This window comes from Brienomyrus brachyistius, chromosome 12 (assembly GCF_023856365.1).
Source record: "Brienomyrus brachyistius isolate T26 chromosome 12, BBRACH_0.4, whole genome shotgun sequence".
NCBI classification, from domain to species: Eukaryota; Metazoa; Chordata; class Actinopteri; order Osteoglossiformes; family Mormyridae; genus Brienomyrus; species Brienomyrus brachyistius.
In genome coordinates, this window is record NC_064544.1 from 10237895 (window position 1) to 10309490 (window position 71596).

At 46.6% G+C, this 71596-nt stretch overlaps 1 protein-coding gene across 5 annotated transcripts; it reads left to right on the top strand.

Annotated features, from left to right (window-relative positions):
* Nucleotides 1–2170: 2170 nt before the first annotated feature.
* dhx15 (DEAH (Asp-Glu-Ala-His) box helicase 15) lies at nucleotides 2171–27016 on the top strand. Of its 5 annotated transcripts, none has more exons than XM_048971504.1 (14): nucleotides 2171–2350; nucleotides 5178–5523; nucleotides 6893–7086; nucleotides 7399–7558; nucleotides 9187–9405; nucleotides 12586–12753; nucleotides 17522–17608; nucleotides 17925–18074; nucleotides 19881–19989; nucleotides 21527–21718; nucleotides 23904–24026; nucleotides 24709–24899; nucleotides 25719–25888; nucleotides 26288–27016. In XM_048971504.1, exons 1-14 carry the CDS (start codon nucleotides 2343–2345, stop codon nucleotides 26403–26405), a joined length of 2235 nt encoding a protein of 744 aa, XP_048827461.1. In that variant the 5' UTR covers nucleotides 2171–2342; the 3' UTR covers nucleotides 26406–27016. The 5 variants fall into 5 exon arrangements, with proteins under 5 accessions (XP_048827461.1, XP_048827460.1, XP_048827462.1 ...); XM_048971503.1 differs by lacking the exon at nucleotides 2171–2350 and adding an exon at nucleotides 2378–2541; XM_048971505.1 differs by lacking the exon at nucleotides 2171–2350 and adding an exon at nucleotides 2580–3030.
* The last annotated feature ends 44580 nt before the right edge of the window (nucleotides 27017–71596 follow it).

Here is a 71596-nt window from a genome sequence, read left to right on the forward strand (position 1 = left end):
GTTAATTTAAATAAATTTCTTCTGAAGAATTACCCTAATTAATTAATTATTCCATTGTTATTTTTTGTTAGCTATAGCATGAGTGGGTTCAACCACTGCAAGGTGTACGGTTAAAAGAAAATTATCGACTACAGTTTGGTCAGTGGCCTCCGCGTAGGTTGCATTACACTAAGTTGTCGTCGATTATTTTCGCGTAACCATGCACCTCATCCTGGTTCATCCTTTATTTAGATTCTACGGTGGTGGAATGCCATTTTTAAATTATTGAAACAAAAACTCAAAAAAAAAAAGAGAGTCTGTCTGGTGGTGGTAAGTTGTGTAGCGGTTAATATTACGGGTGTATGACATTGTTAAGCAAATTATTGAGGGTGAACAGCTACTATGAAATATCCAGTGGAATATAGGGACACAAATAAACAAACGACTAAGATGTGTTGAGTATTGACTTGTTTCTGACATATCCAAAAATCTGATTTTAATTATTTACTTACAACGACGCAATGAAAGGAAAGTGCAGAACTATACTGGTTTAGCTACCGTCTCTTTTGTGTTCTTAACATTTCTTTAAGAAGTTTAAGAAGCAACAGGCGGGACTACTGCTGTGCTTGTTAAGCAGTCAGTGTTTATGTAATTTAAATATTGCATACATTCATGCATGTATAGTTTAACATCTATCCATTTCTCTTTCTATTGCACTGCTTAGCCAGTATCGGTTGCAGAAAGACGTTTGTAATATGTTGATTGTATATAAAAATGGGGGTGGCATGGTGGTGCAGTGGTGAGCAGTGCTGCCTCACAGCAAGAAGGTCCTGGGTTTGGTCCTGGGTCCTTTCTGTATGAAGTTTGCATGGTCTCCCCATCTCTGGTTTCCTCCCACAGTCCAAACATGTGCAGGGCAGGTTGATTTGTGAATCTAAAGTGTGTGTGTGTGTGTGTGTTGCTGACTGCCCAGGGTTGGTTCTCGCCTATGCCCATTCTTCCCAGAATAGATTCCAGTCCCCTCCCCCCGGTAACCCCAGCTGTGATTAAGTGGTGATGGATATATAAAAGTGGTTGAATTCATATGTGATCCACTGTTTTAGAAACAATCTGGTCCTTGGGGACCAGGATGACAGTAAAAAGCTGGGAGGGAGCAAAAATGTGCACTCTCTGGCAGCGTGGTTGGCAGGAGCAAAAACATAGACCTTCTGTGGGTTCCTGAGGACCAGGTTGGGAAACATTGTTCTAAAGGGTAATATATTTTTAATATTTGTGTTGTAAAGATTTTCTAGTCAGGGAACTGGACTCCAATTCCTCTCAATGGTGCGATATTTGTCTGTCCTCTCAGAGGTTTCTTTTGTTTGACAGCAGATCTGCAAGGATGAGCTACTTCACACACAATTGTAATTTAATTGTCTGTGAAAGGAAAAGGGGGGTAAAAGGTATTTTAAATTAGCCCAGGATACAGAACATTAGTAAGGCTTTGTTGTAATGTTAACTTCATCTTTCCATCTCCATCAATCCATAGGTACATGCAATGAACCATCTGCCATTAAAAAGCTTGTTAGTGATGCCCGCATTGTGTAATTACCTGTGTCCATGACAATGATTATGTTGGGTACCAGCCCATGCCTCACTGTACAATCAAATAGGTTATAATATCCAAAGAAGCATTTAAGTGACTATAAATGTATGTGCATATACCTGATGGACTAATTATTATTTTTTTAAATGAGTAAATGAGTTATTAATCTGAATATATCACGTAATATTTTTGCGTATTGACTACTAGCCACTTTTAAAAGACCAATATGAGTGCAGGTCATAACATCCTAGCTAATACATGTATATTTCTCAGTAACTTTATTGACCTGTTTATTTTTATTTTGCATTGTGTTGTATATCTCAGCGCTTGCTGTTATTAAATATTCCTCAGCCTAGTTTTCATAATGTCGGTATTTTTTTATACATATGGTTAGCTACTAAGAAATTCTGCACATTTTGCTTGATGTTTAAAAATTACATAAAATGTATTTTTGTTTTGTGGCTACATGGACTTATTTGTGCATTTATAAATGTGTCACTGTATACAAACGTAGGCATGTATCACATGGAGGTATCCAAGGGGGCGGTCAGCTTCCCTGGCGCTGAGTGCGACCTGCGGACACTAATTTTTGCCTGGTATCTTGTAGTTTCTCACGGTTTCTCCTGGCATTCACTCATAACACTACGCGCCCCCACAAAAAACCGAAACCGTTTTTAGCGATATCATTTTACACACTGGGCTATACAAATTTGCCTGTATTCTATATCCAAACGGTACATGTTTCTTTCTTACCGTTTTCTCTGAAATAATAATAATAATGATACGGTAAGTGCTTCCGGTCGCCATCTTGTTGCTTATCCTGTATGAGTGAAGAAGGGGGTTTGTTAGGAATAACTCACTGCCTTCTTCGGTCTCTTATTTTATATATTCGTGTGATTAAACGCGATGTCCAAAAGACATCGGCTGGATTTAGGTGATGATTACTCATCTAGCAAAAAAAGGATGTCCTCCGAGGGGTAAGTCGGTCAGTGTTTTATTGTTTGGAGGCGCAGTCGGGTGACCATAGCGATCGTGCAGTCTCTGAGACCGAAGGGCTAGCGACCTAGTCGTGTGTAGCCGGTAGAGCCACGCCGGCCGGCAACGCGCTCCAAAGCCCGCCGACCGGCCGCGCTGTCCGATAAAAGCGCCGCTTTGTCCTTTGAATAGTTGCCATGGAAATGTGCTGTTTTGATTCTCGCGTGGGGCTAGCGCGCAGCGGCTCCTTCATGCACGTGGATGGAGCGGCTCGCGCGGCCTACCTCGGCGGCCCTGGCCGCACCGGCTAGTTTTGCCTGATGACTTTAGCGCCGTTAGCTTCAGCAAAAGTACCTTAAAAGAGTAAAAAGTTATCTAAGCCGTCTGGTTTTCTAGTCGCCTGTTAACGTGTATGCTAGGTATTTTTTTCCGCCTGTACCACGGTTATCCGATTTACTGTGATATAGCCAGAGAGAATCCGACGTTGGACTGTAAGTATGCTAGGCTTTTCCTGTGCTTCATTCATTCAAAACACCATTAATGCAGCGGGATTTTTAGTCGTATATATTTGTTAGGCTGTATTGCTGTCAAGTTCTTTTCGGACCAAGAACAGTGAGCTTATGGTTGTACTTAAATGACACCGTACCTTGAAGCAGTGACGATTAAAAAAAATCTTTTTGTTTGTTTGAGCGATTATCATGTGCGGGTGTAACACAGCCTAATACACAATTTACATGTTGCATAAATGGTGCATACAATTTAACCTTTCTAACCAGCCATAGCAAAGTTTTAATCTATGTTGTTGAAGTCGTATTAAATTTGGCGTATGTTCCTTGGTCTTCAGAAAAGGTTCCCGGTGTTTAACTGAAGTCATGGGTTGGTGTTTCACGTTTGTGCTGTGTCTTTCTCTTCATCTCTCACACTTGTTCATATTTCCCTTTCTCATTGTTAAAAGAGAACTAGTAAGGTTACTTAAGCTTTCAAGAACAAATGGCAGGTTTTAACCTTGCAGTACCTGATGGCGAATTTTATTTTAATGGTAATGAATGTGAAAGCTCTGGAAGTTGTACCCTCTATAGTTGCAGTCTCAGCATCAGTACCTGATCCATGCTGAGAAGTCACAGGATGAATTTTAAGTGTCCCCAAGAAAGGACATTTCACTTGTAGTGTAGAGTCTTATGTAGCCATTTTTCACCCAAATAAAGTCATTTAGACAGTTACATAAAGTCAGAGTTAATCGCTCTAATTTTTTCAACCGAAGGCTTTGTTGTACAAAATTCAGTTTTATTTTCTTTTAATTATCTATTTTCTCTGAGCTGTCAGATTTTTGTGTGACCATATTTAAAGTTGTTGGAGGGTTGCAGTGAAAACCTAGCTTACAGCTAAGTGACACTGACTCAGTGTTGTTGACACAGAGGCATGTTGCTGGAAAATTAAAAAGGAAACAAGTTTTTTGGTCTGCTGCTAAATTTAGATTAAAGAAAGCCTCACGTGACTTTTCAGTCTGTAATTAAGATTAATCTCAACCTCCAACAACTTCATTATACACATTCATTCGTAATCACTTGACCTAAAGAACCAAATGCACAGTAACTGGGTAATGACTTATTAAATATGTGGAAATATCTGCTGGATGATGATTATAGCGCGATAACTTTTTTTTTGTGATGTTCGAAGCATTTAAAAAATGAGTTGCCCTTGCAAGAAATCATTGGTTTGGAGACTGGACCATTTCTGTCTATGAAACTTAGCAGCTTAGGGAAAAATCATGAAACTGTTGTCTCTGTCAAAAAAAAGGGGTTGGATGCGTAATCAGCTTCATGCTTGGCAGGCACATGTGTTTGTGTTTTTATTTATACACGTGTGTATGCGTGCATGCATACAAACGCATAGTACATAAGGGCTGACATTTTTCTTCTGTTTTTAGTAAAATCCAGAAGTCCTGAGAGTTTGAGATGTCAGAGCTCATTACCTCCTACCGCTATCAGAGTGAACAGGGCTTGTTGCAAAAGTTTTGTCTGTCTTATTCTGTCATATAGTCCTGTCAGGTGTTCAAGGACTGATTTATTTTTGTGAATAGGAGAAGTAGATGTATAAATATGTCAGGAATCAGAAATGCATGGTTTGATATGTTGTTCTATGATATAAATTAACTAAAAGACTTGTTTAAAAAGTACCTGTTTATTGCAAAATTTTGATGTTTACCTTAGTAAACCTATTCGTTCTTTTTAATTCCTCTCTTTTTCCATCTCTGACATTTGTTATTTAGGGCTACGAAGACTAGAGCAGCATTCTGTTATGTAAATTGGTAGTGGATTTCCATTCTACAGAAAAGCATTGCATGGACGGTTCTGTCACTTCTCTCTGAAAAGCGATCAATTTATTCTAAATTGGACAAGAGGTGCATTGTTTTGGAACAGTAACTCATTGATAGTTTTCAGGTTTTAATTAAAATTGGTGTTTTTTTTCCTCCTGATACCTTGTTAATACATCTTTAGTGGTATACTGGGAGGTGTAGTTTATATGGGGTGATTGAAACTGGACAACACATTTCTCCAAAGGCCTTCTTCCTAGAGACTTGTACACTTGCAGAACAACTCTTCCATGCTTTCTGATACTGTTCAATTCCTGTCCACAGCAAAGACCGCGACCGTGACAGAGACCGGGACGACCGGCCGAAGGACAGGGACAGAGATAGGGATCGAGACAGAGACCGGGATCGAGAGAAGGACAGCAGGGTACCTGGCAACCCTCCAGTCACCCCGGTGATGGCGGGATCAGGGGTTTTGCCAACAAGATCTTTGCCCGTTCACCAGCAGGTCAACCCGTTCACCAACCTGCCACATACTCCTCGCTACTACGAGATCCTGAAGAAGAGGCTACAGCTGCCAGTATGGGAGTACAGGGAGCGATTCACTGAAATCCTAGCCTGCCACCAATGCTTTGTGCTGGTGGGAGAGACTGGCTCTGGGAAGACTACCCAGGTGAGGCTGCTGTCCAATGGTCATACTAAGTGGTCAGACCAGCTTCAGCGTGGAGGTGATGCATTGAGTAACGGTTTTAGCTCTCTGTCAGTGGAGATCTTCTCGTGATTTCATGTGGGCGTCCTGCAGCTACTCTGGTCTCCTTTCACAGTTCAAAGACCTGCGCAGAAGGCTGTTGCTTCTCCGCTGACCTCAGCTGCATTTCAGCTCCCTCGCTGTTCTTGGGGGCGCGCTGGCAGCCTCAAAGGCCGCAGCCAGCTGTGGAATCTGGTGCAGGAATTGCACCTGCCTCATCTGGGTGCAGGAGACACGTGAGGGCAGTCGACTCCTAACCAGATATGTTGCACATCCATGTCCCTTGTGGGGGGGTGGGGGTGGGGGAAGGGGGTCGTGGCACTACCTTTTCATGAAACTGCTTTGGTAAACAGCCGGCCGTCGCACAGGTTGTCCTAGATCAGCGGATAAATAATGCAGTGCTTTAGGGAGCTATGCGAGATGGTGCTGTAAAGAGAAGCGGGACAGCGGCTCTCCTGGGGCAGAACTGGGTGCTGGCGAGCCGTGCCCGCCTCTCCTCCGCCTTAATTCTTCTCTAGATGTTGGTGCCGCATTACCTGGGCAGCCCAACCTCTGCTTTGGATGCTGTAAACCCCTTCAGGTTGGGTCGGTGTTATCGGGAGGTGCAGGCTGGCTGCCCCCATCTAGCGCTCTGACCTTCAGGTTGGACTTCCTGTGCTACTGTGGCAGGTATGATGCCACGTGACAGAGCCCACTTTCAGCCTCTTCTGGTGGGTTTGCTTTGTTCAATTACTCCATGTTTCTATCCCTCCGTGCTATGGATTTGTGGAGATGATAAACGCCGGGAGTGTTTTCCCATGCAGTGCAAAAGGTGGGATGCCACCAGCAGCCAGTCTTCTACGGTGGAAGGAGCAGCTTTCTAAGTTTAGTTCTGTCTTAGCACGTCTCATAATTTTTCAGCCCAGCCGTTGCCTGCATGTCGACTGCGGTTCTCAATCTCCAACACCCCTCCACCCATCCAGCCCCCCCTGCACAGTTCCACTTTGTTTCTGTTTTGCTTCAGGGCCTTTCGTTTTTTTTCTTTTTACTTTAGAGCATTTCACAGGAATAAACTTTGCATCCGCAGGGAGCTGGAAACAGTCTACCTCTTCTGGACTCCTCTTTCTGTTCCTCTCTTTGCTTTGAGATAGAAACTGTAGGATGGCTGCTGTGTTACCCCATGCCTCTCAGGGGAAAGGGAGACAAGAGAAAATATGGATGATTTCTGATGCACGCAGTCGTTCAGGCAGCTGGAAACGGGTATCGGTTCATTGTTGAGTTAGTGTAAGTAATGCGGTCGCCTTTGTGCCCTCAGATTCCCCAGTGGTGTGTGGATATGGTGCGGGCGCTACCCGGGCCGAAACGGGGCGTGGCTTGCACGCAGCCCCGCCGGGTGGCAGCCATGAGCGTGGCACAGCGTGTGGCCGACGAGATGGATGTCATGCTGGGCCAGGAGGTGGGCTACTCCATCCGATTTGAGGACTGCAGCAACGCCAAGACCCTACTGAAGTATGGAGCCTCTCCATTGCTCCCTACGTGCTGCTTTCGGCCGGAAATATTCCAATTCAGATGATGAAACTTGCGTATAATAATTTTGCCTCATGTTTCATTCTTAAAAAGTGGAGGAAACATCTGTGTTACTATGTCAGCAGTATGTCATGCTGGGTTCTCCATGATAATACTCAGATTTTTATTGAATTGTATTTTAGAATTAACCAGCCCTGTAATTATTATTTTTTTTTTTTTGCTCCGTAATCTATATCATCTTAATGTTGTGTGAAACTAGCTCTTGTGCGTGTGTCCTGTGTCTCCACCTGATAGGTACATGACTGACGGTATGTTGCTTCGGGAAGCAATGAATGATCCTCTCTTGGAGCGATACGGGGTCATCATCCTGGACGAAGCCCATGAGCGCACACTGGCCACAGACATCCTCATGGGTGTTCTCAAGGAAGTCGTACGGCAGAGGGCAGACCTGAAAGTGAGTCCCTACAGAGCCCCTCCCTTTCTCAGTGGAGCCCTCCTCCTCCCTGTAGAGTCCCTTACCTTCTTGGTAGAGCCCTACCCCTTCCTGCTGGAACCCTGCCCCCTTCCTTAGAGGAACCCCTCACCTTCTTGGTGGAATCCCTCACCTTCTTGGTGGAACCCTCCCCCTTCCGTAGAGTCCCTCACCTTCTTGGTGGAACCCTCCCCCTTCCGTAGAGTCCCTCACCTTCTTGGTGGAACCCTCCCCCTTCCGTAGAGTCCCTCACCTTCTTGGTGGAACCCCCCCTTTCTTGCAGGGTCCCGCCTCCACCCTCCCCAGGCCCTTCTCCCCTGTTCTTCATGGATCGCTGCTGCTCCTTTTCCCCACAGAGCACTTCCATGGCCCCTCACAGAGACCCCACTTCTCACACGTAGAACTGTTTTGCACCCCCATTTCTTTTGTTGTCAGTCGGTGATGAAGTCACTTCGTGTGACATCTGTGTGGCCGCTGGGGAAAGACAAAGTAACACGCTCAGCTTGCTGGTATGGGATGAGTCACTCTGCGCTGCTGAGGAGATTGTTACTACGTCAGCTTGTTTAAAGCCATCAATCTAGGAGGACTGGAGGCGTGCTGTTTTTATAGATGGAATGTGCCGGACACAACTCCCATAAAGCAGATGGGTAATGACTGCTTGTTGTTAGGAGCAAATCAAAGGTTATACATGTGTTCAGAGACTGTTAAATGAGGTCTAGGTTATTCTAAATGATCTCTTGCCTGTGTCCCTTCTAAATCTAAAGTTTAATTCACCTTGATTAAGAGCAATTATGATGTTTTGCAGTGCGTAAAGCGAACAGCGAGACGGTGGTCTGAAATATTTAGATTAAAAATTGAGAGCTGCTCCTACCCAGAATCCTAATGCGTTTTATCTAATGAGCTTGTTGGTATCAGTCCCTCCCCAAAGCCCAGATCCAAGATGAGACGCACACAAGCGTCACCATCGGGTAATATGTTCACGTCACACTGGTGTCCTCGTAGGTACTGGTTTTTGGCTTGAAACAAAGCCGGTAACTTGGAAACATCAGTGGTCCCACAACTGCCAGCAGCCGATTTTTGGCATCACGCACCACAGCCATGGTACAAATAACCCAAAATTAAGGCTATTAAAGGCAAATTGTTCTTTAAGGGGAACACATTATGCATGTTTTATGTATCCTGGAAAATGCATATTATAAGCAATACTAGCAGCTGATGAGTTGCCACCCGATGAGTTAAAATTGTGACCTCTTACAACTCGACTCAGACGGTCTCTAGTCATTTCTTTGATAATCGTAACCATGATGTGAATGCAGAATAAGGACATGAAAATGCAATAGTAGGGTAGCTGTGGGGTCACATCCTGCCAAGGACTTTTTTTTTTTTGTTCCTTCGAGCAAAGTTTCTAAATTGAATGGCTTAAGCGAGATCATTATATTTACTTGTATAAAAGAACAAACTAAACTTTAATTAAATCTATAGGTGTCCTGTCTGGGGTTTAACCCTGCCATTGGCTCTAGATTGTAATGCACGTTACTCCATGAATATCAAAGTGATGGGCAGAAACGGAAACGTGTGAATGCTGAATCTGGCATGCCCGTCGTTGATAGGTGATCGTCATGAGCGCCACGCTGGACGCGGGGAAGTTCCAGGTGTACTTTGACAACTGCCCCCTGCTGACCATTCCTGGACGTACACACCCAGTGGAGATCTTCTACACGCCCGAGCCGGAACGAGATTACCTGGAGGCCGCCATCCGGACCGTCATTCAGATCCACATGTGCGAGGAGGAGGAGGGGGACGTGCTGCTCTTCCTCACGGGCCAAGAGGTAGGCAGCTGCAGGACAGGGGGGTAATAAATGTGTTATTCTACACGCGCATGCTTATGAAGGTCCTTCTGCTGGTCTGTGCGCTCCAGCTTCGTCGGGCCCCTCATGTTTGTGGCCCCGTGTAGTTACAGTGTGAAGCAGGGCTTGCCGCTTCACTTCCCCCATTAGCGATGCATGGCGGCGTAATGAAATCAGGCTTCCCGACATCACTTTATATGCATAGGCAGATTGTGGAATGTCAACAGTTCAGTCTTGTGAGAATGAGGATGGGTAGTGTCCAGCAGAAAGTCAGCTGCAGTTGGTGTGTTAGCAGCTTGTTAATGAGCTATGTGTCATTAGGCAGGTCAGAGGTCAAAAGGAGTTGCTGGAGGTTTTTTTTTTATTGTTTTTTTTTAGGTCCTCTGCTTTGGTTGGAGTAGAAAATTTTAATGGTCTAATTTTAATATTTGCTTACTTTAAGTTCTTAAAGCAGCCTGCTTTACAATTGGCTGTATATCGGCTCCTTGCAGTTGGCTGTTTTGTTGTGGGGAGGAAAAAACAAAAAGATACTGGCAGATATGGTGAAGTGACTTGATGGGGATTCGCCATCAAAGCTAAGTTTCGGATAACTTGTTACTGCGTAGCTGCGCATGTGCCGTCAAACTGAAACGCAGAGGTTTAATTTACCATTCGTTTGTCCGTGTGCCTACACACAATGCGCAAGACGTACGTTTGCCAGTAAGGGTGTCCATGCGTACTGCGCACGTGCAACCCATGTTTTTCGGTCTAGTGGACTCTTTGCGCTTGAGTGTGTGCATAGTGCGGCACTAGGTGTTTACAGGAGGCGGTATCTGCTGGTCTGTTGGAACATCATTGCTGTACACATCTGCTGACCAAGACCATCTGCACATACGGATAGATGAATACAAACGTCGGCACACTCGGCTGTGCTGAGATCGTGACGGCAAGCGGACAAGTGAAGTTTTATCTAGGCTAGGGCCTTCTGATTGGTGGAGAGTTTCCTGCAATCTCGATGCTCCTTGCTCTGAGCTCCGTTGAACTCTGTTCCTAAGGGGACGTTGTGTGCGGAGTCAGTACTCAAGACAACGGGACTTGCACTCAACACATTGTGTCCTCGAGCGATGTTAAGAAATTATGTTTATCTGGAAACGGTTCAAGCCATTTTGCACAATTACACCTTGGTCTTCCTCTCCATAGAACATTCTTGAGGGGAATTTGGCAGGGGGGGGGGGGTCATATTACTGGCTCTGTGTTCCCTTCTGCGACCTGATGGTGGTGCTGCAGGACCAGCTGTCTCCACACCATCCATCGCATCAGCGCTAGTTCTGTAGGGCCTAATGCTGAGTGAAGTTAGTGCTTATAGGAGGTTAAACATGCTACCTGGTGGGTGGTGTTTGCTTCCATGGGGCAATGATCCCGAACAACTGCTGTGAATATCCAAGAGTGTAAATAAGTGAGACTGTGAAGGTGCTGCATCACTTTGGGAAAAGGATTTATGGATCTTTCCACCGGGGGCAAACTGCCATCTCTGTATTCCTGTCTGTACAGCACCTTTCTAACACTGTTGCTCTTCATGTTGATGAGGTTCCATTTTTTTGCCTTGTGTGAAGAATTAAGTAGAATCGTGGGCATCCTGCTTGCAGCGCAATATACCGCAGATGACTAGTTCAGTATATTTATCATCTGAAGCTTATTATCCTGTATATTGAAAGAAAATGTGCCGTTTTTGTCCCATCTATTTATGATGCTATTTGTTGGTGCCATGCGTTCTATGGTTGGCAGTCTTGTGATTGGCTGTGAGGTTCCATGGGAGTCAGCAGCTTGTCCCCAAGGCTCTGGAGGACGTCTGCCATGCTACCATTTTGGGCACATGTGGTAACAGTTTGCCAAAAGTGACCCCCCCCCCATCACATTGGAGATTATGATGTGGATGAAATCGATTGGATGGCCTCCAGGTGAGCCCCCTGCAGTCGGTCTGCTATTTGCTTTGGCAGTTAGATGATGTTGTCATACTTGCTTTGTTCCCTCCAGTTATTGGCTGTGTTTCGGGGGCGGGGATGGGGTTATATACAACCTTTCTGACTCCCATTCCCCAAATGAAGAAATGATCAATAAGAAACTGGTGTAGCGGAGCCAACAAATCTGACCATTACTTAGCAGAGAATGGAATGTTAATTCATTGTTAATTGGGGCTGCAGATGTTGTCTCCTAATCACTGTGTTTGTATTCAAGGGGAGATTTTGGGGATTTGGGATTAACTTGAAGCCTTTATATGCACCAATGTTTTGCTGGTATTGGTCCCTCAAGGCTATAAATAGATATTTAAGCATTGCCTATTGCCAATGTGAACACCAAAATTAGATTTATAGCCAGCATTGTTGAACAGAAAATGCCGAAAGCTTTTAGTCATGAATGGGTTCAACCTTGATGCCTTGTTCCCCCCCCCCTTCCTGCCCTTCCCCCTTTGTTTTTGGCTCTAGTTCCAAATTTAGACAAGCCATCTGTCCCTCTGGTACAGGAAACTAGATTGGGTGCTTATGGAGCACACAACATCAATCACTGTACCTTAGCTATATTTATATTTGTAGGTTTTTTTTTCTCTCCCATCCTGTTTACAAGAAGTAATTAAAGGAGCGAACCAAATCTGTAACAGGATTACACTGTCCGTACCAGGCAGCTCCATGACATTGCTCCGCACACAGCCCCAGATTCCAGGCCATTCTGCTGTGAAGATATGTGGGTGATACGATCTTGACTCCTTTTGGTTTGCTGGGGATACTAATATTTTCAACGGAGCCAAGAAGGCCAATCCTGATGCGTGTTATTTATCATGTGAACCTTGTTGTCATGTTATGGCGCAATCAGTCTGTTCAGAAAGCCATTCTGCTGTTACATTGGGTCAGGGAGACTTCTAACCTGCTGCGGTCATGCGGGCAGGTACGCGGCAACATGGCCATCCGTCATTTGCGTAGTAAATTTTGACCCTTGAAGGCTTCCGTGGACAGAGAGGCCACAGGGAGTCTGCCGAATTTCCTCAGGTGTAGCGGGTGCTGGCAGGTCCCTGCCTTGCCGGGCCTCGTCTTCGCCACCGGTGAGATGGCGCCTGGGGATGGCTGCCGACGCCAACCGCGGTGTGACGGCCGCCTGTCGCCCACGCTAATTGTGTGAATCATCTTTCAGGAAATCGACGAGGCCTGCAAGCGGATCAAGCGGGAGGTAGACGACCTGGGGCCTGAGGTGGGGGACATCAAAATCATCCCGTTGTACTCCACACTGCCCCCCCAGCAACAGCAGAGGATCTTCGAGCCCCCTCCCCCGGTGAAGCCTAACGGGGCGATAGGAAGGAAGGTACGTACAAGGGGCTCAGGTACAGCCTCTTGAGTTGTTTGATGAAGGGATTTTGCCTCAGCTTTTGGTGCAGAACTGACTCACAGCATATGCTCCTGCCGCACCTCCCACAAGTACGAATCGGCAGAGTGATAACTGGAACATTACTCGGATGTCTGGGGCGGCACCAGTGTCTGCTGTCCACCCGCTCCGTCGCTGCTTGGCCAAGTCCCCGCCGTAGCTCGGAGGGCCGAGACCAAAAGCTTATCTCGATGCCAGAGGAGCGGCATGAATTATAAATGCATGCCGCTGTGCAGCTGCGTGTTTTGCGCCACACCTTGGCACCCCTGCCTTCGGCCGTCCCGCCGACTTCGATTTCATCATGCTGTCGATTTATGGAGATGGCGGCGGCGGCAGCGGAGCCTGACACGTTTGCCGTTTTTGTTTCGCCGCTGATTTTAAAAAACGAGCCCGTTGCAGCCCGGGTGCCTCCCGGGGCCGTGGCTCCCTTGGCCGCCGATCTGACGGAATATTGGCTTTGATAGTCACGGGTAAATTTGCAGTCATTTACCCCCAACGTCAGATGGCTCTTTAATGAGTAGTTCATCTGCCATGCTTCTCCAATACCATCCCATTGATCTGTCACCATCCGTGCAGAAAGATTATTCTTCAAATCTAGATTTCAATAAAGCTACTACCTGTTCCCCCCTCCTCCATGCCTAACATTATTGGGAGGGGGGGGGGATTAGATGTGTTAGCTACCATCCCATAAAAGGAAAGGCATTAATAATAATCAGCGCATTCAGCACATTCTCCTCTTCCATTCTTGCTCGACCTCTCTGAACCGCTTCGCTGTTTACACAGGCTGAATCTTCCATCGTGTGATTGCCTTAAGCTGCGGACAGATTTTTATTTTATTTCGTCCTCACCCATTTTTGCAGAAGGTGTTTGAAGGCATGTCAACATAAAAGAGGGGCATTGGTATGTGTGTGGGGGGAGGTGCTGTTTTTGAGAGGCACTTGGTTTTTTTGAGATGCCCTAGATTGCCATATGGAGTGGAGAGTCTGGCAGTCGCATTCACGCGCTCCACATGCTCCCGCGTGTTTCGCTATACATTCACCACCCCCGCCTCGCTCCACGCACACCTTTCCGGTCCTCCTGGGTGACTTCTGTTCTTTGATGAGCTTAAATTACCTTGTTAGAATGTCAAGTTGTCAGAAGTAGAATGCATATACGGTCCGTGCGATGCAAATAAGTGGTGGTGGTGGGGGGGGGGGGGGTTTGTGAACAGCTCAGAAGGGTCTGGTTATTGATGTGGCCCCCTCCGCCCCACACATACAATCACCTTCGCACAGGCACCCAGTCACTGCCGGTGCAGCTTCCATGTTTTTAACATCGCAGGTTGTAGAGTTCCTCGGTTGCCAGGTGACGGCTGGCGTCTGGCCCCTCCCCCGTTCTCTGTAGGCGTAACACGGCGTGGTTTCGGTGACCGTTCCATACCGGCACGACGCCCTTCACCGCAGGTGCCTGGTCTGTGGAGGGCTGGCTCTTAGAGGGGTAAATTTTCTCAACACCTATGGGTCACTAAGTGTGGTTAAGCGCTCTTAATCTTCAGCATGCTCGGCCGGGCGGTTCGCCACTTTAATTCTAATGGGGGCTTTTTAATGTGGACAGGCTTCCTTTGAAGAATACTCATGGCACTTCAGATGTTGCCCCTGCTGGTAATGTTGCTTGAGGTGCTAAAAAGAATTTTAGATTTTTTTTTTTTTTGTGTAAATTTTGTTTATATTTTTGCATAAAGAAATGTTCCCTCTTGAATGCTATGGGGAAATAAAATGTATTAAAGGGCCAAAATATTGACGGGTGAAATGTCCATTTTTCCCAAGCGCTGGAGCCATGTGAGTCTTTGTTTGCAGGCCGAGGACTGTCAATCACTGGGGCACCTCTTTTAGTAGCGGGTTGGACCTAGTGACAAGCGGGGTCCGATGTGTGATGTTTATCATTCTGTAAATGTCACTCAGGGTGAAGGCGTGCGTGTCTGTCTGTGTTCTGTCAGTTTAGATGGTACCTGAACCCATATTCCCTCCCTTATGGCCGGTTCTTGCTCTTCTCCACGGAATGTCAGTGTAACAAGGCTGAGTTATGTGGGCTTAAGGGCTGAGAAATGGAACGGTCCAAGGCATGAATAAGCGAGCGCCGCAGGCTTCTCTCCGGGGAGCGGAATTGGCTTTTAAAAAGGCAGGATGTAGAGCTCAGTGTGGAGCGGCACAGTTTCCCAGCCGGGGGGCCACAGGTGCCCTGCCTCTAACATGCCGGCTGTACGTCACCAGCGCCTGACCAGAAGTGCTCTGTAAAATGGCGTCGTCTAAAGAATTTTGCGAGCCACGGGGGGGCTCCTGTGGCTTGCTGGAGCAGCGTGGGGGGGGGGGGGGGGGGTGCATGATGAAGGGTTCCAGCCAACCAGCGCAACAAAAACTCCAGGAGATTTCGCTGTTCTGTATCCCGGTCTGGGGGCAGACCGCCGAGCGTGTATGCACTCGGGCCCCCACATTAAAGCTGATGAATTGATGGGGTCGCTCAAATGCCAGCGCTCCAGATACTTGTGTATCATTTGCGGCAAATGAGGTTTATGAAGCAGAACGAGATGATCGAGAAGGTCAGTCTAAGCGGAAGATGTGCACCGCTCACCTCTGGCCCATCCAGGCCTCCCACCACCGTACCGACAGGAAGAAATACCACACCTGGTTAATCGAGCATTTTCTAATTCAATTTATACAAGGGTGAAGATCTCGTCCTCGGTTATGAAGGTGTGCCAGTTTGAATATCAAGCAGCGCTTTCTTTTCCAAGTTAGACCAATGCTGTTTTTGAGATCGCTGAAGTTAGCTTCAACGTGTAAGGAGCTGCATCTGGAGAATGATGCTCTTTGAAGAAATCCAGAAGATGGAAAATCTTCAGCAGAAACCCAGGTTACAGGTTCTTGTAGAACTCGACCTGCAGTGGTGGAGCTTGGAGAGAGGGAGAAGATGCTGGTGTATTATGTTTTGCGCTCTGCCAGATGAAAATTCCTCCTCCTCTCTTCACTCGCAATCAGCAGACTTTCCCTGGAGAAATTTTGTTAGTGTTTCTGACTCTCAAGAATTTTGGAGTTTCTTTAGCCCTTAGTGGCAGCTTTTTAGCATCAAGTGGTCTTACTGAATGTTTCCTTTTCATATAATTTTTGTCTGGGCCCTTTTCGTTTCAGAGAAGAGTGAAACAAAAAAAAATGAGCAGAGGGCACATGGCTTTGATGTGCCGGCGCTCCGAGGTGAATAGCAAGGACGCCTCAGTGTCTCCAAACTGTATATTATGACGTGTTCCTAATAAATACAGCTGTAATGTTGCTAACTTTAGATTTGTAAATTTAATCTTGTTCTTCCCCTCGTTTTCCCCTGGTGTAGTGCACTCGTGAAAATATGATGCGGTAAGGCTACTTTTCTCAAATAATTGCAGTTTCTCAAAAAAGATAATTAATTTTAATGCAACCTATATATCCTTTCAAAGTTGGTTTTGAGCACTCCTTCCGTTGTCATTTTGAGTGATTTTAATTCGGCCTACTGCACTTTTCTCTGCCACATGACGCTTGTACCTCCAGGGGAATGAATCATCCTATATTTTGTTTTGTTTCTCAAATATGACAGGGTTTGTTTTTCGGGAGCAATTTACGGTTTGATTTACTGTGGCTCTCTCGCATTCTCATCTCTAATGGCTGCAGTTTTGACAAAATAATGAATTCTGAATGTGGGAGCTCTCCGATTTTGACATTAGTCTATCATCGGCGTATCGCTTTTGCACTGAGGGGAAAAAATGAGGGTTACGTAAATAATTATTGGAACTTTTTTTTTTGTCAGAAGTGCGGTTCAGGAAAGATGTGAGAAGTTTAACTTGCAAAGCTAGTTCGGGGCAGCCAAGTGTCGGCATGGAAGCCCAAAGAGGAACCTCCGTCTCCGATTGCCGAAGGTCGATTCATCATGATTGCCCTGTGTGTTGCCGCAGTTCTTCTGTTGGGCTCCATTATGCTCCGCACCCTGGACATCCATTGAATTGTTTACAGGATTTAATTTGTTCGTCTCTGTGTGTTGCCCTTTTGCAAACTATTTTTGAGCTCCTGAAATGTAGGCTGTCATCTCTCCCAGTGTTTTCGTATATGCACTCCTGGGCATGTCTTGTGAGATGGATGAAATGGCAGACACAGGTTCTTTCTGGGTGTGGGTGGCGGAGGTGGGAGCTGGTCTCTTAGGAGCTTAGCCTGTTCCTTATAATCCCCAGGCACCGTCTGTACTGGCACCGGAGCCTCCGTTCGCTAAATTTATTTTTGTTGTGATGGCCGGTCTCTTGTGTGATGTCAGTCACTGGCTGCGTTAGCATTTTCACAAAGGCAAATGCTCTACGAACAAACATTAAGTGATCCTTAGCAGGTGACCAGCATGATCCCTTATAACTGAAGAAGGTATCCAAGCAGACGTCATTAAACCGAATAATCACTTAAGCTTACTTTGTGACATCTGAGCTCTGTGAGATTTTCATCCTGCGTTATACTGGACATGGCATGTGTTCGAGTTAAAAGGCTGGCTGTTCCCTTTTGCATTAATGACCAAGTTGCAGTGTTTGCCATCATAGGTCGCAAGTGAATCACTTTGAATGCGAGAGAGCAGGTTAGCTGGAAAAACCGCCTCGTTCCGGAGGCTTGCAGCCCTTCTCTGGCTGCTCTGACATGGCACTGAAGGCAGCTGGCTGTGTTCCTACCTGCAGGTCGTGGTGTCGACGAACATAGCCGAGACATCCCTGACGATTGACGGTGTGGTCTTCGTAATTGATCCCGGATTTGCCAAGCAAAAGGTTAGACGCCTCCTCTTCCCACTGCATAATCTTCCCCAATGATCCGCTCCCGTCGGCTGCGAAATCTCCAGATAAACACTCATACATATGAGGCGACACAGGGGATAGAAACACTGTTCTATTTATCCTTCTGACATTTGGGAGCTCTTGGGGGGAATTCAGACGTGTATATTTCAGGTGCCTGGTTGAATTGAAATGATGAATGTGCGAAGGAGAGTTAAGACTCTTCAGCTCAAATTGAATTCAGTTTGTATACATATTCCTGCTGCGATTTGTTGCTCGACATAACACAGCCCCCGCTTCCTACCTTGGCCAGGTGTATAACCCACGCATTAGAGTGGAATCACTGCTGGTGACGGCAATCAGCAAGGCCTCAGCGCAGCAGAGGGCGGGCCGAGCCGGCAGAACACGGCCCGGGAAGTGCTTCCGTCTGTATACTGAGAAGGCCTACAAGACGGAGATGCAGGTGAGTCAGGAATAAGGCCTACAAAAATGGGATCATGGGGCCCAGTTAAAAATTGATTTGATGCATGTGCCTTACGAACAAGGCTTTCATTACTGAGATGCAGGTAATTTTAGGAACAAGGCCTATGCCGCTGAGATGCCGGACGGTTAGGGGCAAGGCCTACGCCGCTGAGATGCCGGACGGTTAGGGGCAAGGCCTACGCCGCTGAGATGCCGGACGGTTAGGGGCAAGGCCTACGCCGCTGAGATGCCGGACGGTTAGGGGCAAGGCCTACGCCGCTGAGATGCCGGACGGTTAGGGGCAAGGCCTACGCCGCTGAGATGCCGGACGGTTAGGGGCAAGGCCTACGCCGCTGAGATGCCGGACGGTTAGGGGCAAGGCCTACGCCGCTGAGATGCCGGACGGTTAGGGGCAAGGCCTACGCCGCTGAGATGCCGGACGGTTAGGGGCAAGGCCTACGCCGCTGAGATGCCGGACGGTTAGGGGCAAGGCCTACGCCGCTGAGATGCCGGACGGTTAGGGGCAAGGCCTACGCCGCTGAGATGCCGGACGGTTAGGGGCAAGGCCTACGCCGCTGAGATGCCGGACGGTTAGGGGCAAGGCCTACGCCGCTGAGATGCCGGACGGTTAGGGGCAAGGCCTACGCCGCTGAGATGCCGGACGGTTAGGGGCAAGGCCTACGCCGCTGAGATGCCGGACGGTTAGGGGCAAGGCCTACGCCGCTGAGATGCCGGACGGTTAGGGGCAAGGCCTACGCCGCTGAGATGCCGGACGGTTAGGGACAAGGCCTACGCCGCTGAGATGCCGGACGGTTAGGGGCAAGGCCTACGCCGCTGAGATGCCGGACGGTTAGGCAAGCCTAAGATGATGGGCAGTTAGGGATGAGACTGAGATGATGCTGGTGAGTTAGGGGTAAATCCTACAAGACTGGGATGTGAATGACACAAGGACAATTTTTTTGAAGACCAAATTGTACTGCTGATGCTCAGAGCGAAGGCCTCAAAATGTCACTCACTCCACCTTTTTTTTTATTATTATTCTGCATCTATGTTTGGTTGGTTCACAATTTTAATGACCTGTGACATTTGAGCTGTTTCTAATCCAGGGTGAGATTTTGAATGTAAATGTAATTACACTGTAATTAAGTAGCTTTTTTACATTTTGAAGTTTACCTAAGCTTGGTGCTGCCTACCTGTTCCCTTTCTCACTTGTTAAAGTAGATGTTGCCATGTGAAATAAATCTGGTGACAGATAAATAGTAGATTGTGACTAGGAGTAGACTCCCTCTTTAATCAGTCACAGCCTTACGTAAGACCCGAGATTCAGCTTTGATTCAAGATGAAAAAGGAATTGATCCCCCTGGCCTTGGACAATCTACAACGGCTGACATCATGGGGGTTCGCATGAAGTGCTTAAGGGAGGCGCAAGAGCAGACTGAATTTAAGACGTGAAGATGCAGAATTGGAAGTACTTATTTGCACGTCTGCACAGTTACCTTATACGTACTAGTGTAATTTTTGCAGTCCGATGCCACACACCCTGGCATCCACCGTCACCGCTTGTATTAGCCGGTGGCAATGAAAAAGATAGTCTGACAAATGTACATGTGAGAGCCAAGTCTTCACTATAACAGGGTAATTCTTTCATGTCAAGCAGAGTGCCAAAGTGAATTTTAAAACAAGTTAAATGGCCCTTCAGATGCTGCAGTCTGGAGGTTCTGTTCTCATGACATATGAGCGTATATGAAAAGATAATTGGGGCCTGACTCATTTGTATCAATTTTCTCTCCTTTCTGTGTTGTGACAGGACAACACATACCCTGAGATTCTGAGGTCTAACCTAGGTTCAGTCGTGCTGCAGCTGAAGAAACTGGGCATCGACGACCTGGTGCACTTTGATTTCATGGACCCACCAGGTGAGATGGGAGTAAGATGGCCAGTCAGACAAGTGAGGCCTTGGCTTCTCCTGTTTGAGATGCAGCGCTTCCCTAATTGTAATTAAATGCTTTGTGCCTCGTGCATGTCGGAATGGTCTGCCCACTCAGCCTTAGACCTTGCTGAGCCTGTGGTTTAATTCCAAGCAGAAAGGAGCGTCTCTTCTCCACAGCCAGTCATTGCCTGCTCCATCGCCTTGGGCTGTCAGGGAGGTTGTTCTCTTGGGGGGACTGGAGCTCCGACTCGCTGAGCTTCAAATCTACCCCCCCCCCCGTCTCCCATTGCAGGACCTGCCACCTTGTACAGTTTTTAATTCCGCACTTCAATTAAAACTTGCCTCCTTTTTATGGTCCCGAACAGCATTTCCATACGATACACTTAGTGAAGTTTGTGGTCTTTGAGGGTGAGAGCCTGCTTGAGGGAGGATTGTTACTTTGTTGGAGGGTAGCATTATGGGGAGGGGTGAGCTTGGGTTGGGTGGCGACATTTTCCCCGCATTTTCTCCCATTTTGATCAGAACTAACTGAGACAAGAGGAGTTAATCTGCGATGACATGGGGGCCTCACTCCGGCTCACCAAGGGTGGGGTGGTGGTTTGGGTCACCTCTCTCAAGGCCAGAGATTATAGTATCATTATGAAAATCTGCAGTCATGAATGCCATTGACTTTTAGTCCTGATTGCATTTAGCTTTGCTAAATTGAATAGGGGACTTAATTTGTTCAGTAACCAAGCCACTAACCTTTGCTATCCACACGCTTGGAAGGGCTGACTTTTATTTCTCTGTTGGTCTGTCTCTTTCCCCACTTAATAAGCCATGCGGCAGTTGCTTAGATTCTAGATGAGCAAATTACAGGATGTAGACAAGACTGATTCAAGAAGGCTTTGGTCATAAGAGTCTCTCTGACATTTTCAGAGTTATGTTTTCAAAGCCTGTATGTCATGAACTTTTAGTGGCATATAGCCCTGAGTTTTAATCGATTTCTGTAAAACCCTCGTTCAGGAAGCCACTCAGGTGTGATTAAAGTAAGAACTTTGTTAAATTCTTGAACTGTGCCTTCAGTGATGTGTTGTGTGTATGTGTGAGGTTATATTTTCTGGTAGTTAAGTTCATATTACTCATGAGCTGGATTTAGCAGGAGGCCTTGACTGAGGCAAGCTAATGTCGCTTAGCTAGCACTCTGAATCAATATCTCATTCGAGGCGGAATGTGGTGTTCAATGTTTTTAGTAGGGGAAATTTCATAGGCCGGTGACTTGGGGTGGGTGCTTGGCGCACTTGGCCAGGAGCTAAGCGTGGAGCCTTGTAATTTTGGGGCGAACGTGCGGCTCTTGATTGAACTCGGGCTGTCTGCAGCTGAAGGTCAGTAATTGCATTTTATGCTGGGGTTACATTGTTTTAAGCGAACAGGTTAAAATCGCATTATATGGTAATTGCATTAGTGATACTGTGGCGTTGAATGAGGACTGTAGCTTCCTGGATGCATGGAATGCCACTGAAGCAGGATTCCTCTCACCACAGCTCCCGAGACACTCATGCGGGCCCTGGAGCTGCTGAACTACCTGGCCGCCCTGAACGACGACGGCGACCTGACTGAGCTGGGCTCCATGATGGCCGAGTTTCCTCTGGACCCCCAGCTGGCCAAGATGGTGATCGCCAGCTGCGAGTTCAACTGCTCCAACGAGATCCTCTCCATCACCGCCATGCTATCAGGTAATGTCTAGGAGGACATCATCCCCCACTGCTGCTGTAGCATCAGGTCGCACTCCACAGCTAGACCACCTACCCAACACCCCAGTGTCATGGTGGACGGGTTGCACGGCCCAGTCGTATACAAAACGGTGTTCAACACTCTCGCATTCATACAAAGACTGTTCTGGTGGAGGGGCTGCGCTCTGCCTTACCTCTGTCGGTTCCACACACCATTGCTCACAGAATTAGCAGGGAAAACTCGCATCTTCACTAAAAAATAATGAGTTTGTAGAGGCAGAGTATGACACACACTGAGCACTGTGGGTTGAGATGAAAACGGATGCCTTTGAATGTGGTGAGGGGATTTAACTAGCAGTTAGTATGCAGCACAGATTAGTATTCGGCGTGTCGGGGAGTTGCATTTTTCTGCTGAGTTCATTACGATGTCAGCAGCACTAGGCAAGGACGCCGCATCTCCAGAACAGCCCGGGTCTCGCGTCCGGTAACCGCTGAGTCAGCGTGTTCTCCACGCGGTCAAAAAGGTGACGGTTAGTGCACCTCTGGAGAAAGAAGAGAGTCGGCGGGTGGGGCGACCAGACAGATGTGCGTCACCACTTTCCGCCATCACGCCTCGCTCCACTCGATCAGCGTCAGCGCAGCGTCAGAATGGCCCGTCCACATCGTCCGTCAAATATACCGCTTTCTCCCTTGTGACGTTCACTCTCTGAATATTGCGTAGTGCCATCTTTATTCTTTCTTCTTTTTCCCAGGTAAAGAAAGGCGAGACTGTGCCTGTTAAAATCAAAGTTTATGCAGAATTTACCTGTTTTTACTGGTAGAATAATTCTCCAACTGAGAGTATGCTTATACCATCTTTGTATCTGCCCTTGGCAAGCAAGTTCAGTATCGTCTTTTGTTAATTTACATCCTTTCTTGTGGTAATGACTATTTTCCTCCTAACGATCAGAAACTTTGTTTCCACCCAGCTAGACTTGGCCAATATCTGTATTTTTCATACCGTCATGCTGCCCAGACATTATAACGCGGTATGCCTTATTTTGCCCGTATTTCCAAAAATAGTGCTATTCGGATATTTTATGAAATTCACCGGCCGTGGTGGGTGCTGCGCGATGTATTTCATTAAACATATTCTGTCGCCAAGATTTCAAAATACCACAGTATGCTGCATTACCGTAAAGGCTGATTTATACTTGCGTGTTGAGCCTATGCTCAGCTTACGCCGTAACCTACACAGGTGACCTACACTGTTGTCGTGCGCATTTATACTTGTGCTTTGGCATGTCTGCAGTTCACTGAGTGCGGTGGGTTTTGCTAACTTATTTTTACTCTGTTATAGGAAGCAACTTGGCAAGCTTTTCAGCTTTAACGATGGTTCCTTTTCAAGATTATCTAGTATACGTTTAAAAATCATTCAAAAGCAGTAGAAGTAAACTTTAATGTGAGAGCTGCATGCGCTCTCCGAGCCGATCATAATCATTTTCATGCTTGCCATTTAAACCAATCATAGATGGGTTTATGAGAGATTTTGTTTTGAACTTTTTGAAATTTTCCAATGTTGTGCAGCCCTACTGTGAACAGCTACAACCGTGGCAATTATAGCAGGCTAGCAACAAGCTAAACACAGGCTTGTCCCACTCTAAAATTTCCCCAGCTGGAAAAAAGCAACGGCAAAATATTTGCGTAGCGGGAAGTGCAACCAAGCAGACCAATCACAGTTGTTGTGATCTACGTCGCCGAGATATGTAGTTGCATTTTTGGGGAGGCGCGCATCAGGCTATAGCATGGGGAACATGGCTATGCTATGCCTATGATGTCAGTCTGGTGCCAAACTGTAAATCAGCCTTAACTCCACCCAAGGCTGTCTCTAGTTTCATGTGGCCAATAAATGACTTAAACAAGACTCGGTCTGTCTATGTCGTGTGATTTTGTTTTTCTCCCCTCTGACGTCCTGCAGCTCTGTAGCCTTTTGCTGTGGACGTGCTGACCTGCTAAGCCAATAGGCTGCTCCTTCTTCAGCTGGAATGTCCCTGAAAAAGACCAACCCCCCCCCCCCCCCCCCCCTCTCGTGCCACACTGCCCTAGAGCTCTGAGAACTGATGTAGCTTCTAGGCCTTGTTCCTGTGTCTGTGAATGCTTGACTCATCCCTATGGGCGTCTGTGTTGGGCCCATACCAACCTTGTTTAGTCCCGCAGTGTTTCGTTCGTCCCACGGAGGCTAAGAAGGCGGCTGACGAGTCCAAGATGCGTTTCGCTCACATAGACGGCGACCACCTGACGCTGCTTAACGTCTACCACGCCTTCAAACAGAGTACGTATGTCTGATGAGGCATGTGAGTCTGGGGGGTGTGCCAGTCGCGCGGTCTCGTCTTAAAATCTGCGGTTCTCAATCCTTGCTGAGCTGTTTATCACTGGCGGAGTGGTGGCTCTCAGGCAAGGCATCTGTGTCAGGTATCGGAAGGTTGCTGGTTGAAATCCCATGAATGCCAGGAGCGATTCTACTCCTTTGGGCCCTTGAGCAGAGGCCCTTAACCTGAAATTGCTTCGTCCTGGGTATGACGTCAAACTGCATCCAGCCCTGAAAGCAGGTCCTCCAACTTACCGGGAAAATTTTGGGTGGGGGTTGAAGGCAGGATTTGCATTCCAGCCACCGGGGGAAAAAAAAAAACACTGTTCCATTCGGACTAGTGTTTTGAAGTAGTTTCTGCTAAAATCTACAGTTGAAGTACAGTTTTTCCCAATCATGCATGGTGAAAAAGCGGCAGTCTTCAGACGTACTTTGTCATTGTTTGAGGGGGGAAAAAAATAGTCAGGACCAGCCGAACGAGGAGGTTAGAGCAGCCTTGGATGCAGGCAGCTTGCCAGAATGAGATTGACAGCCCTGTAATGAAGTTATGGGTCCCCACTGTCCCAAAGCTGTGACCTACATAATGCCCCCCCCCCCCCATCCCCACTTACACACACGAGCGTGACACCCTCGCACTGTTCCGCAGATCATGAGTCGGTGCAGTGGTGCTATGACAACTTCGTGAACTACCGGTCGCTGATGTCGGCAGACAGTGTGCGCCAACAGCTCTCCCGCATCATGGACCGCTTCAACCTGCCACGCCGGAGCACAGAGTTCACCAGCCGCGACTACTACATCAATATCCGGCGGGCCCTGGTCACCGGCTTCTTCATGCAGGTCAGCAGTCGCGGCGCCCCCCTCAGGCCAGTAATGGTCGCCCCACCGGGCCGTGCAACTTTCACTGCCTCTGCGATTTACAGCAAATGACGGCAAATCTGCAGGACTGTTGGGGAATACGAACAATAACATTTCTGAACTGACTCGAGCTTTTATTTTATTTCAAATAAAAAGGGAGTGTCTCATATCGTAATGGATTGGATTTTTATGTACGTACTCGCACTTGTATGAGGAGGGAGAAATGGCAAATTTATGCGTTGTCTGGAAATATAAATGGCGCAGCGAGAGTGCGTTTCTAGGCGACGTGAAAGGCTGACCTGACAAGTTGAATTACTCTGTTAATATTTAAATATTTGTCAACATTAACCTTTTTTTTTCCTGAAAGACAAATTCCCTACTTATGCTCTAGTTAGGGTTATTTTCTTTGTTTTAAATTGTGTTTGTTGAGACCGATTTTTGCCTTGATAATCATGGCACCCGTCGTCTGCATAAATTAAGTCTTGGATTAAGAAAGCGAAGCCCTGGGCTGCTGTTGGTTTGCTCTTTCACAGCCTGGTGCAACATGGATGCTGATTGGTCCAGCCCTCTGCCTGGGACCGCCCCTCTTTGTGCACGTGACCTGAGTACCTTTTGAGTTGAAACCCCCCGGATGGTGTCAGTCTGTCCTCAGGAATGCCAGACTCCGACCAGTTTTATAATGCTCAGAAAAATAATGGGGGGTGGATGGGTCCCGTGTTGAGTGCCTGCGCTGCTTCTCTGCCTGCACTTTCATTTACGTGCGTACTCATCTTTTTTTGTGTTTTCCCGCGGCGTGAGCAGGTGGCTCACCTGGAGCGGACGGGGCATTACCTGACCGTGAAGGACAACCAGGTGGTGCAGCTCCACCCATCTACCGTCCTGGACCACAAGCCGGAGTGGGTCCTGTACAACGAGTTCGTGCTTACCACCAAGAACTACATCCGCACGTGTACAGACATCAAGCCCGAGTGGTGAGCTACTGCCGTCGCCGGAGCACTAGACGCCTCTGTGGTCACATGTTCACCCTCCTCCTGTTTGCATTATACGTGTAGACATTTTATATTCAAGCTTAATATAGCACATTTATGCACTTAGCAGCTCAGTGGATGCTGAAGAGGGCTGTATACAGTACGTTTAGATATATCTCTAAAGGTCTGCTGGTGGCTTGGCTCTTCAGCAGCAGGACTCATAATGACAGGGGGTGGGGGGCTTGGCTGCCGTCGGAGGTACTTTAAGCCGGATTCCCACAAATGGGTTATAATTCATTTTCTATAACAGCATCAGCCCAGTAACTTAAATGTAAATGTGGAGATCATTAGGTCGGTGTGTCTCTGCTGTGCGTCAAACCGCCTATCCCCCGGTCTTTTCAGGCTGGTTAAAATCGCCCCCCAGTACTACGAGATGAGCAATTTCCCGCAGTGTGAAGCGAAGAGGCAGCTGGAGCGCATCGTGGCCAAGCTCCAGACCAAGGAGTACACCCAGTACTGAGGGGGTGGGGGGGGGGAGAGAGAAACGAGTGGAGGCCCCCACACAACGTGGATCAGTAATATCTCCGATCGTTTGCCATGCTTCTGTGAAACAGTCTCTCTTAGGGATTTTTTTTGTTGTTGTTTTTTTCTTTACTCTTCAGATTTAATTATTTTTTTATAACGTTTGTGTTTTTTTTTTTGTTTTTTTTGCTTGAAAGCACATTGCAAAAACTGTCACTGATGGCATTCATAGAATGGGTTTTTGGAAGACATTAGGTTATATCTGGTTAGGACTTTCAGCAGGAGAGCAGCTATTGACCATGTTATGCATGATCACTCTTGTGGATGTTGACATTCCTTTTATAAAATTGTGAACTCCTTAAAGAAATGTACTTGCTCAGAAAGTCCTTGTTTATTCAGTTCAGCTTTGACTTTAATAAAGACTTAACACAAGGCTTTGACGGTTTGACATGTGAGCTGTGTTTAAGTTCTGTGGGGGGGGGGGGTCATTCTCTGTAGAATAAAATTTTCGTGTCTGAATAGCATCTCAGATGCTATTGGACAAACGTACATTACCACTGTGAATAATGAAATTAATAAACTTTTCGAGGCTTTTAGAAAAGCATTCAAGCTGTCTTTGCTTCCGTTACTTTGTGGGTGGAGATCAATTTTTTATTTTTTTTTTAAATGTGTATTTGCTCTGTCGTCTGGCCTGCAGTGATTTTGCCATTACCTGTGGAACCAGCGCCTTGAAGTACTTGGGCATTTACTGGAAAACTGCAAATGCCACCAATCAATTAAAGCGGGTGTATTTTTAGCAGCCGTAAGTGCAAATCTGAGAGGTGATCTGAGAGAGCTGCTGTTAAATATAAACACTGGGGAGGAGATCGATGGAGGCCCTTTCATGGACTGGAGGAAAGGTACGTGTACGTCAGTGGGACCAAACAAGTCTCTGTGTGACGGAGATGTTGCCTTTTATGTGGCATTGAGAGCATTTCCAGTTAATGGTCTTGATAGACTGTTAAGAGAAACAATCTACAGGACTTATGTTTGGTGTGTGAATAATTTTTTGTTTCGGGCAGAGAGACTGAACGACGTAAATGACTGGTAGAAATGCTTGGCTGCACTATTTAGTTTCCTTGACACATGACTGTTAAGGTTGTGTGACAACCTACTGAAATTCTATAGATCCTCCTCATTTTTGGTTATTTTTTGGCAACGCTTGAGCCGAACTTTGCCGTTAGCCATGTGGGATCATTATTGGCGCCTCGTGGAGGATCTGCGTGGGAACGTAGCATTTGGGAAGCCGCTGTGAGCACGGCACACCATCTTTTGGGAAGGGTGGGGTTCTGCTTTTTAATCTGTGGGGCTACTATTGTGGCATGATAGAGGGTTGTGGTCTGCAGCCTAGAACACTACCAACAGAGGTCAAATGTGGAAGTCACACAGAATTTCACCAAGTCTTCGAAAATGTGCAGTGGTCCTGTCTTTGTCTCTGTTACATGTGAATCTGTATGTAACACTTGTGGGTATGGTTCCAATCTGATTCTTTTTTTTTTTTTTTTTAGTGATTTCCTCGGATGAAATCCCCCCACAGATTGAGTCTTTCCACCTATAGGTTTCACCGAATGAACACAGATAAAAGTTGATCTAAAGTACATATAAATTTAAGGCAAGGAAGAACAATGGTTTATGCTGGTTGTTGTTTGCTGCTGAATTCCTAATTAGAATGAATTCCTAGATTAGCTGTTGTTTGAATGAATTTGCACAATTTAAACTAAACCAGATGTACTGGTCTTGATGTTCTCCTTCGGATGTTATGTAAAATGTGTGTTGAAATACCTGTATGTGTGAAAAGAGAGTCTGTTATGAGCTGCCTGCCAACAAAGCCATATACATTTATACTGGTAACTTTTGTTCATTGTTTTAAAGCTGAGAACAAATCACTGATTATTTAAAACAACAAAAATGTATTCATCATAATTATAGGTATGCCTTGTTGAGACGTTTTACTTTAACAAATTGCCGAATGAAGATTTTAATATCTTCTCTTTCATGCCCACTACTTGTTTTTAAAGTTCAGAACATGCCACTACAGATGCATTGCTTAGCAAACAAGCAAACTGGACAGATGTCACCTCACAGGAAAGGATGATAATTGTTTTCTTCGTGCTTCAACGCTCAAATGTGAATAGCTGGCTGTCATTTCAGTGTTTCGCGTTGTGCATCCACCTTGGTGTTCGGCTCTTAGGTATCTGTTCTAGAAGTCCACGGGTCCAGACAAATAAAAGGTCGGAAATGTGCTTCCACAAAAGAAGTGGCTAAAAGGTGTCCCATTGGTTGAACAACTCCAGCCCCCTTACAACCAGGTGCCCATATGGAATTGACGTCTGTCAATTGTCATCACCGATACAAAGGACATATGTATACCAGGGATGAGAATTTGTACGGATACGGTGAAAGCTGAGATGCACTTGAAGGTGAAATAACTAAAGTTAGCTAATAGGGGGATTTTGCTCACCCGGCACAGAGAATATGGCTTTAAAAGGTTAATGACTCTGGGGATTCCTGCTTAGTGTTTTACCCACATACAGTATATGCAAACTGACATAGAGCCAGGTGGCTTATCCACGATTAGCCAGGTTCCTTATGAAATTGTGCCGTCTAATTCGCTGTTCGTCATCATCTTGTTCAGTTAAGACCGCAGCCATTGATACATTAAGCGGGAAACTGAGCTACATGAATTTCTAGATGTTAGAGCAAACTGCTCTGTCAAAGGCCGCTGCCGCCTTCTCAGCCAAAAACCAAACAGTGTGACATTTGCATAGATCCCCAACAGTGTTTTGTCAAGTTTCAGTTATTCTCTCTTTTTTTTTTTGGGTGGGTGAGCCGGGGAGTCGAGGGGGAGCGGGTGTTACTTTCAGAAGCTTTAATATTCCACATTCAAATCCTGCATAATGATATGCTGGCATGGGTAACTGGAACGCCTCATCGGGCTTCCTTCAGAGCAGAACCATCCTAGATGGGAAGCAGTCTGTTCCTGTCTGTCTCCACTGCGGTTTGAATACATTCATGAATGGTCAAGATGGAAGCCTTGCCGTTTGTTTGACTGCACTGAAAGACGGGCCCTGTGATGAGCTTCAATCCCCACTCAGCCTGCTTTGTTTCTCGCGGATTTTTGCTATTAAAACACGTTGGAGTCTTTTCCCCTCAAAACTGGAAATCGATGTAGTAAAAATTGCTGAACACAACAGGAGAGAGCGACATGAGTCAGTGTTTGTCCAAAATAGCTTCATTATCCATTTAGCACTTCAGGGGGTGAGGCACTAACAAAGTACGTGCCAGCAAAAAAATGCAATCTGGTGTATTTTATGTTTTTGTATTTACAGGGGCTTATCACCTGTGTGCTTTGCGAGTTTGAAATTGGAAGTAGGACGGGCCAGATGTCTTATTTTGGGTGGGAATGTCATATAAAAATAATCGAGTGTAAGGGGACAGAAGGTGTACAGTTTAACATGTCTTCCAGCAGTGGAGTAGTAGTTCTGGGGTGGATCTGAAAGATGTGGCCCATAACAGAGTCAGGACATGAGAGATGTTGCGAGACCTGCTGCTCCACCCTGTAACCCAAGCACGTTTTCTCTCCCATGCATGGGAACCCCACAAAATCAGAGCATTATTCAAAGTAAGCCCCCTTGACGGCTGTATGAACTCCACTGTTTACTTCCCTTGGTGGATTATGCAAAAAGAGAACGGGAGGGTAAAAAAAAAAAGCTTGGGGTTTTTGATGCAAAGCAGCCTGTTCATGGCGGCTTAGCGCATCTCGGCTGTTTGTTTTGCGTTTCCTGACAGCATCTTCGGAGGTTTTCCACCCTCGGCGACACAATGGGGACAGGTGGCCCTTCTCCAAATCAGCTTCCCTCGCCTAGGGTCTGAAACCCCCCTCACTCACGTTTGACGGGGGGAGTCTGGGAAAGCGGGAACGCCGTTCCCGAAGTGGACATGACGTCTAGCATGGGTGCTTTGTTGAGGCTCTGACGCTTGGCTCTGTCTATAATCCTCCAGGCGTGAACAGCTACCCAACGTCCCTTTCCCTCCGCGCGCGTCAGCCTTAAGACGTGGTGTGATGTGCGTAGCGCCATGTCAGGGAAAAAAACAAAAGAACTTCAAAAGAGACCTTAAGTACTCACTCCCCTACAGAAACCCAACACACAAATGAAGTTTAAAGGCAGCTCATCGCACCGGGAGGAGTATTTGAAGCAATGTTTGCTGCCCTCCCCCGAAACAGATAGATGTGGTCGTTCTGCTTAGGCTGTGTGAGCGGAATATCACAGGTACTGCTCATGCAACACACCCACCCTTGGAAGATTAGCGTGTTGATTTTAATATTCTCCGACTGTTCGGCGGCTTACGCCGCGTCGAAGTTTTAAGTTGACGGCTTCATAGACGTGGACGTGGAGGGAAACTCTGAAATCGCGGCCGAAATGTTAACCCGTTCCCTGTGAAGGATGCGGCGGAGGAGCTGTTGGTTTTATCTGGTCGGAGAAGGGTGGGGATTCATTGATGTAAACATTTCCTGGGTGGAGCTGGCAATTTCCTGCCGCTAAAAGGCACACATTGGCAAAGTGTATTAATGAAAAGAGCGACTGGGTTTCTTGGCAGATGACTAAAGGCAAACCCTAAGCTACCACCATTAATGATGTTATTCTACACCAAATCCACCCCCACCATTGTGCTCAGAAGACAAGGAGTCGGCAGGGTTACTGTGGGCCCTTTTTATGTTTATGGAGGCTATGATTACAGTTCCCCCAGGTCCCGAGTCATTTCGTCCTCCATTGGATGTTTTTTAATATGCATTTTAAAGCTGCCTCTTTCAGTCTGAAAATTTATACGTGAAATATACATTACATCATAAGTTACTGCACCCCGGTTTCTGTAAATTTCTCTTTATGTGTGTGGAATGCATGGTGATTTGAGGTCTGGACGGGCAAACGTGTGGAAGGTGCAGCGGTGCGATAACGCCACAGAGGCGGGGCCACCCTGGCTGTCTGGGGCAGTAGTTTCAGGGCCTGGCGAGGTGCTGGGCTCTCTTATAGAACCCGGGGAGAAAGAATGATGTCAGATGGCTGATGACCAGTGCCCTGACAGTCAGTTAGGTGCGTAATGGCCTCGGCCGTGAGCCGAAAGGTCAGCAAGAGACATTGGAACCCAGTCTTCAGTGCAATGTACCAAAAACACACACACCTGCCTGCCGTCACCCCCCCACCCCCAGTACAGCCAGGTGTGCTATCTCCATCACCCAGCACGCGCGTTCCCAATCTTCGAAGAAGATGGCAGCCGGGATATGACAAATCCATCTCTCCTGGTTTGAATTTGTATGCTAATTTGAAGTAATAGTCCCTCTGGTGACAGAGCAATGGAACGATTCAATCATGGCATTCACTGACAGAGCCTGTAGTTCGCCGTGAGCTTTCGGCATGCGCTCCGGGTTAAAGGCTGACACGCCGGGCTCGCGGGCTACGGCGTATATCCTGCAGCATCGCTTGCCACCCCCTGCATTGCTCTGTTAGACCGACGTACGCCGCACGCTGTTCAAATGAAAGATCAACGCGATCGTTTGCCGGCGAGGACAAGCCTATCTCCGTCTCAATCAGCAGCGGGCTGGGATTTTGACAGAGCCATTCATCAGCCATTGTGAACTTAGAAACAATCCCGCTAAATGCATACAATTTACTGTCTGGGGTCTTCTCGCTATCGACTGTCTTAATGTAGTGAAATGGATCATCTGCGAAATGCATAATTTTCAAATTAAATATATAGAAGAATAACACGGTGGTCTTATTTAATCCAAACTTTGATCCATCCAACAATTCACCTTGTCAATTTGCTCTGAACAGACCTCACAGCATCTCAGCCAGCCGTGGCACTGCTGTTGCCTAGTTCCTCAGGGTAGAATGCCGGTGACTTTCTGCTTTATACTCTGCTGTTTTCCTTCACCAAACGCCCCCCTGAAGTAATTATAACAAATATTATTTGCCGCTAGAATTATAATCCAGGGTAGCATGATGGCCTCACATCTCCATGGCTGCAGGTTCCAATCTCACCTATACTCTGTGTTTGTGGGGTTTAATCACCCAGTAGTGCATGCTCCAATTTCCTCCTGCAGCCTAAAGACACTCAGTTTAATCTGCATCTCTAAATTGCCTGCAGTGTATAGCTGTGTGTATGTGTGATGGACTCAAATCTGGTCCACGTTGTGTTGCGGCCATGTGCCCTTTGCTGCCCGGGACAGATTCCAGTCGTGCTCATGTCCAGGATAAGTTGTCAGAAGATGGATGGGTTGCAGGCCAATGTTTCTGGCATTCGTGAGATGTAAACAAACAACAGCTGACATGGGATAGCAGAGCATGTGAAGGCTGTCTAAAGACAGACAGGTATTAAATGGCTGTGTGAGAAGAGTGGTGAGTGACTGTCTCGGGAAAGAGTCAGGTAACCGTGGTTGTAGGTGATTCACTCGAGGTGTAAGGCGATGTGTTCTATACTTTCTCCTCCCCTGAAAACCTAACCAGATCCCGACACTTGTCCTTGTCATCCATTTTGTTCCACCAGTCAACATTAATTTTTTAAATACTTTTCATTCTACCTCAAACAGCTCTTGATTGTTATTTTGGCTCCCCTCTGTTATTGGTCCTGAGCACCCACAGATCCTGTAACCCAGTTTATCGCCGCACCTGCGTGCTCCTCCATGCTCCTCCGTGTTCCTCCATGCTCCTCTGTGCTCCTCCGTGCTCCTCCGCGTTCCTCCATGCTCCTCTGTGCTCCTCCGCGCTTCTCCGTGCTCCTCTGTGTTCCTCCGCGCTCCTCCGTGCTCCTCTGTGATGGGTGGGATGCAAAGGTTCTGTGAGGCGTCCTTACTGCTCTCACAGGCTGCTTCACAAACCACCTCATGCTGCTTCTCCGCCCACCCCCCCAGACTTAATCCTAATTTAATTTACAGCAGGTGATAGCCTTCAGAAGATAGAACCAGAGAGATAAAGGGGGGGGGGGGGGGGGGAACCAGGATGTACATCCAAATATTTATCTCTTTCATTATTTATTTATTTACATTCCTGTTCCCAGGCCAGGATGTCCATTTAAAAAGGGGCCAGGCATTTCTGCTTAAGGACCTATCTTCCCTATGTTTGTTCCATTACTTGGCTGGGCCTACAGAGACTCCTGTAAAGGGGGAGGTGAGCCAGCAGAAAGCTGATATGTCACTCACCATTTATTCCGCATTTCATACGCGATTGATGCATCTGCCCCACGTTTTAGAAATAGCACGTTACATAGTGCAAATTTTCGGCATTCAATAATTTATTAGCCTTCTCCGGCTGCTGCTTTTGGAAGTGGCATTCTGCGTGTCTGTTTTTTTCCACAATGTTTAATGTGAAACATGCGTATCATAGGGATCAGTAGCGTATCGTTAGTATCCAGAACTAACAGTAAACACTAAAGGTTTCCTCAAACCATTGCTTTGCAGTACCCAACACCCTTGTACATTTTTTCTCTGTGCTGTAGAATGTCAGTTTCTTCTTCCCATTACTTCAGCCAATGAAGTGAATCCTGACAATTTATTTCAGCCTGTTCAATATTAAGCCACTCAACCAAAATCCAAAAGGTTACATCTGGCGCATGGCACGTAAGTCAGATCAAGGTGAAATAAATAAACATACAAATCAAAACACGCATGAAAAATTACATGAAAAATGTCGTTTGTGTGTCAGTGTTGGAGATTACAGGAGGGGGTTACCATCGTCCTTGGAAAGCTAACGATTCAAAGAAGTCGACGAAGCCTTTGTCTCCGAACAAAAGGATGACAGGGAAAATAGCACCACAATTTGTAAACTAACACCTGCACTCAGGAAATATAGCCCCATGGGATTGTGGGTAAAACTTCAGTGAAGCTTTAGGTTATCTTGAGCTGCAGGGTATAGATGCGGGAGCAGTCACTTTCCCTGCACAATATCCCAGGAAGGGGGGTGAGGATTGCAGCCTGTCTTCAGGATAAGAACAGGTGACACACTGAGGGGGTCTAAACCAGGGGTTCCCAGCCCTTAGTCCATGGACCAGCCAACAGCAAGTCACAGAGCACTGGGGGGGGGGGGGGGTTGTTAATTTAAAAAATGAACTGTATATTTTCAAGCCATGCCTTTTTATTACTTCTGTCAGTCTTGAAATTTCATTGCATTTGGAACAAAAAAAATCTGTCCCACCGATTACCCTGCATGACAAGTTTCACCATCTGAAACCCTAATTGCATCTCTGACGTGACCCTCATAAATATGGCAATCAACAGCTTGCGAAATCATGCATGTTTGTTTTAATCTGTCTGGGTATAAGCATGCATGTATATGAAATGGAAAGAAATCATGCCTTGTTTGACATTTGCATGGGCACGTTGAAATGCTCCCCTTCACACTTCCTACATCGCATATATCAGGCATTTATCCAGTGGGAGGCTAAGGGCTCAACAGAGATGCAAGTATTCTGTTGAGGCCGGGGCTTGAACTGACAACCTTCTGGGCACAGAGCCACACACTGTCACCATGTGTGTGAACAAGTGTGGTAGGGAAAGGTAATGAAAGGTGGCTGATCGGAGGCCAGGCCAGTGGGTAGGCAAGGTTGCTTTGATACCATGACAAGGGCTTGGGAAAGGGGGCACAGGACACCATGTTTTCAAGTGTCCTGAGCTATGAGCATTGAGTTTCTACTAGTGGGTGCCAGCCAAGCCCAACGCTGATCTATCCCATTGCTGTACACAGACAAACAGAAAGACACTGACCATCTGCTGCCACACATGAGGGGGGCACCTTTGCTTCTGAACTGACATCCACACGCTGTTTTGTGGATCACTCTGAAAATTTTACTTTGCTCCTCATATGACTCAGATGTGGTGTCAGACTTGTCTCTGTGTTATTTATTTTTTCTTTGTTTATTGTGGTTACCACGTTTATATAATCAATTCAACTAGTATAACTTGGCTCACAAGTTCATTATTGCAATTTCCCTTTCCTGTAAAAAGGCATATCAGGGTGAGATTTACTAGGCAAATAGAAGTCATGACCTGTATGTTGAAAAAAATTATACTGAATAAAAGTGCTACATTAGTCGCAAAATTGTGGAAACACGTGTAGTAATGTTCATAAACAATCAAAGAATGTTTACAAGTAACTGCAGCAACAGCTGAATAAAGTTTTGAAATCTCTAAAACCTGAAAGTGTTTCCACAATTTTGGCCACTTGTGCAGACTTCCAAACACTAAAACTCGCGCACAGTCCAAACTTTTATAGCATACGCCACGGGATCTCGCATAAGACTGTCGTCAATTTTCTGCTAAATTACACCTATGCCTATAGGTAACTCCGCTCGAAGAAAATTAAACTCGAATTAAGGGATCTTCTTTTGAAAAAGCACCTGTTGAGGTACGCGCGTGGTACTAACCGATAGGCTGCACACTTTCAGCGCGTTAGTGGAACGAGCGCACCGGCGCGGGCTCTCACACGCGCAGCCGGCCCGGTGCGCGCGACGCCGCTCCGCTCCAATGAGGGCATCCCGGTTTGGGAAAGAAGGTGCCCACGTGACAGGCAGAGCGGCGACGCGGCGTCTCCGAGTTAAACGCGCCTCGCGACTGAGCGCGGCTCACACTCGCTGAGGGAAGAAGAGGAGGAAGAAGAAGAAGAATACGAGAAAACAGTAAAAGAAAACAAAAATTCCGAAGAAACATTAAAGCCGACGTCGCGGAAGATGGAAGGCTACGTGCTGTCTGAAGACGAGCTGCTCCCCTCCTGCCTTCACAGATTCACCTGGGAAAATCCGTGCGACCAGGTAGGACCGCGACTTTCCCAGGACCCCCCCCCTGCACTTGCAGTAACTCAAGCGCACTTACGTTTAGTCGGGCGATTTTTACAGCTCGCGATTAACATGCACGCGACCATTTATATGCGTATAAAACGCACAAACAGAGCCTCGGCATGCATATTTAAACGAAGGCAATTAAACAGGGAAAGCGATCGTGTCTGCCAGCTCCCAAGATACAGTGTGCGGTGTAACGCCGGGCAGGGCCCCCACCCCGTTATTAAAACTCTTCATAGTGTTTAAAGAGCACTAATGTGCGTCCTTATTACCTCACATCTTTCTAAAACGCGCCTTATATGTGGACGCGTGACGGCTCTTCCGATGATGCATAATGAACTTCGCTAATGGTTAATATAGGTCCGGGGAATACACCGCAGACGCCTCCCGACGTGCCAAAATTACCAAAACCAACTCAGCACAAGTTCACACCCCCTCCCCTCGGTAAACGTCGCTCGCAGTCCTTAGGAGTTTATCGTCTCTGCTTTAAAGCGCATCGCTCCGTCCGGCCACCGCCGCCTTTCCAATACGCGCCTCGCAGTGAAAATAGCACTTATTTTGAGCAATCTAACACAATAAATATTTGAACAGCGTCTCGCCATCGGAGCCGGCGGGAGGCTCCAGCCCGCGTAACCGTAATATTCTCAGCGGCCGGTACATGTCGCGGCAGGTGCTCGCCGATGGAGAGGTCCTCCCCGCCGCCCACGGAGAAAGTAAAACCCTGCACGGCAGCTCCGGGCCATGCTTCGGTCACAGGTCGCACACTGCACGCGTGTCTGTCTGTAAGGCTCATCGGGCAGCAGGATGGAAACGCCGCAGCAAAGCTTTGGTTTCTGGGAAGCTGCAGCTCACCTCCCCACCAGCACATTGCAGTCTAAAGTTACCAAGAGTTACAGGCGACCAGAAGCCTGCATACTTGATGTTAATAATATATAAACACACTACAGAATAGACAGTCTTGTTCCCGGAATGCTATCAATAAAACAGTGCCATGCAAGGGAGGGGAAACAAGCACAGCTGTGCCAGCCAGCCAGAGCCATAATAGTGGCGTAAATGCACCTGTGTGTGTGTGTTTGGGACACCTTGTAAGCCAAGAAAAGGAAGTAAACAAAATATATATCACATTCTTTCCTCTGTGCTGGGTCCCTACAGCGGTGGTTTGTCTTAAATAGCCTGAAATTTAAAGGAAATATGCTATGCCTTAGGTGGGGTTGGAGTGAGGCGTGTGATGCCTAGATTCATGAAGGCGTGTCATAATGGTGCAGCGTGTACACGTGCACGCCTCCTCAGCTAGTCGTGTTTTTCTAAAGCGATGCAAATGCCTTGAAATGATTTATTTTAATCTCCCCTTTTGGTAATTGCTTATAATTAGGCAGGTTTCCGGTCTTGGTGAAACTGTTGTGTGGGCGATTACATTGTCCGTCCTACTCTAAACCAGGCAGTAGCATAACATCTGTCCTGAAATGTAACTTAGGGCCCCTCATATTGGTAGTATGAACATAGGGGTGCAGCACAAATGTAAAATGCAACTGTAGTCATTTGTTATTTTTGTGTGTTTCCTACTGGCTTCTGGAAAAAAAAATCACTCTAGGAGGTAATATGCAGTTAGCTGGCACCTCCAGGGCTGGGGGGGGGTGTGTGTGCAAATCCTGGCCTTGCTTTGTGTATGCAGCTTGCCTATTCTCTTCATGTTGTATGGGTTGCCTCCAGGTACACTGGCTTCCTCAGGCAGTTCAAAGGCAGTCAGTGAGGCTAATCAGTGCTTCTAAATTGCCCATGTTGTGAGATTATATATTTTAGCATTTGCTACTGTATGCCCTGTGATGGACAGGCATTTTGTTTGCGGTGTTCCCCAGCCTTCTGCCCTGTGTCACCTCGGATACACTCTAGGGGTGTTAGATGAATGTATGGAAGCAAATGTTATGAATTAATGCGGTATGTTTAACCAAATTAGTACATTTGGTTCTGATGATTACACTCCGGTTCTGCATTTCTTTACTTGAAACTAATGGGAAACATTACTCCCCGAAAGAAAGCACAGTGAAATGCAAACACAATTTTATTGTCGATAACCTGGACAGTAAGATGTTGTAAAAGGCAGCAGCTGAATAAATCTATAAAGGAAGTTGGGTTTGAGTAAACAGAGCGTTACTGTTTAATTATTTAATCACAAACACTCATTTGCCCATCAACGCGCATTATTGTGTGGGGTCGTGTCGTGCCGTGGCTGACGTAGCAGAGCTCGTCCCGGAAAGCTTGTACAGTCCAGCAGAGCCACCCTACCCTTTCACAAGGAGGGCCTGATCCATTGCTTCCTGACTTTGACATAGGGTAAACAATAAGCGAGATGCTGACATGGTCTGTCCTTGTAACCATATTGCCCGCTTGTGGCCGTGGACCTGACTGAAATCCTAAATTATTTAGCTCCCTTAGAATGAGTCAGGAGGGTCCAGAAAGCTGATTCTCTGCGGATCCTACAAGGAGTGGAGGGGAGGGGGGGGTAGCTGGCCTTCTCCACCTCTGCAGAGGCAGGAAGTCACTGGCAGCTTGGCTTTACTTATTACTTCTTTTACATTGTTCTGTTCTGTGTACATTAAAAAAAAAAAAAAAGATCCAGGGAGCAGGAAAAAAAAAACACCCTCGGTCTTCCCTTGGCTGCTTGTTGAAGTAGCTGTCCAGGGTGCTGAAAATTTCATTACATGTCAGCATGTCTTTAAACTCCAGCCTGAAGAGCTGTCTAGTGCTCACACTTCAAGGATGATATATTCCGGTTGTCTCAACACTGCTTGTGAGTATTTACCACTCTGCCGATACAGAGTGAAGCCTATCACTCAGATGCCTCAAAAGAGCTCCATAAACACCTCCCTGCTTTCCAGTATGGGCTGAAGAATACACCTCATGCATTTATTATTATTATTATTATTATTTTTAAGCTGTCAGCAGCGTAGCGGGAAGCCCTTATTTTGATACGTGTAGATTTCAGCCTTGCCTCTTGCCACCGATTACGATCGCGGCGTTCATGACTTCATTAGTGTCATGCTAATGTGAGCTGTCGAAGATGGATGCATGCCAAGTTTTCATGGCGCTTCGCAGCGATGTTATTGGTGGGCGACAGCGTGATACTCTGGGGAAGATTCTAGCTGCCGATTCTAGCGATGTTTTTTATGGGTAATGTGTGCAATACGTAATAAGCAACAAGCAGTAAATTGCAAGGCATGAAGTAATTTTCTAATTATCTTAATTGCTCAGATAATTCCTCACAGGACAAGACGTACTTTTATGCTAATACCTCCTCAGATCTTACAGTTCATATTGCTCCGTAACGCGGAGCGTTTTGAGAAAAGGAAGATTTTCAGCGTTTTTCGCCTATATTGGATGCATCCTGAGAGCCTTTCTGTCCACCATTTTGAGTCACCCCATGACTCTCTGGGGCTTTTTTAGCGGTTTCGCACACCTAAAATCACTGACCACTCTTCTCAGGTAAGAGCTTCCAGGAGTCAAGCTCGGTTTTTGGACAGGATTGTCGTTTCTTCACACTGTACTGCATGGCCACTGTATGGATGAATAATTACCTAATCATACTCACCAGGGGCACAGACTTCCTGTTACTGCTGATGTGTGTAAAGTGGGATCATGAATGTGCCCGGTGGGGTTGGTGGGGGGGGAGGGCTTTTATATCCAGGTACAGCTGCTTCTTGACCTGCAGTACAGCAGGGATGTAAGCGAGTTCATGTCGTCTGGGAAGCATCCCTTTTAATTGACCTGCTAGGGACAAATGAAAAGATGTTCAGGGGGAATGTAATGAGAAGACCACTGAATGTTGATATCGGCTTTTGTTGGTTTTCAAAAGGCCCTCTTTTTTTTTTACCCAGCATTCTCCAGGGGGGAAAATGCATGGCACATGCAGTAATGAGGCATAGCTCAGGGGAGCAGGATTTTACCTGTATTCTGCTGTTTTTGCTGCACTCTTCTGGGGCTTCGTGCAGTGATCAATCGATGTGCAAACACTGCTATCTTTTATATATATATATATATATATATATATATATATATATATATATATATATAGTGAATATTTCTTTTTTTTAATCTGGCATGATGCTTGGAGCTGAGAAACTGCTCACATTTACCGTAGCTATGAATCCGTGTCGTAGGATCTCTACAGATTCCTAAAGAGGGATTAGAATGTGGGCCCACAGTTCTATTCATTCAGGTATCGGCGAAATTCGCCCAGCCATGAATTTAGATGTTGTTTCCCTTGCTTGCAGAATGGAGATACTGTGTAATGGAAAAGCAGCTGGGGGAAAAAAATGAATATGAAAATAAGAGGACGCAACAACAGGTCTCTGCTTCAGCGGCCATGACGCTGTCCGAGCTGCAAACCGGAAAATTGTCCTCCGTGCTTAAAGAGGACTGTCTGTTTCACCCCATCGGATGGGGACTCCATGCAGCAGCCTGCGCCATTTGTGCAGTCATGCCCATAAGCCCAGCTGCAGAAGTTCCCCACTCAGCTGAGGTTTGTTTTTATTATCACGTACCTGTGTTTCAGCTAATAAGGTCTTATCCACGGCCCAAACTGACACAGCGTCGCGCTGCTCGCTGCTGCTTCTGAAGGGCCCCCTTTTGTATTCTGACTCAAAGATGAAGTACAACGCAAAATAGGCCCCTGTCTCCGACCATTCTGCAATTATTGACCTTCCTGTTTATATTTTGATGTTTGGAGCCGCTTCTGGCATACCTGAGACAGACAGCGTCTCTGTTCATTTCTCAGGCTGTGCTGGGGAACTGAGCGCGGCGATCACTGCTTAAGTGTATGCTTAAGTGTACCCATTGTCATGAAACACAGCTGTGGGTCAGTAGGGGCATTAGTGGGAGTCATTTATGAGGAGTATCATGCTGTTGTTTCTTGAACTCTCCCCTGTTGTAAGATTAAATGGGTGTTGGCCTTCAGTTCTGCTGTTGGAGCACTTTCTGATTTTTATTTATTTTCCTGGTGTTTTCCACAATGCCTTTCGAGGTAAGCATGTCAGTTCCAGGCAGGCTTGTGCTTTTCATGCCCGAACGTGTGGTCCCCTTCAGGACACTCCAGGAACCATACTAGACACCCAGTGTGCTTTGCATGAATAAGACCTCTTGCCACCATCCATCCATCCATTTTCCAAACCACTTATCCTACTGAGTCGCGGGGGGTCCAGAGCCTATTCCGGAAGCAATGGGCACGAGGCAGGGAACAACCCAGGATGGGGGGCCAGCATATCGCAGGGCACATTCACACACCATCCACTCACACATGCACACCTAAGGGCAATTTAGCAACTCCAATTAGCCTCAGCATGTTTTTGGACTGTGGGGGGAAACCGGAGTACCTGGAGGAAACCCCACGACGACATGGGGAGAACATGCAAACTCCGCACACATGTAACCCAGGCAGAGACTCGAACCCGGGTCCCAGAGGTGTGAGGCAACAGTGCTAACCACTGCACCACCATGCCGCCCCTCTCTTGCCACCAATGCAATTAAGTGCAATTATCGCCAAAGGTGGAAACTTCAGGTCCAGAAAGTAAAAAGCCAGACCAAGGTTTTGTTTCAACCCACCAGTTGCATACTCTGTGACTGATTTCTTTTTATTCAAGTAGTTGGTTGAATATCTTAGTCTCGATTTGTACTTTCTGGACCTGAATTTTCTACTTCTGATTACGACTGAAGTGGGTTGTTTGTTGTTCTTTCTTGGAGTGCCTTGTTTTCTTGTCGTTAACCCCAAAAAACCACCAGCTGGGTTAAAAAAGAATTAAAAATGGATGAGTGCCAGTTCGAATCTTGTGACTGCATGATTTCACTGTTGGGCCCTTAACCTCAGTTGCTCCGGGAACTGGCTGACCCTGTTCTTTCACTTATATGTCACTTTAGACAAAAGCATCTGCTAAATAAATGTAATTGCTCTGGACAAATGCATTTCCTCAGTAACCACAGTAAGATTTGGAAAAGGTCCGAGACCTTGATGAGGCTGCATTGAGAGTCTATTATAAACAGGAAACTCGATTTTCTACCAGCTTGTCTCTAGGGCTGTCACAATCATGAAATTTTAATTGATGATTAATTGTAATATAAATTATTATGATTAATGATTTAATTTCCTGTTCATTTTATAATGTTATTTTGGAGCCTGGTGAGTTTAATAATACACATGCATCTTATGAAGAAGCAGAGCTATTAATTAGCATTGAACATTGGAACATACAAATAAAAACTGCGTTTGTGGTTCTCTTGAGTTTTGTAAACAAAAATTGGTACAGGGAAGATATGGCATAAATAACAAATTAGAAGTTAAGCGCCTCGAGATAAACAGTGGATATTGTCACTACCCAATCTGTACCTCCCATGTTTGTGCATGCGCTGCATTTTCTGGCGCAACCTCATCCGTTCATCCTGCCATTTTGCGGCAACCCATATTGTCTACATTTGCAGCAAACTAAGCCGGATAACCTGCTGGAATTAAGGTAGTCTGGGCTAAATATACAGTAAGTGAACGAAGATAAAGCCCATTTAAACTGGGGTACCTTCAATGTTCTTTCTTTTCTGGCTCAGCAAGAAATCTGGCTTCATTATCATCATTGTGATACAGGAACCTGGTGTTAATGATTCCACTGACTGGAAAAAAAAAAAAAATCTGTTTTCTTTGCTTGGCATTTTAAGTGTTCACTCCGGACATCTGTTTCCAGTTTTTGGATCAACACTATTACATAAGTATCCCATATCTGTAATGTTAGTTTACATTTCAATCAGTTGAAATTGCTGCTATCCAGCAACATGGTATTTTGGTACATTTATAGCTCTGAACTGAAATATGTGGTTTGGTGTATTTTGTTTTTATTTCAGCCATATTTATACTACTCCAGTAGAATCAGAAACAAACATGACGAGACAGCATGCATTTCTCTAGCCGTTTCTGGTTCTATTGGCATAATGTACTGACTTTGGTGCAGCCTAAGAGTGGCAGCTGTCAGGGACGTATACTGTCACCCCATCATGACCAAACAAGATCGATACACACACTCGGGCATAAGTGCAGGTGCTATACAGAACCTTTGATGAATAGACAGAGAACACAAAGAAGCTAAAATCAGAATGTCTGGCTGAATATCCCTTTCTGGGCTGGTGGAAATCACTCGCATGCAGTCCGTAAAATGAACCTTGTGTCGTGAAAAGAAATGCTAACGGGATGAGATTGGCTTGTGAAAATATTGTGAAAAGATATGGTACAAGTTGGGCACCGTCGTAAAGTACGCCGTGAAGTGTAATGTTGTGCATGTGAAGATATGCAAGGTATAAATGGTGGCACTGATCGGTGTAACGAGATGACGTCATTGAACTGTTGCCAGTCAGACATTACACGGTACAAAATGATGTGGCAATAGTGATAGAATTATGACATTTGTTTCATCTAGTAATTTTTTTAAACAGATGAGTGGAGATGATTTTAAGGATTATGCAAAATAGTTGTGGCCAGCTTAAATAATCGCGACCAGCAGTTATGTAATAATTGTGACAGGCCTACCATATCTCTGCTGAGGTTTCTGTTTGTTCTGCAGCTGGGATTTCCAGTCTCGTCTTGGCTGCTGCTCTGTTTTCAAAGGAGCCCAAAATCTGTCACTCCTGACTAAGACGGGGCATCGTGCTGGATTGATGGTTGCCCCCCAACTATCTGTGCATCCCTGACAGCGAAGGTCACTTTTTGTTATCTTCCACTGGCTTAACGAAAATAATTAGCATCTTGTGAATGCCCTGGGCTGTTTCTCCACATTTGTGGGTTTAGCTATCAGGTGTTGTTAAACTCCCTGCAGGCTTTTAAAGGATCAGAGCACAGGCACTGGGAGCAAATTCATGGACCGAAAATGAAAGGACCTCAGGATGGAGCACTGCGACTTAGTTTTAGCCCCGACTTCTACCTCCCCCACCACCTCAAACCCTTTCCCCCCACTACCTTTCACCCCCTTCCCTGAGCTCTATCGCTTCTGTTCTAAACCCCTCTCTTTCCACCCTCCAGCAAATCTGGCATTTCACCTGATCAAAGCCCTGCCCTTCTCATTCTTCAAATCCTGCCTACTGTTCCCTTCACAAATCCCACATTTTACCCTCCACAAACCATGCCTGCCTCTCTCTCCCTCCATAAACCACACCTTCCTCAGCTGCTCCCCCCCCCCCCTCTTGTCAGCAGAAAGTATGAGTGAGGTGAGTTAATTGAGGCGAGAGGGCTACCATGGGCGGTGGGCAGGGAGATCGGGGGGGGGGGTTACTCTCAGGAGAGAGGGCGTCATTTCCTCTTCATGCACCCGCCTTGTAGATGACTAATGGGGGCTGCATTCTGAAGCCGAATATTCAGCAGAAACTGATGTCCTGTACTTGAGCATGCACTGCTGGCTTCACATGGCCCCAAGAGATGCAACCTAGGAACTCAACCAGATCCAAGGTAAAGGTAGTGCCCCTAAATGGAAAACACACATGGCTTGCCCACAGAGCTTTTACAGTCCCTTCTGTGGTAATTAACGTGGCAGCAGAACATGGGAAGGAGGAAATGCTGAGTATAGAGACAGATGGTGTTTTTGATTCGTGTGTCACAGAACAATCGCAAAGACAAAGAGGAACATTAATGTAATCTATTGGAGAATGACACAACATGTAACTATATAATTATGAAAGCCAGAATGACCTGCTGTCGGGTCCTCAATCTTTTTTTCAATGTTTTTTGCAATGTAAGATACTCTCTTAAAAATCAGCTTGGCTTTCTGGGATCGATTTTGTTGATTAGACCTTGTTTGGTCTTTGCTGGGCTCTCCGGTGCTTTGTTTTTTTCTACTAGATTCCTGAATATTCAGGTAACGTTTTGTATTAAGATACTTCTGAACCGGTGATGATTTAAGTGACATTTTAGAGTTTGGGAGTTTGTGTTTATCGGGATCTTTCTTGCATTAAGAAATGCCTTTCAGCCATATTGTCCTGGTAGGACAATGAAGCAGTATATTGCTGGTCTTTCCTGCCTGTTGAGAAATGAACTGTAATGGTGGATGGTTTTATGGTCATCAAGAGATTGGTTGAGATCACATTTATTTGTTTGACTGCACAGGGCCCCTGCAAAATGTAATTGATTTCTAGAGTCTGGCCTGGTTTGAAGGAAGTAGACAACTGGCTGAAAATGCCACCAGATTTCTCCCAGACTGAGGCTCCCATGTCATCTGAAGTAAATCCCACAATATCTTCTTTCTGGGTAATCAACCTGCGTTCATTTCTTACATGCCCTACATATTATATTATTTCATACAGTCTGTCGCGGGGTACTCCCGCATTCAGTCTCCATTTCATCCGAACAGAATGTCTTTGGACTGTGGAATAGATCCATGAGGAAACCCAAGCAAAGAGAGAACACATGCAGACTCCACCCACTCAGAGCCAAACCCTTATTGGTGTGACCTGTCAATGTAACACACTGAGCTATCATCGTACCTTCATTGGCCCTTTAGACGACTGAATCTGGCAGAACTGTTTTTCTGTGAATTTTAGTAATGATGTGAAATAAATTACCCCGGAGCAATATTTAGTGTACCTGTTCCCAAGGGAGGGATATTAGTCCTTTTAGTAGACTTGTTAGGAATTTAAAATTGGCTTTTAAACCTTCTAGTTTTACAAATATCACAGCTGTTATTGTGCATTACTTCAGAATCCTGTTATTACACGCAATTAAAAGGCATTGCACAAAAATAACGAGGGAGTTGGAATACTTTGCCTCCAAAATATTTTAAGAGCACAGTGTTTTCGAAGGATTATAACATCTACATACTTGCTTATAAATGTTCTTGTTATGCACCTCCTTATTTACAATGCAAGTTATAATTAGATGTCACCAGGCCAAGTTTGTCAGTCTGGTTATCATTTTATCTTCCCACATCTTTTCCTGGGGGGGTTTCAGTGGAATCATGAGATCGGGTTAGAACAGACCTCTTATTCCCTGGCCATAGACGGGTGGATATCTAGCCTTTCTTGAGCCAGCTAGGCGATATTATCCTACCCGGGTATTTCAGACTTACCCCTGTATTTCCCCAGTCGGACGTGCCTGGAACAGCTCCCATGGGAGCTGACTAAGTTCTATCCTTATGAAATGTCCAGACCAACCTGGCTGGTATCTCATGATCAGAAGGAGGTGCGGCTTTATTTCAAGGTCACCCTGGATCTTCGAACTTCACATTGTCTTGGAGAGCCAGGCAGCCCAAGAGAGAAACTTCATTTTGGGTATGTATTCTTGTGTCATTGTTCTTTTGGGCACCACCCACAACATCACCTACTCCCAAACAGGAGTAGAGGCAAGAGGCACCGTTGCTTGAGGCAAACATCCACTCTAAGTGGCTTTGATTTTGTGCCAAGGATGCAGACATAAGACTGCATCCATGCAGAGTCAAAATAACACACAGTAGCACTAATATTCCTGGAGCGCTTCCGATAGTATGTGCCAGGTGCGATGCAACAAACCCCTGGGATTCTGCCACACACCAGCAGGGGGCGATCAGTCCTACACAGGTGGACAGTAACAACAGGTGAGGAATGTTAGCCGGGTTTGAGTGGTGGCTGCTGAATGTCCCAAGCAGGGGGTGGCACCATCTTCCCCAGTGCAGCTTAAAGCCAGCGGTGGATAGTTCAGGGCCAAAAAGTAAAAATCCGGACCAAGGTTTTGCTTTAACAAACAAGTTGAGCATAAAGAGTCACAGTCACGGAATACTCAACTGGTTGGTTCAAACAAAATCTTGGTCTGGATTTTTTATTTCTGCACCTGAACTACCAACTTCTGCTTGAAGCCCATTCTGGGAAGAAGGTCAAGGAGAAGGGAAAGGGTAAGTACACTATGTATGCTTTTTCTGGTACTTGGATTAGACAGCCCAGGGCATGATCTCCCTAAAGAGACCCCTGCCTCCCAACTGACACCACCCAAGCTGCAAGACCTGAGCTGGCCTCCCCTACCTTTAGAAGAAGAGATGCTTCCCATTCAATTGGCGATCAAAGCCTATTCGTTGCCACCAGTCTTTGTATATTTTCTTCCATTCCTTAAATAAATTTCAACCCTCAAGGGCTAATAGTCTGTGCCCCTGTTGCCTTTGTCCCCTTTCCTGCCATGTGGAGCTTATGTAGACTGTCTAATCTTACTCCCGTGATCCTTCACACAGATGTACAAAGAAAGAGCTGTTCCATGGCCAAGAGTAAATTGGTATTGTTCCTCTAGAATCTTAGGTCTGATCACTGGGCAGAGTCTCTTCTCCAGTACTCACTACAGTGCAGAGGCTTTCCTAGGAAGGCTGTCTAACATGATCCCCATAACATAATTGCCCTTTGGTTCATACTTTTAAAATTTGGCCCACCCTTCCTGTTTGTCAGTCCCTACGATATTGAAGAGGTGCAGCAACCACGTCACCCCAAGGACATCCAATACTTTCAGCAACTTTAGATGGATTTGACCTACCCCGCATCATTTCCATTACGGATGCCTCTAACCCCCATAGCTACTTCCGCTGTAGTGATGGACTCTGACCTACCAGATGCCTTCTGGTGAGATGACATATCCACCAGTTAAGGAGTTCCTCAAAGTGCTATTGCCCCTGCTAAAAAAATATCCCCAGCGTTGCTGAGCACTTCCCCACCTTGGGTCAACACAGCCTCTTCCTCCTGAGGTTTGGTCTCCATGCCGTTTCAAAACACTTCTTTGCATGAGCGGTCCCCTGCATGACTGCCTTCGCTGTAGCCTTTCAGCTTATGGGGACCTTTTAGTTGTTTCTGAAGACCTTTGTTCAAGCATTACAATAAAAACCTCCATCTTCAGATTGACAGTTTCAGTCACCACAGGTGTCCGCCACTGGCTCCTGGATCGAGGCCTTGAATATGGTCCATATAGATGCACTGTTTCTCACTTCACTCAGCAAGGATAGGTTTCTTCCAGAAGTTTGATTTAAATTTAGCCCTCTAAGAAGCTTCATCTAGAAGTTCCCAGCAAAACCAGACTTCTTGTCTGGGTGATCCTAGGTTCATCTGGCCTTATCTCATGCACCGAATATTTTGCACCACCAACTGGAGATCGGTTGATAGTTATGTCTCTGACTTCATCTGAGTGTCAAAAACATTTTAGTCCGGTGACATTCGATCGTTCAATGAGGCCTAGTGTGTTCCAGTATGATGCACACTTACATTGGGCCTCTTTCACCAATATCAGTAAAAAAAAAAAAATCTTAAATTTGTTCTTGAGAAAGGTCCCAATAAGGTTCTACGAAAGATGTCCTTCAGGTTCATTATGTTTTCTTAAGCCACAGAATTGTTCGCAAATGTGTTCTTATAATGATGAATCCCATTGTCCTCATAAATTGAAAGCGCATGCAGGTTGATTCTAATCAGCATTGGTAAACACCTCACCAATCCCCATAAAGGGACATGAGACCGCAGTGCCCACAGAAATGTGTGCACACAGAAATCACACACAGAAATTCAATGTCAAGATGGCAGAGCACCGGATTCCAAACATAAGGAAAACTAAAGTAGTTCTGAAGTAGAGGTACTGCTGCAGGAAGTGAACAGCAAACAAGTTGTCATATTCGGTAGCATCAGCAGTGAATATAAAATAACACAAAAATATGTGTGGGATAGTATTACTAATTTTAATAGTTGTTAAAAATGTTATTAAATAATTTAAAAAAATAATGTATTAGTAGACTCATAATTATTACATTATTTTAAAGTGTTATAAATGATAAAAATATGATTGTAATTTAAATCCTATAATATACAGCCATAAAACTGAAGGACATGCAGTAAGCAATTGTTTTGCACAGACTTGTCAGCAGTCAAATATGCTTAAGTGTGCTGTTGAGTGTGTAGATTGTGCCCTTACATAAGAACGAATCCCACTGATGAATGTCAAATTGTTGGTTTTAAAAAAATATCTTCTTAAGAACAGTTGTTCAGTGAGGTCCATTCTTCTGTTTGAACATTCTGTTTGTTATGGACAATCCTGGGTTTGCACCAAAGTCCAATAAAAGACCACCTCTGGCTTTTTGGTGGGTCCTGGCAGCCCTGTTCCAAGAATGGCTCACTGGTACTACCAGATATCTTTCACTGGGGGACCTTACTGGGTTGTAGTTGCCCATCTCCATAGACGTTTCTGCCAGTAGCTCCAGACAGCATAGATCTGTGGACAATTAAGGCGCAGACTCCACTGCACTAAGGAGATTCTAGTAGGGCAGTCTGGTTTTCAAGTTTTCCCAGTTCTTGGAAGCCCACTGTACTTCAGACAGCCTTGTGCTGAAGGGAGGAGAATATTTTGAGTGATTTACTGCATTTCAAAATGAAGTAAATTAACCTAGAACAGGTGTTTTCAATGCTTGTTAAATCGGGGATCCCAAAATACAAATGGGCTACACCTCTAATGTGTGATCACATAAATTGCTAAGAGCTATACACTGAGCACTTTTCAATCTTATATGATGATATCAACAACGTGGTTTGTCTCTGAATCCCTTCCAACTGCCCTGTGGAACCCTGTGGGTGTCATGAATCCAGAGATGAGGACATCTGACCTAGAGAGCTGCTGTGCATAACACTTGAAATGTGCGATATCATTGTGGCAGGAGGCTTTTTACAGTTTCCTATAAAAGGCACAAAAACAAACTGCTTTCTTTCCAAAATTAGAACATGGCGGCCTCAGTGCATGTCAGGTGCGGGAAGGAAGTGTGGTATGCGTTCAATAGAAAGTCCATTCTGAAGATTATCCCGTTTAACAAGGCTGTTTAATGAGTGAAGATGTACCACCGGACACCACCCCCCGAGGTAATGTGATTAAATGAAAAAAATTCAATCAGCCGGTAGTATTTTGTAGAGAATAATTGTTTTGTAAAAAACAAGTGCCGTTTTTAATGAGCATGTAATACAGGCAAACTGAATGCAGATAGTGGTGTGTACACAGTACTGTGTTTTCACAGCTCTGCTTTGCCAGCGTTGATTTTAAATTGCAATTGGAAGGGTGTTAATCTGTGTCAGTCTCTATGGGAAAAAATGGTCTGATAATCAGTTGAATAATGTATTAATGTAGGAGCCATCACACTCTACTGTACAAAATGTTAGGTTTAGCCAAGTAATTATGATGCTAATTCCAACGTGCAAGGTGAAGGTAGTTGAATTTTGTAAACTTTATTAGTCAACGTGTGCAGCGTGGGAGTATTTTGGAATTTTGTATCAGTGATTAAAGGTGTAAGGCAGTAAAAAAAATCCCTCTCTGTCTATGTTATTGACAACAGGGCAAACAGAATCTGCCAGTGAATTTAGAAATAAGCCTTTTTCGAGGTTGTGTGTATTTGTGTGATCTAATGATGTATACTCCCCAGCCCTTTCTGTCTGAGCCGTCCTTGTCGGTGCCCTCGGGTCCTTTGTCAGTCTGTGGTTTGGGTCATTACCGACTGTCATCCCATGGATCTTCTGAATTGTCTCCAGTTGCTGTGAATCACCTTGTTTTGCTAGAATGCAAAGCCTGACTGTCCAAAATGTATATAGTGGCAGGTCTCACTATATTTCTGGAGACAAATTTAAAGAAAATGCCCCCAGTTATGACTGCGAGTGCCGATTATTTGCATTAAATGAGTCAATATAATTGATTGAAGACTTCAGAAAGATAGATGAGGACATCACTGCAAAACACCTTTTTCATCCATCTTAAAAGGAAAAAAGCCTCTTTGCATGTCACAGTTATTTGCATTAAGCCAGTGGGAAGTCCCCAGAAAAAAGAACAATCAGTGTATGTTTGAGTGTGTGTGTGTGTGTGTACGCGTGTGTGCACCTGTATATGTCTATGTCTTTGCGTGAATGAGGTTTATCTTACATTGTGGGGACCAAATGTTTTCCACAATGTAATAAAAACCCGTTGTTGCGTGGATCATTTTTCAGGTCCCCACAAAGATCTGTGAATGCATTCAAAAAAACTAAAAATCTTGTATTTAGTTTGGTTACTTATGATTAGCATTAGGGTTGGCTAGGGGTTAAGGTCATCATGTGCGGATTAGAATTTTCCCCATAGAAATGAATGGAGAGTCCTCACAAAGATGTAATTACAAAGCTCTCTCTCTCTCTCTCTCTCTCTCTCTCTCTCTCTCTCTCTCTCTCTCTCTCTCTCTCTGTGTATGTGTGTGTGTGGGTGTGTGTGTGTGTGTGAGAGTGAACACGCATATGTGATTTATTGACTGACTGAAGTGCTGAGTTTGGCCACCATGAGTTACTGTTGGGTTGCTAAAGCTCTTAGAATGTGAGGTTTTCCTCATACTTCTACTTTCTTTTCACCCTAGAGTTGATCACATGAATCTGGTATCTGCAGGTGTCTCTGTATGGGGTGGGGGGGGGGGGCATGTGTAACTGGGAGGTGTGAAATGCCACCCTGGTTGCAATGGTGATGGCACGTGAGGCACACATGATGGCCTGGCAACGGAAGATCTGATGTTAGCAGATGAACGCGTTTTCCTTGGTGGGTTCGCAGAGTCGCCTGGGAGACGAGCCGGCACCCATTTCCTCCTTCCTTACAGCGAGAAGGGTGGTCTCTGGGGTACCTCCACAAATCCACAAGGACAGCCTGGTTTTGTACATCTCATTCTTCTTCTTCTTCTTCGGTTCTCTCAGCCTGTGGGTGCGATATCTCTCGTTATGAAGTAATCTATGTTCTGTTCTTTGGTAAAATAAATTACTGTCACTCCCACCCATCCCCCCCCCCCCCCCCCCCTCCAATATATCGCTGATGGTGATGTGACCTTCAATGAGACGAAGTGGAACAGAAAATGTATGGATGGTCGGAAGATGGCTGTACAATATTTAGAGCATATATTGACGCAAATTCCAATATGTGGTACACTCTATATGCTATATTAATGTTTTTGAAGTATTCCAAATGAAATCCTACTAAAAATGTTGACTGTCAATATTTAATATCGTAACACATTTCTATTGTATAACTTCTTGTTATCTGTTTATGCCGTCAATGTAATACGCAGATAATTCTTCAGATTAAAATTCTGTGAAACACCTTGATGAATGTTTTAATATTTCATCATTCTGTATCCTCTGCTGATATTACTTTGTTTCAGCCATTCAACACTATTCCCTTGGAATAACTCGTTGCGCAAACCTTGTCCAAATTCCGTTTCAGACGGTCCATATGCGTTCATTATCTCGGAAGAGGTAGCGGTCCAAAAAATGGTGGTTCAGACGACTTGACTAATTATGCGAGATGGCCACAGTGGAGCGTCTCCATCTGCAGCTGTCTTTCATCTGCCGCTCACGTGAATGACGCACTCCATGCCGCGTTTCTGCCATCGGAATAGAGCGTATAAAGGGCTAAAATGAGCATAGCATTTATCGCTTTTATTACGGAGCCACTGGGTTTGGCACGTGCTGTGGCTTCCTGCTAGGGATTGCAATGTTTTCGTTTAATTACTTGAGGGGGAAATGTGGGACCTCTTCCATTTTTTTTGTAGTTATAGAAAGTCCTGGTGATTCCTGGAAAGTGAGACTAATTGTGTACAGTGCACGCTGGCTGTGTTTTCTGTGTTTTCTCTTAGGCTTCTCGAGGCATGTGCCCAAAGTAATTATTCATTTGCCTTTTATTGTACGGCCGTCTCTCGGATGGTAATGTGCGTATAGTCAAGCTAATCGAATATATACCCCTTCTTTGTTTTCATTTTCAGTTGTTTCAAAAATATTATTTTTTTCTGCCAAGTCACATTACTCTCTGTTTGTTCTGTGATTTATAAATATTTTTTTTCTTTTTGCAGCCAAGAGAGTTTTTTTTTTTATTGTTGCATAAAAATTGTCTCGCACTTCGCAGTTATGGGGGCTGTGCTAGTGTCGTAGGGGGACGCAGTTGTGTATGAGAATTAGCGGGGCTGTTTTTAAAGAAGCCAAAGAGGAACATGCCATTGGTGGTTTTCCCCAGTGGTGGCCCGTAGTTATGACTCGTGAAGGAACCCCAGGAGAAGTAATTTTACCTTCAGATGCCGTTTACGTCAGATTTTGAACCGAATGCCTGGTGCAATCTTGCCGCTCATGTGTCCCAAAATGCTTACGTCCCACGCACTTAGGGCAAAGAATGAGGAATGCGTAGCAGGCAGGGTAAAAACAAAACGGCCAAGGAATGGCTTCATTTGGTATTCGCTGGGGATGCGTTTTTAATTTTTCTAACAGCCTCACACTATAGACTCTCTGCCAGTCACCGCTCGCTGTGAATTTACATATAAAGTGTCTGATAAGCATATTTATGTGTTACTGCAGAGAGTTTCCAAATTCTGATGCAAAACATGAAAAGGGAGTAGGGATGTGAGTGATGTGTTTTGGATACCTATTAAAAACTTTGAACCATATGGTGATTCGGGGTGTCGTGGGGAACGGCGGGGCGCCAGGGTGATGTGGATGGGGGGCCCTGGAATTGGTTGCACAGGCAGGCGATGGAGATTTGTCACCGGCGTTTGGAGAATCGGCGGGCCAGGTGCGGAGCCATCAATCAGGCGGGCTTATGCCGACGACAGCTTTTGTCTCCTCCGTACGCCATTTGTATGGCTGCACGAGCTAATAGATCCTTAACGACGGGCGTGTCCCCCAGCGATGGCAGACACATGCCCGTTTAAGCACCAGACTGACAAAAATGTCCCCCAATTCGAATGTCGAGCACCCCCAGTTTGATGTTGCCTTTACTGCTAGGTTCCTCTAAGCTGCTCTGCGTTAATCAAGGGTCTACGTTTTACGGAGCCGGAGTAGCGATTTCTGTTGTTTTTTTACCCCACAACTAGCTCTGCATTCCTCGCTGCGACGGAATGACCCCTGCAAGCTGCCGAGTAAACTGTTTACGGCCGTCGGCGTTCATGGTCCCAGTCCATATAAAAATGCGATTGAAGGGAATTGCGAAATTGGCTTAGATCGATAGTCTATAATCCAGGGCCCTTGGACTGTATTTTCTTGCAAAAGCCGGCCTTTAATTTGGGGATTGATGCTGCTTTAATGTGGAATTTCCTTTAGGGGAGCACTGAAACCGAGGTAATGTCATCTGTCAAATAAAAGTGAAATACTGTACCGATGTGTTTCTCCACAACAGGGTAAAACATTATTGCAGTTTTACCTCCTCAAAACAAAAGAAAAGGGGTGTAAAAACTACCTTTCACAGAACATTACTTGGAAGGTGTTAGCTTTTTTATTGCAGTTGTTTGATTTCTCCTTGATTCAGTTACGCCTTGGCTAAGTCTATCGAGAGGCGTCGGCACGATGTCAGACGGCCACTTTATCGACTCTGGTCCCGCTGGCGCTCAGAGTTACTGTCCGCAGGCGGCGTCCGGTTTGAGGCTCTCCTCATAGCGGTGGGTGCAAGTAGCAAAGTGCCATGAGCCGCTCTGTATCGATCCAGCAGCAGCGTGTTTAAAGGAATCTCACCACGACCGCAGAGGGACATGTGGGAGTGGGGAGTCGTATCCGAGATCTTTGTGCTTACCGCGCACTTCAGCCCCAAGGGCTGTGCCATGATGTGTGGCTCCTGGAGGACAATGGGCAGGAGATTAAAGAAATAGGATGTATTTATGAATTATTTATAGTCAAATTATGTTCCATTTTTAACGGTCCTGTTATAAATGGACGGTCACCATTATTTTTTATTTCTGTATATTCCTGTACTTTGGCCCCTTTGAATATCTAATTTTTTTTCTCATGAATGAACAATGTAATTATTATAACGAGATATATGATATCAAGATGTCTCTTATCACTGAGTTAAGGCCCCTGAACTATTTTAAAGTAAGACTTGTTAGTTATTTGTCTGAACGCACATTTCTCGTGAATGAAAGCTGAAAGTAAGCATTAATCCTTATTTCTGCAAGGCAGATATGAATTGGAGAATCAAAATTCATGTATGAAGATTTTAATAATATTGTGTATGGGTGTATATCAGTTACAATCAATTTCGAGTTCAGTTACCCAGCTGATCACTGTTATGTTCACAGACAACATGAAGCTCTGGAGATACAGCTGGATTCCAGATGTTGTCACACTGCTTTAATTTATGATGATTCCTTAGGCCGTCCTCTTACCCTGGATGGCCTGTGGAGTTTACAGTTATACACTGTATACTTTAACCTGTCACTCACTGTCAGCTTAAATACAATAGGAACTCATAAAATACCTTTTGGGAAGTGTGCTGAGCCAATTGGTGACAAATGTCCATCATTAGATTCAAAGCCTCATTCCTTCCAGTCTTTACCTGTTAGTTTTTTATGTGACGAAATGTATAAGTGCTGTTGACTTGAGCACCAAACCTGGGATGCTGTTCTTGGCCTTGTGGGGCTTCCTCCTAAGGTGCTATTGCATAGCCTGAAGAAGACCAGGTATTCTGGAGCGGGAATGTGCCGGAAAGGAGTACCTGACAAACAGTCGACTACAGCGCTGACGTGATCTCGTCATGGAAAATTAACAGCGGGAAAAGCTGACGTGGAACGATGATTTTTGTCGCTGGCCGGTGGAAACGTCTCTCTTTGGCTGTGAAGATGGATGCTGGTCTTATGGGTGGGGGGGAGGGGGAAGTGGGGCTGGATTTAAGGGGGTATGGTGAGGCGGAGGCGTGTGTTTGTGTCGAGTAACCTAGGAAAGACTGTCTGCTGTTCTCCTGGAATCCATGAATTCTGTTGCAGACTGAAGAATGGAAATCACAGTGTGCTCCGAAGTATTTTTCACATTTTTAAAGCAGCATCTTTCACATTGACCTCCCGTGGTCTAGTAGTTTTGTGTGTTTACAGTGGCACAGTAGGACTCTTTTTCTTATTTAAGGCGCAGCGGACTTTAATGGCTTATCCTACCTCTCTTCATTTGCATGAATGTTTGCTGCTCGCAGTCTGGAAGCCCCGCTGATTGGCTGACGCTTGGAAATCTGCTGTTCGCAGCGAGCTACAGGTGATAGCGATACTACAGTACATGTGAATCGCCCCTTAATGCGAAAAAACCAGCGAGCAGAACCGTACAGAGCTGGTCAGATTCATCTAAACTGCTGCCTTCTGGTCTGGTAACAAACTCCGAATCCGCAGTACAGACGGAACGCTGATACAAAATGCTGGTGTGACGTTTTCTTGATGTTCCCTCGACGAGGTTTCCAACCTGCCTCGCAACATCTTACCTTTCTGGCTCTGTCTGACATGGAATCAGTCGTTTTCCTGGTGCTGGTAGAGGCTGGACGTGACGGGCATTAATATTCATGAGCTGTGAGATCTGTTCCGTCACCTCTGCCAGCGTGAGGTGCCGCTCTGAATTCCCTATTCTTATTGGCTTTATCAGCCAGAGCCAAGGTATTACTACTCATGAAACACCAAAGGCCTTATATCCCCTAAATTAATTTAGCAACTTTTAATGGAGCCCAACATGAACCTGGCTATGACACTCATTTATTTATTTTTTTTGTCAGTAGCAGGAGGGGGGGGGGGGACAACAACAGTGGGGGTGATTTCGTGTCACTTTTTCCGCTGAAGGGCCTGAGGCAGCTTCCTCCCCGGCTTCTTTTGAAGTTCGGTCTCCCTGCACGCTGGCCTCTTAATGACGGGATTTGGCAGAGAGCCCTCGTCCTAGACTCCAGCAAGGCAGGGCGCCCCGGCGCACTGTCAGCCCTCCACGCTACCTTTTGTTCCACCCTGCTTCTGCCATGGTTAAAAACCTCACTCTGCTCAGTAGGCGATGCCTCCAGATGATACGCGTGTCTCTCAGGTATGGAAATCCTTCTTTAAAATCGGTCCTCTCCACTTCGGCCTCGCCTTCTATGAATGCCATTGCGCTCAAGTTGAGTGGACCGATCAGGATGTCGATCAGACTCACTCGAAGCGAGGCTCCCGCTCTCTTTAAGGCGTTTTCCACTGCTTGATCCATCCCCAAGTTAGGACTGGGAAGTGTTGTTGTCCTTGCCACGACACTGTGGAACTTGTGCTGTCAGGGCTGCTGGATCCAGTCTTCCGTGGGCCAAGGTCCCTTCCTGGCTACTGGCCGGATATGCCTCCCTCCTCCTCTCCCCTCCCCCATGTTGCCCGCCAGCGGGAGCCAGCTCAGTGCCTCCCCAGTTTATTTACACCTTCGCGCACTCCTCCCCCTCCCTTCTTCCGTTTGTCCGCGCGGCGCCGAGGGGCCGAGCCTAATTATAGAGTACCCTCGCCCGGCAGCTGTTGGCAGAACCCATGCAAATGAGGCCCCCTTCGTCATGGCGACACCAGCCCGTTCAGTCTGTTTCACGTCACCCGGCCAGCGTGGCGTTTTGTTTGGTTCCGTACGAGGCGGCGGTACCGGGTGCGGGGGACACGGATGTCCACGAAGGAGCTGTTGGGTGCCGATGCTAATCAAGCGGCAGTCTCGGTGTGAACGCTTTCGGGTGACACATCTGTTACCGACGCGGCACAAGGGGATGGATCGCCGGGCGCCGCAAATCACTCGGAGGGGTGGGGATGGGGTGATAACGCGCAGAAATTATGTCTTTCATTCACATTCTGGCTCTTACATTAGAGAGCGATGCCTGCGTATGCGTGTGTGTGTGTGTGTGCAACCTCCCCTCCTTCAGCCCTTATCTCTCTTCCCTTTGTTAGCGCTCTCTCTCTGTAGTTAGTTTGCAAACTTTGCTGGGGATGCATGCTGGTGTGAACAGGGAACACGCGATTGGTCCCTGGGAGGGTCTTGCCAGTTGCTGATTGGTTAGGCAGTAAGTCTCTGAGAATGTGAAAATGGCAGCCGGAGGAGATGGTGGTGGTCATTCGTATGGCCATCATGGGGATCTGTGAGGTGCGTGCGTTGTTTATAAGCAGAGATTTGGGTTCAGCTTAAGCATATTTTAAACGTATTTTATTATGAACTTCATTTTTGTGACCATATGTAAGTTTCAGGCTAGCACTGTTGCTTCACAATCCCAGGGTAGGGGCTCCAGCCACTGCTCTTTTTGTGTAGAGCTTGCAGGCTCTCCCCATGTGGTTTTTGTCCAGGTATCCCAGCTTCCCCGGCAGCCTACGAGCTTGCCCATAGCCCGTGATGCGGTATGTTCCCTGTGATAGACAATCTGCCGTGTAAACCAGCCTTGCCCCTGTATTGCCTGGGATAGACTCCATTCCCCCCCTCCCGCATGACCCTGTCCTGCAGACGAGGCTGAAAGATGGATGGGCTGTGCTTTTAATATTTTGGTATTTATGTATATGTGCGTGCTTGAGCTGTGATATATTGTCAGGTGATGACATGACCACCATACGGATTTTATTATTTTTAAAGCCACTGAGGAAATGGTGCACAGTAAGTCATACGATGTGCTGTCGAGAGAGCTAAAGCAAACGTGGGGAGTTAAATCAGACTGAGAAGACCGATTTAAGTAGATTATAATGGAATCCTTAATCGGCACGGTACGAGAATTAGACTATACGACTAGTTTATGGCACAGAGAGAAAGACTTTAAAGTACTCTGAAGAGAGAGACAAATTACTTGGTGGATGGCCTCTTATCTTTAATCACTGGAACGCTAATTATGAAATGAATTCAGCAAGAAATAAAACCAAGATGGTTCTCGGAACGCTGCTCAGAAACGTCTCCTCTTGCTGTGTTCCTCTCCAAGACCCTTTTTCTCACCACAGGTGTCCACATCACCACCATGCCCCCCTCCCAAGGGATGCTTTCCATTGCAATCTGCCCCGTTCCTGAGAACTAACTTTAATTTCACGGGGACCTGTTCTGCGTCGTACCGGAAGGAATCGCTGAGATTTTTATAACCACTGGCTCCCTTCCTGGGGCTCATAAGTAAAAAAAAAAAAAAATTGCATTCGGTGTCCTGAGATTTTGCAGAAATTCCTTTGTTGCTCCTGAGAATTTCACATGAAAAAATGCTGGGGCGTGTCGCTAGGGATAGCAGAATTAGGCTGTTTGGTCTAGAGGTTCCATGCAGGACTATGACTGTGTTTGAAATCGACTACTTGTTGGCTGTGTGATAGGTCAAATTCGTATGAAAAAGTGAGCAGTATGTCCAAATCCTCAGTATGGATGAAACAGCAGACGAATGGCACCTGGATGACATACTACATCCTGTGATGGACGTTACGCTGTCCCACAAGGCCACTGAAGCTGCAACCAGACACGAAGAACATTGCTCGCTCAGAGATTTGTCAAGATGGCAGCGGAAGTGCCGTCTCTGTACAAATTAAGTAGAAAACAGTAGCCAGTTACGCAAGTAGACTCGAATGTGTATTTTTTTCGTTGATAGTTTTTAACAGTTTTTAACCGTTGAGGAGCTCAAGCTACATCCCTGGTACGCAGTCCTGTCAGGTAATGTACGAGATGACGGCTGCAATTTGTGCTGTTCTCATGCATACAGACAGTACGTACTACATTAATGCATGCAGTACGTACTACATTAATGCATGCAGTATGTACTACATTGATGCAGACGGTACGTAGTACATTGATGCAGACAGTACGGGTACGTACTGCGTTAATGCAGACAGTACGGGTACGTACTGCGTTAATGCAGACAGTATGTAGTACATTGATGCAGATGGTACGCGTACGTACTGCGTTAATGCAGACAGTATGTACTACATTAATGCTCTCTGTGAAAGGTGCCAGTGGGAACCTTTTCTAGACACGCATGTACACATTGACGGCCCCCTCACCCAGAATGAACACATTGTCCCACCCCACTAGTCTGTCTGCTAGTTGCAGATCTCCTCCCACCCCCCACCCCCAACCCCCTATCCCGCTATGGCTGAGTCATAACTTCATGAGGACCACTTATAGGCAAACTTGACAGACTCTAGTTAAACCACAAGCCCATTGCAATGGCACACATTTGTGCCGGGCTGATGAAATTATTCTGGATCTGGACATTTGAGAGAGCTCAAATTGTATCGGGCTGTCGCTGGCTGCATTTCAGTGGAGGAGCACAAATGGGATTTTCTGTGTTTATGTGAGATGAGATTCCTGCGACACACTCCCCCCCCCCCCCCCCCCCCCCACAATGCCTAATGGGACCATATGCCGCGAAGCTGGTGGCGTTTTGTTTCCCGAATGGGCCGTCGTCTTTTCTGAGGTTTGCCGGCTTACGGAGCCTCACCAGCACCGAGGAGCTGCGGGATTCAGCACAAGGGACAGCCCTCCCTGTTCCGGCCTTAACCGATTCAGGGATCAGGATTGAGATTGAGCATGTTTTTATTTTTTTTTTCCCAGAAACTTAGCAAGGCCCAATTTGTGCTCCGGGGTGTGGTGCGACATCTCTCCCCGGCGGTGTTTTTTCACGGCTCATGCGCCGCGAGTCGCTGCAGATGTTTCGCTTCTGATGCAGACGGCGCTTACAATCAGACAGAAGCCAGGCAGAGCCAACCGAAACGAGTAAAAATTAGTTCCTCATTACCCCCCTCATTGCACCTGTAAGTGGTCTGCATTCTGAGCAATTAGCGCAGGAATGGCGGAGTGATCCTGTTACGGGCGGGGGGGGGGGCATGAACATTTGGCCTGGCGGACACTTAGGACATTGGTCGGATCATAATTTGTTCAAAGATCATCATATAGAAATCTCTGTCTCTCTGAAGTTATGATGAGCGTAGCACTGTAAAGGTTTTGGGAAGTACAGCCCTGGACTAGAACCAGGGCTGGACTGGCCGTCCGGCATAGCAGTGGGCCGATGGGTGTGTGGGCCGGGAAAATTCATGAACCCCCCTCCCCAATCAGCAAAATGTACCACGGGGCCAAAAGGGATCCCAAAGTTTAAGGCTGAATATTTAATCCCAATCCGACCCTGGAACTAAGAAACGAGGACTGTTGTGATATTTGGTATCCTCCGACTGAGAATATGGCTGCGTTAAACAAATCTTCTGGGGCTCGTTCGGATTCATTAGAGGTTTCAGCCCCCAGAGTCCTAAGCTCGTGACGCATCTGACAGCGATGAAGCGGGACATTTTTTGTGCCAGCCCCTCCCCCGGCTTTAAACACTTTTTCCTGTCCCTGGGGTGCTTCTGTTTCTCAGCCCATAACCTCTGAAAGAGCAAGATGTTGAGGACATTATGTGCAGCCATACGTCAGGTGGTCTGTTCTGCCTGTTCTTTTGTGTTTGTTGTTTTTGACTGAGGCGACATGCCCACTGTCTCTCCAAGCTCGACACGCGTGTTTAAGAAATGTACTTTTATGCTAATTTGTGTAAATAAATGCATAACTGGAAGAACGCTTGGTGTTTAGGATTTATCAGTTATTTTTACTGTAGTTCCATGCGAATGTGATGTTCTCTGCCAGAAACGTCACCTTCACGCCAAAATGCTGTTTGCACACAGAGAAATGTGATTGCAAATAAGTTTTACAAAATCCCATCCATCGTATTGGTAGTGTGGAAAATAACTTGTCCCCCGGATGCAAGCCTATGGGGGCTGGACCGCTCGTGATTAACATGAGGTGTGACTCCTCATTCCCCCCTCCTGCCTCTGAATAGGACTCAGAATGGTATCTTTCTGGAGTCCAAATAATTGGAGGGCCATCAGAGGTGCAGATCAGGCAGCCGAAGTCCAATCATCCTTAGACGTATCTTGAAAGGCTTCTTTTGAATGGCTCTCCTCTTGCTCCTCTGCAATCATGGCTTTGACTCACGCTGTGTCCTGTGTGTGTGTGTGTGTGTGTGTGTGTGTGTGTTTGCTGCACATATGGAAGTCCAGTGAAAAGCCCAGTCGCACCCTTCAGACCTATCAGATCCACTCCTGTCAGGCGCAAGGCCTCAGCTCTCGCTGTACTTGCTGCCCCAGGTGTGAACTTATGGCCCCGGCTGGGAGGAAGCCTAGCACCAGTCTGCCAGAGGAGAGCTTTGGAGAGGAGACTCCACCCTGAGGGGGCGCCAAAGTTTGGGGCCATTTAATGCAAGGTTCCAAGGACCAACCCCCGCCCCCCCTCAAAAGGAAAGAATATATAGGCGAGCATGTGTGTGTATTTTGTTTATTTATACACACACACACACACACACACGCACACACGCACAAATGTTGCAAGCATGCAGCCAGTAATGTGCTTTTTTCCAGTGCATTTTCATTGCTACTCTGCCTCAGCCCATTGTTGGAAAAACACTTCTATGATGGACTCCTCATTCATGTTGGAATGCTGTCAGAGTCGTAGTTTCGCAGTGCGATGGGAAGCGCATCTCAGTATTCGGAAGAGACGGACAGGAAGAGTGTTCGATTAGCACGGTGTCACGTGACGTTCGTATTACAGCCGTCTGGAATGCTGGGTGAGGGGCAGCCTCGCCGGGCATTATGGGAAACAGTCTGTCCTTTGAGTGGCCAGTTTGCTTAGAGCAGATTGGCAGCTGTCGGAGGCACTCGAGCAGGTGTGTCGTGAGGGTGTGTGTTTCTGGGGTGGGGGGTGTTTCGGGGAGGAAGGATGCTGCTAAGGGCAGGAGAGGGTGCAGCTGCTGCCATTGATCCACGGCTCGCTCAGCACGCTCGGCCGCGGGCTTGTGGTGGATTTCCATCAGAAATGTGCTGTGGCGTCGCGGCGTCAGTCAGACCTGCACCACTTAAGGGACGTTCCCCCCGCCACCCCTCCAGCCTTTGTTCTGCCTTTGTTATTATTGCTGATAATATGGAATTCCGGGGATGACTTTGAAAACTGTCTCTGGTGAATTACAGCATTGAAAGACAAAAGCTAAAACATGCCAGTAATCTTCTGTTTCCATCTCTTTCATTTTGTCTAGGGAGCACCACAGGTTCTGCTCCCCCCTCCTGCTCACCAGTAAAGCTAATAATATGAATGCATAATGGATTGCAACCCCCCCCCCCCTCCCCCCCATCCCTGCATTATCTGAGGTTATCCAGCGGCCAGGCTTCTCTGGCCCATGCATGGGCCATCACCCTGCACGTGGGGTGGTGTTCTGGACTAGCCCTCGATGTTACAGCTGGGCCATATCATCACCAGGGGGCGCTAAAAATAGACCGGAGGCCCAGCCATTAATCTGCGTGCTATTGATCGGAAGCCCAAAGATGGCCCCCGCTGTCTTTTTTTTTTTTTTTTCCCCCTCTTCCTTCACCCCGGGGGCGAGTGTTGCTTACACCTCTCCTTCGCCTCGTGTGTCCATTTCTCCCGGCGCTGACCACGCGCCTAGCCTTTCCAAAAATAGAGGGACGCTTACGCCTGTTGCGGGCGCAGTGCCAGCATCACAGAGACCCACCGTGGCATGAGCGCCCCTATATTTGGTGCCGCTGAAGGTTGGGTGAAGGTTGGTGGCATGTTGGTGTGAGTATGGCGTAGGCGTGTTTGGTATCTGTGAAATAGCAGCCTTCCCTCCTCCTGCTCCTTCTTGTGCTTGGCAGGGATGTGGGGGGGGGGGGGGGCCTAAGGGCGGTGGGAGTCGTAGTAGTAGCAGTGATCATGGAAGAACTTTTCCCAGCCTCTGAGCCATCTTTAATTCACTGACAGTGGCGCTGGCTGGCGCTTTCCTGAGATAAATCCCCCTGGCGGAAGAGTCTTTGGAGTACTATTACAGGGAGATCAAGTTTGCCCGAGACGGTGGTAAACGGCTGGGATCTTAGGCCTTTTACGCCCGGCGCTGTGATCTCTGTTTACGGCAGAGTGCATGTGTGTGTGTGTGTGTGTGTAAGTGAGAGAGAGGTACGCACGTGTGTGTGCCTGTAGATGCCTATGAAAACAGACAGGCCTCCCTTTGTACGGGAAATAGATTCTCCTGTATAAAACGTGACTCTCAAAAAGCTGCTTCTCTCCATTACTCTCGGGGCAGCACAAACAGGAACACGGACAGACACAGAGACAGGGTCATGGTCAGGGACGCAGACTAGGACAGGGACACAGACTGAGACAGGGACACAGTCATAGGTGGGCTTGGATGCTGACGAGAAGCTGTAAAACTCAGAAGACTCGATTTTAATGCAATGAGCCTCCCATTCACATCAGCTGCCATGAGGACGTTTGAATACTCTGATAATCCAGATCTTTAATTTGGGAGGAGCTCATGAAGTCACGTTTACCTGCCTGGGTGTCGGTGGGTTTTCTTGATTGATGCTGCGTGAAGCATGATTTTGTTCTGTGCTGCTTACACTCAGCTACACTCATGAACGGGTCCTTGTAGAGTCACTTCTATCTGTACGGGGAGCATCAGGATGCACAGTATAGATGCTGAGCTTTGGTGGCTGCCCTTACAGGCCTGCTTCCTTCAGCTATTCTTGACTATCCTCACTTGTCACATTTCCATGTATGGGGGCGTCCCGATCGTCCTTGGGTTCACGGAGATTTTTATGTCCGATGGCTGCCTCTTCACCATTGTTTCTTCCCCTCATTCTCCTCTGGGTTTTTGCCAATCAGACTTTTACAGCTATATAACATTAACTGCTGTTATGTTGTGATATATAAATATATTATGTGCTGCTCTTCTTGTTGTTAAATCTTTATTAAGCGCTTTGGGGAAACTTTGTTGGGAAGGGGCTGTATATAAAAGTAAATTGAATTGGACTGGACACGTGGCCAAATGCTGTCTGGAAATCGGAGGTGCTAGAATGTGACAACTGACTTGCTTTAATGGAATATCCTGCTGTTTAAATGAGTAATAATTAAAGTTAATACGTCAGTTATAGGATGTAGTGACTTTGGCCACAGGATAAGCTAAGTAAGATGTCCTGGTGCATGTTATTTTAGCGTTAATCTGGGATCTGGTCTTTATTTGCTGTGATGGCATTCGGTGGGGTGTGGCAGCAGTCTTCTGTATAGATCTTCGTGTGTGATATCTTCAAATCCCTGTAGCTCTAAACACACTTCATTCCATATCGCTCCTCCTGGTGTCGTTATGGTTTGAAGCACCGTCTACAGGGTGTACCTCAGCTGGACAGACACCCTGTTCTTTGTGTAACGTGACCTTTGTATTTTTGCATGGCAGAACTGAGTGTCGTGAGTGGCCCGCTTGTCTTGTGTTCTTCGAGTTATATACTGAGGTGTTAATGTTATGAGTTGTCCTTTGATCATTTGTGTACTGAGGGTTTTGGAAAATTCGGCAAGAGAGCCTGGAGATGAGCACAGAGCACCTTCGTAATGCTAACAGGGACAAAGCCCAGCCCAGTCCAGGCTGGTGAGCAAGGCATTGACTGTTTGGGTACCAGTGCGGTTTGCAGACACCTACGGCTTGAGGTCCGGTCTGTCCTGCAGGATGCCTGAGAGGAAGGAGCATGATTGCACTCTCCTCTCTGTGTCCCTGAATGGGACTCCGCTGTCGGGGAGAGAGAAACGACAGCCCTGAGTCTGACCTGGAGCCACTCGCCCGTTTCACATGCAATGTCTGGCCTGGTTTGAGAAGTCGCAGCCTTCACTTCCGCAGCTGCTTATGCTCAGCCCTGTCGTTGCGCCGGCGTGCATCCTCCTCCGGTTTGTCTGCCGCGAGGCTTGATCTACTGCCTTTGCGCGGACGCCACTGGGGAGTGCACCACAAAGGGACTGGGCAGGGGGGGCAGGGGGTTCGACCGCTGGCAGCTGGAGCATTTAGGATCACGTGTGATGCTGGGGCGTTTAGTGGAGCCCTGAGGCTCAGTGTTGGACGCCTGTGGTTTTTTTCTGCTGGCTGCCTGGTCCAGTCGCAGCGTGAATGTCGCCTTGGGGCTCGAATGTGTTTTAGTGCTGCCAGGCATTGCTATTTATAGGTACGAACTGCGGGGGTCAGATGGCCTACAGGTGGGGGGGGGGGGGGGGGATCATGGGCTATGAGATGTGTGTTAGCCTGTAGCTAGTAACATGGAGTTTGGCAAGGGCTGGCTCACACTCCCCCTCCCCAGCAGCCATTGTTCCCCCTCCTCACGGCGTGCCCACCACTGACCGCGGCCAGTGGAATATTAGGCATGGGCGCTAATCTAGCAGAACCGGGTGGGGAAACGAGGCCCGGCCCGGGAGCTGGAGGAATTAGCTGGACCCTATCTGAGCATGAAGTGCTGCAGGAAAGCGTTTTACCAGCTCACTGCATCCGTATGGCATTATCGGGAAAAAAAATGCTCCAGTTGACATTTTTAGAGCTTGGCACCACTATAAATACAGCCCATTAATATTAGTGGCAAAATTATGAAGGAGCGGATTGTATCCCCTATTGGTGGTCCCAATAAATGCTCCTGGGTGAAGAGTTTTTCTCAAAGTGCCTCAAATTAGTGGAATTCCTGCCCCGTTTTGTGTGGAAGTGCAGTGCTCAGTCTTTAGGTTAACACGCACGATGCCAGCATGCAAAGTGAGCCGGGATGGTGCTGGTGCCCTTTAGCCATCAAGCTACATCGTTAAACATGCCACGTGCGGGGACTTGTCTCTGCATAACTGTCATTCCAGGGCATGGGGAGATCTGGGCTGACAGGCTGATTGATTGACAGCCCCTGTGGATTTGTGTTTAGGATTAAATGAAGCTCGGGAAATGTGTGATAGATGGAGGGAGCGTGAATGAGGACAGCAGGTATATGCAGGCTGGATACCTTCTGCCGTACCGCTGCACTGGGTCACTGCACCTCAGCTTTTCTTATGAATCCACTTGTTGGTTCACTTGTTGTTGGTCCAACAAGATTTGGCCAGCAGACTGGGTAACACTTTTATAAACATTTGCATGAAATTGAAGTATTTTTTGTTTGTGGGCAGGTGAGAATCATTGTTACTGTTTTAAAGGTAAATAAATAGCAGCCTTTAGTGGAAATTAGTCTGTGACAATGGTTAGGGGAGGTACATTGTAACTTGAGGCAAAACATGTATCCAGTTTTGTTAAGGAACTGCATGTGCAAATGAGTTCTGAAAGAAAAAAGGAAGAATTGTAAGCTATGAAAAAAAGTCCATCTGGATCCATGCTAATATGTCTTGGTGTGCGAGAGGTGTGGGATGTTGAATGTTTTAGCTAGAATCTTTCTGCTGGAATGTATGAGTCAGAATCCTTGAGCGAGAATCTCTGTGCTGGAATATAAAAGCCAGAGTCTTTGAGCTGGGATCTGTTTGTTGGAATGTAGGAGCCAGAATCGTTGAGCTAGAATCGGGAATTTGTATTGTAGGAGTCGAAATCTTTGAGCTGGCAGCTGTTTGTTGGAATATAGCAGCCAGAATCTTAGAGCTGGCATCTGTGTTTTGGAATCTTTATGTTGGAATGTAGGAGTCGAATATTTCTTGGCTTCAAAGTGAACGTATAGCCTGCAACCCCCGGGACGGGGCAGCCAAGTGTAACAGTAGCTAGTGAAGTGACGCTATGCTTGGGCCTCCTATGAGATTGCTCACATTGGGAGCAGGAGTAAAACAAGACCAGAAAGGTTATTAGTTCGCTATCAAGTCACAGCCCTCCCCTGGCTTCCCCCAGCTGTCTTTATTGCCAGTGGAATATTGACTGGAGTTTTTCCAGACTTCATTTGGCCCCCGCCATCCTCTAAGAGATTTGGGAAATGTTTTAACGCATCCGGCTTCTTGTCCGCCTTTGCCATGCCAGCGGGGGGGGGGTGTCTTCACCCCCACCCAGTACTCATTGCAGTTGCCTTGCCCCTGCACACCATCTCTAGCACACCACTCTTCCCCAAATCATCTTCTGATAAGAAACAACACCACAGACGGTGAATGGAGTCCATTGCGAATGCAAGCTGATATTCCCGGCTCGAATCCGTTTGTAGTCTTCTTTCCCTCACGCGTCACACGGGCACCAGGCTCTGAGAATATTTCTTGAAGATTATAAAAGCTAGTCAGCTGTAGAGCTTAATGAAAGTCATTTTCTCTCCACAGGCACGCTAATGTAAAATACAGCTTTAGGGACAATTGCTCTTTCTGTAGTGATAAAATAACTAATTCTTAAAGGGAGTGTTTGATAATTGAAAGTGATGGAAGAGAACAGAATTAGAATGAGCATAATTTACCGATTGAGAGTCCCAGGCTGCTTCTCATAGTTTTTTTTTTTTTTTTTTTTTAAATTTTGTCTGAGTTCCAATAAATAAAGTTTTGTGAGTGATTAGTATTTATGTCTGTATCACGCCATGTGTCTGTATGTGCCTCTCTCACATCCCCAGTGTGGCTTGCGCTTGTGATTGGCTGTGTTTGGCTGATTAAAAGAAAAAATAAAAATAGCAGCTAGGGGGAGTCGACACAGTGTGTGAAGGGGCCGTTGTTTTATTGTGGTAGCGGGGGTGATGTATCGTGCGGGGCCTGGGGACCCCATGGAGCTGGTGAAACCCCCCCCCCCCCCCCCCAACTAAGTCGTAGTGGTTGGGTCCAGTCACGGAGTTCATTTGCCGTTACCCCCCTCACACCCCTCAGTTGGCCCATTTTATGCCAAACCGCTTTGCTGTCCTTGCAGGTTGTCATGGCACCGCTGTACAGGTGTGTGGTCTCTCTCTAAAGCGGGAGATGTGGGACAGCCGCTGAGAATGGCTGGTGACAGCGTGACAGGGGCCTCCTAGGGAACGAGGCTGCAGTGTGCCTGGCATGCCAATGAACGTGCCCCATCAGAGAACACAGAACATTTTACATTTGTTGCATGCATCTTAAAAAAAAAAAAAAAAACAATTTACCCTTGCAAGACCTTGTTTGTTCTGACAGTCTCTCCCCCGTCTGCTTCCAGTCAGAATAGCAAATCCTGTGAACTCCATTGGTAGGACAGAATTATTAATCATTTGATATTTTTTGCGTTTCAAATGCCTGTGGTTTAAAAGCAGAAAACGCCTGGTACACGATGTTCTTCCACCGGGTAGCACAAAATTCTGCCTGAGAATATTTCCTGAGCTCAGGGGCGTGTAAACCCCAGAGGTCTGTAGGTCCACACCGTAGGCGTCGGGCAACTATTACATTAACTCGGCCGATAAAAAGAGTGAAACAAAATGGGGGAAATGTCCCAGGCGTCTGATCCTGATAGTACCAAGTTAGTCTGCCCTGAGCAGGCATTTAAAGGCAGGAGGGGCCAGCCCTAGCGGCTTCCCAGCATGGTTTCCATGTCAGCTGGGACTCACTTCTCTGTGTGGGCTCACCTGAGGGACGACCCAGCGTCCGTGTCGGGAGGGGTGCCAGCCAGGTCACTGTCTGGCTTTGAGGGCACGGAGTGGACTGGCGAGCGCGTGCATCTCTGCAGGATAATGTGCATATGCATGACTGCAACCCCACATGGGCTAAGTGGCATAAAAATGCATAGAAGCATGTATGGATTTATGTATAAGGCTCATAATTACCATGAAAGGCGGCGCGGAGGTGGGTCTGGCTGTGGGGGGGGGGGGGGATGGGGTGCCGACCTCAGCTGAGTCACATGCTTATGAGTCAGTTGACATCGGGGAGGAATGCTCACAGATCACTTAAGAGGTTCCAACACATGGAATCCTCCAGTCGCAGACCGGTGTGAGACAAGCATCTGGTCACGAATCTCCCTAAATGGGGCGATTTGAGGGACACGGTGTACAGCTGTGTTCATAAAGGTGTAGGATAGAATAATTTTTGCACATTAGTAAAAGAATGGATGCTGGATCATTTTGAAAATTCAGCTGTCCGTCTAACTGCTTATCATGATTAGCTTTGGGAGGTCTGGATCCTATCCTAGGTAGCAAAATGCTGAGGTACACCCTGGGCTGGACGCCGGGCCTTTTTCAAAATGACATATTAGATATGCATTTCCTTTGTCATGCTGCTTTTTTTTCCCTGCTTGCTTCTTTCAGCGCCGCATGGGAAAGGGGCCCCGGAATTTCATTGGGCGTCTCCTGCTTCAGAGCCACTTCCTTAGCTCTCCTCACCGGACACGTGCCAGCTGGCTCCATATAAATGGCTGTGCAGATTATTGGAAAGCAACTTTGGCTCCGCGTGTCCTATTAAGGTTGCCAGTGGTGCTCCCGCTTGACGGTTAGTACTCTAACCCCCCCCCCCCCCATTTTCGGCAGCCTCTGATGCCTACCGCTGGCAGCTGCAGAGCAAAAGATCAAAAGATGGCCTCCCCACCTCCCTGGCCTATCTGGGAATCCGGGTCTCACCCTGCAAGTTTGCATGCCCTCCTTTCATAGCGGCGCAGTTGCTGCCATCTTTTTCTTACCTACTTCCCTAATATACCTGGACTTCTGCACGTCTCCCTGCCCCGCAGACGTTTCACTCCGGGTTTTATTTCCTTGACGTATGGCTTGGGGCAGTGTAATCTTGACGCTGTAGTCCTCAGCGAGGCCTTGCTTCTTATCACTGCATTAGTCACCGCCGTCATTATGCAGCGGTGGCGATGGTGGAGGCCGCATCCCCAACAGCAGTCCCCATCCCCCGCAGAATAGCAATGAGAGGCCCTGACAGTGACCCTGCACCCGGCCGGCCGGAAATCTCTGCGAATTACCTTGATTTTAATTAACTCTTGTTTAGTCGCTTCCATCGATCCCAGCTTTTTAAGCGTCAAGGGGGGAGTAATTAGAAATAATCTGCGTGACACTGCTGCATGTCCCTGTGGGGGGTGGGGGTGGGCAAAGGGATGAATATTCCGCATGCATGTTGAGACAGAGCCCCCCCTCCCCTCCCCGTCCTATGAGGCACCACTTTAGGCTTCGCTTAGTGTCCATTCTGTGCTTCACTCCCGGTTCTGCTCAATCCCTCTCTCTGTCCACTTAGTGTCCATTCTGTGCTTCACTCCTGGTTCTGCTCAATCCCTCTCTCTGTTCACTTTGTGTCCATTCCGTGCTTCACTTCCAGTTCTGCTGAGTCCCTCTCTCTGTCCACTTTGTGTCCATTCCGTGCTTCACTTCCAGTTCTGCTGAGTCCCTCTCTCTGTCCACTTTGTGTCCATTCCGTGCTTCACTTCCAGTTCTGCTCAGTCCCTCTCTCTGTCCACTTTGTGTCCATTCCGTGCTTCACTTCCATTTCTGCTCAGTCCCTCTCTGTCCAATTTGTCTGCATTCTGGGCTTCACTCCCGGTTCTCTCTGGGCCCCCTCTCTCTCCATCCAGTCTCCACTCCATTACACTGGATGTAATGACCCAGTGTCCAGTGTCTTGCATATCCCTGAATCAGTTGCATAACCCTAACTGTCTGCGTTGAAGCACAGTGGCCACAGAATTTCTCTACTCACGCCATGATGGTTTCTCTAATTCACAAAAAACAGCAGTGTCAGCATGTAAACAAACACCACAGCCTTGTTTTGTTGTCACAGTGCTGAATGTTTACATTTCCCCAATAAATCACATAAGCATAAATGCATAATTAATTGATATCCTGTATAATAACACTCTTATAGCTCCATAAGGAATCCTGGAGATAGATGAAAAGCGGAGGTGCCTCCGTTACCCGTGGCTAATTAAACTTCACACGTATGCCAGTCGGC

Bases quoted from the DNA above. Each gene is read 5' to 3' on its own strand.
- dhx15 (XM_048971503.1), top strand. From the start codon at position 2,471: ATGTCCAAAAGACATCGGCTGGATTTAGGTGATGATTACTCATCTAGC. The intron at 7,087-7,398 runs GTATGGAGCCTC...TCCACCTGATAG, and splicing joins AACGCCAAGACCCTACTGAA to GTACATGACTGACGGTATGT. The intron at 18,075-19,880 runs GTGAGTCAGGAA...GTGTTGTGACAG, and splicing joins CCTACAAGACGGAGATGCAG to GACAACACATACCCTGAGAT.